This window comes from Carassius auratus, chromosome 21, assembly GCF_003368295.1.
Source record: "Carassius auratus strain Wakin chromosome 21, ASM336829v1, whole genome shotgun sequence".
NCBI lineage: Eukaryota > Metazoa > Chordata > Actinopteri > Cypriniformes > Cyprinidae > Carassius > Carassius auratus.
The window spans coordinates 6,723,817-6,795,905 of record NC_039263.1 but is presented as its reverse complement, the minus strand read 5'-3'; the positions used below and the strand labels follow the sequence as shown (position 1 = coordinate 6,795,905).

Below are 72,089 nucleotides of genomic sequence, written 5' to 3'. Positions count from 1 at the left end.
CATTATATTTTTCAATTCATTTACTTTTATTACAGCAGAAGTAACAGAAATACATATCAGCTTAGTTTTGGAGAATATTGTATTGGACAAAGGGGTGCCTTGGAGACAAAAACCAGTGGAATTGATCATGTAATAGCAGTCTTTCTGCCATCACTCCTGCAGGCCCATGTCAAGGCTCAGTTGTCCAAGAAGACGCAGCTGCTGGCCATCATGAGCAGAAAGCACCAGGAACTGGAGAGCAGGCTGGATGACATGATCACACGCATCCACAAGGAGACACAGGAGATCAAAGAATTAGAGCAACAACTTACTGATGGTGAGGAACTTTTTTACAATGTTGTTTTTTTTAACCTTTTTTAACCTGAAAAAATCATCAAATAAGCTAAAAGAAATCTCCGATCTTTCAGGTCAGATCGCTGCTAATGAAGCACTCAAGCGTGACCTGGAGGGCATCATCTCAGGTCTCCAGGAGTATCTGCAGGGCAGAGAAAGATGCTCTGCAACGCTTCCTGTGTGAGAAGGAGCTGCAGTGCACACAGCTGGAGAAAGAAGCTCTCGGTGCTAAAAGCACACAGGAGGTTGGGTCTGTTTTTGACATAAAGCAGCAGTTTTAATACGCCACTAAGTCAAATCAGCATTATCATATTGTTTGTTGTGTTATAGGAGCTTCAGTGTCAGCAGCAGGTGTTGGAGGATCTGAGGAAGGAGAATGAAGAGCTGAAGCAGGCTCAGGGGCAGGTCAGTGAATATGAAGCAGAGCTGGAGTCGCAGCTGCAGGAGAGAGATTCTGAGGCCACACAACTGAAGGAGGAGCTGGGCAGACTGCGTCGACTCAGTCAAGTAAGAAATGTGTTCATACATTTTTTTCATATTTGTGCATAAGATAGTGCCATTTTTTTCCATTTATTTTGGAAAAATGTCACATTTACAGATGGAGCACTCTGCACTGCAGGCGGAGTTGCAGAAAGAAAGACAGGCAAAAGAGAATGCTTTGGCACAGATGCAGATGGCTGCCGACAGAGAGCTTGAGAACACAGAGCTTCTGCAACAGGTCAACGCTCTTCAGGTGTGTTACTGCACAACTGACCTCATACCAGAATAATAAAAGGCCAGTCAGACCTTTTCCTCTATTAGAAGAAGAGGATTCTTGGAAAGACCAAAGGATGCACTGCTATTAGCTCATTCAAACCCTTCTCAGAGCCTGTAAAAATGTGTACTCTACATTCTGATGCTTGTTGATGTATGAGAATCATTCAACCTCACATCTTTCAATCCCTGGCTGAAAAAAAATATTTTGTAGGAGGAAAGAAACAGTCTTAAGGAGAAAGTGGATGCTCTTCAGGATGATTTGGAACAGGTTAGAGAGGAGCTTCTTTGCCCAGAAAGTGTGACTAAATATTTAGGAGAGCTGAGAAGAGGCATAGCTACAGGACAAGAGGAATTAAGGTATTATAGATTCGTATTGGATATTTTAGTAAGTAATTATAAGAAGTGGACTGTGGCTACAGATGGTGATATGTCTTTGTTATCCTGCCCTGTTGCAGCTTTGAAGACCTTGGGGAACCAGTGAACAAGAAATTCATGGAGCTACAACAGGAGGTGCATCTTGTGGTATCTGCTGCTCGGAGAGATCGAGACGAGGCCCAGCGCTGTCAGGACAGACTTGCTGGAGAGATGAGTTCGCTCAAAGAGAGACTCAGGAAGTGCCAAGAAAGATACCAGGCTCAGGTGAGCTGATGTCGTGGAATTCGAGTAATCATTATTTGAAATAAACTTTTCAGTTACATTGCCATTTCTAAAGTTCAGATGCTCACATATTGCAGTATATTGTCTTAGTATGAAGAGATGCTGATCTCCCTTTGTTTTATTCCAGCAGGCAGCAGAGAGACAGGATGAGGAGGCGGAGCTCAATAGATTGAGGAAAGAGCTGGAAGATGCTCAAGAGCAGCAGTACTTGATGCTGCAGCGTTTAGAGGAGACAGAAATGGACAGGGACCGTCTTCTTGCTGAATTAGAAGGACAAGATAAACAGGTACAAGAATGAGAGTGATTGTTATTTTTATTTATTATGTATTTTATATTTTTTTCTACCTTTTTGATTTTCTTCTGTTTTTTGGAGTGGCTGATTGGTTATTCCAGGCTGGATTTTCTTCAGCCTTCCTCCTCCCAGCTCCACCTGTCTAGATCTGCTATGAGGTTGAAATGTAATGCAAAGTTAGGGAACCTTAGCAAGGAAAAAATACTTTTGGACCCTGTGGACACTCCATCAGAGTTTATAGTTACCAATTCCATTAAAGAAATGCCATGATTAATTTATTGCACAATAGAGCTTAACTGTATTTAGGATATTGCTTTCAGAGCTTTGTATTTAATAGTTTGTTGTCTTCTAAGTGAAAGCTGAGGAGATTGGCAATGAACTCCGGAAACTCAATAAAGTCATTAGTGACCTGACGCCGGTTAGTGAGTTACCCTTAACCGCTCGGCCTCGGTCTCGTAAGGAGAAAAACAAACTTGCATCCAGGTAAAGCCATATTGCTTATTACTTGAACTACTACTGCTTTCATTTTTATTAAAGCTCCCATCCCAGCGTTTTCCCTTAAAGTCCTATAAAGTAGTACCTTTACAGTTAGCCTAGTTAAGCTACATTGTGTGCTGTTATGGATTTAAAATGCTGAAATACAGCACACCAAAATGTATTTTTTAGCAAAATACTCTTCTTGATTCTTCGTTGTGTTTTTTGTCTTCCTTAGGGCCTGCAGGCTGAAAAAAAAAGCGCAGTATGAAGCCAACAAAGTCAAGTTATGGGGCCTTGGAACTGAATATGGTACATTGTTTAGATATGGAAATTAAATATGAAAAGAAGTGCTTGATATTGTGTATTGGAGAATGTCTCTATCTTGACCAGACAGAGTGTACTTTTGAAAGATAGTGCATAACCAAGCAGATTTGCCAAATATGCAGAGAATGAGACAAAGATATGAATATCTTCTTTTTCAGATCGTTTGCTGTTTGTGATCAATGCAATCAAAGAAGAGATTGTCAGCAGAGTACAGGATATCTCACATGACAAAGGAAAAAGCATGACAGAGAAGCTGGATAAACTCATTGAGGATACCATAGGTAAGAAATTTTTCTACATTGCATTATTATTAATACTTGTAAATGTGCTTTTAGAATTAACACTGCAAATGCTAATTATGTGTAATCTTATACAAGCAAGTTTCTCCTCAAAAAGCTGAGTTGCAAGAAATCTACTTGCTTTATAAGCGTGATCAAGCTATCCTTGTGTTCTTGTGTCTTCAAGAATTTAAAGAGCCTTTTCATTGTTTTGCTCCGTGCTGTGACCTCTGTTGTATTGAAACTGTTTTCTGAATACATTTTTGTTAGCACATCACAATCAGCACATCACCACATGACATGACCTCATCCTACTGTTATATAAGCTACGAAAACAACTTTAAAAGAACATAAGATGATATTTTTTTCAACATGTTGGAAGCTCATGATCTCAGCAAGGTTTCCCCAAAAGATTGGGAAGTAAACAGCCCAGTAATCTTGTATATCCATTTAAAGGGCTAGTTCACCCCAAAATAAAAATTATTTAATTTATTTATTATTTCTATAAACAAAAACGTATTTAGGATGCGATTAATCGTGATTATATTATGTGACCGCACTTAAATATATACATGAAATATTTTCAAAATATATATATGTGCATTTACATTAAAAATATACACAGTACACAAACATATATTATGTAAACAAAAACTTTACTTTGCGATGTGATTATTCCTGATTAACCATTTTGACACCATAAATATGGCTTTCTTAAAACGCTCTGTTTTTGTTTATACAGTGCAGCCACCAGTGGCCGGCCAGACTTCAGACTTTGTGAATCAGATCCTGGAGAACACTGGGAAAGGAGATCCCACCGGAGGGCTGGTGGGGTTGCGTGTTCCCACGTCGAAGGTGTAGAGTCATGCCGACTGGCGAAGCCATCCACGCCATTCTTGTCCCACACTGTAACGGCCCGACACTCTGCATGCCCATTTCACTTGGAGACGCATCCTCACATTTAAAGTGAATACATGCATACGATACCGCTTGTCCGTGCATACGTATGTGTATATTCACCTTGTGCGCACCAATGGAAATGCAACTAGTAGTTAACCTTTGCACTCAGTAGTCCATTTCCTACCATGTGTGCATGTGGCTGGTGGTATTGTTTAACAGGCCGCCATTTTGCAAATATTAAAAGCCAATATACGAGATACCTCCAACAAATGAGAAAAAGAGAGAGAACATAGCTAAATGAGCACCAGTTCTTGCTGTAGCAATTTTTTCTCTTGCGTCCAGCTAAATCTGTCAGATGCCCATTGAGAGTTTTGGGAAGCAGAGGCACACTCTGCAGAGAAACTACGAAGGCATTAGTTCCTTTGATTTGGCAGTCAAAAAGGTGTAAATGCAGACTTTGCAAGTTTTTGAACATGGCGTGTACGATTTGACCCTTGTTTAGGCCTACTTTATACACTTATTAAGTGTCCGGGGGAATTCCTGTTTGAAGCAATTGTTGTGATGATCAATTGAGATGCAACAACTACAACAAGGCAAACGCGAAGGAATACAAATACTGATATTTAACACAAAGTTACTGATGTTTGGTGTATATATGTAGAACAGGGATGTTTCAAGAGAGTAGCATGTGAGGAAGCGGGCCTCAGACGCCCTTTCCCACAGATCTGCGATCGTCTCAGGTTGGTAAGAGAGAAAGAGAGTGTGTGAGTTTTTTTTTTCCTTCTTCTTTCTTTGACTTGAGCATATGGTCAGTTAAATCCCTTATTGTAAATATGCAGATTGATTGATTATTATCCACTGGTGAAATCTTTTCCTTTCTACGCCTTTGATGTTGTTTTGCAAATTCTCAGCGAAAGAGGCTTAAAAAGCTGAATCCCAGATTGGGTTTTGTTTATATTTGTACTTTATACAAGTAAGATTCATTGTGCCTTGTAATCGTGGAGTTGAGGAAAAATAAAACTCGATAGAGAGCGCAAATGGACCATTTTGCAGAAATACTCTGAATGTACATAGGAACGTGGAGAATATAGATATATGCCACAGAGTCTGTGCTTTGTATCATAAGATGGCTCTGGCCAATTTTTTGGGGTACTTCGGGGGGTGGGCCGTGTCGTAATATAAGAAATATTCAAATATAAAAAAAAAAATATATATATGATATTTGCACACTATATTTTGATTGTTTTGTTTTTTGTACCAAAGACACATGCAACTTAAAAATGGCAACTAGCCAGTCTAAGTAAGGTTTTGCACAGCTTAGCTAACACCGTATTGAATGTAGGAAAAATGGTAGGGTCAGGGATTTCTAATGAACTGTGAAATTTGCTTGGGTCCAAATCTTTGCAGAAAGAAGCGTTCATTTGCATCCTCGTAAAATTTTGTACTGTTCCTTTTGTTCTCATAAATATTTCTACCACCATTTGGTTTCCCCCGATGGAAGTTTTGTCGCGTATTTAAAAGAAGAGCTATAAATTTAATGGAGATGCTTCTATTTTGCCCATAGAAGATATTATCACGAAACCAAAAGGTTTACTATTCTTTCTATAGTTGTAGAGGAGAGTGCATATACAAAAATGATACATGTCATTGTCTTGTTTAGAGTTTGAATACGCATTAATCTGTGCATACATTAAAGATGCTACCTTCTGAAATACGATGTTAATCATTAATGTTAATGAAACATTTCTATGCTTGTCTTCTTACTATTGTTGAAAGAAAAAATTAATTGCGTATATATTTTTGTAGAGATTGCCTTTATATTTCCTTTCTGTGCTATCCACAGATCTCTCTTTTGAAAGCACTTATCTTGCTAAAGGAAATCAGATGATCCTTTGCAAACCGTTTAACGATAGATTGTTGGTCAATATCTTAATTTAAAATTGCATTTAACACAATCTTATGTATACCTTATCTATACTTAATTGACTGTAACAATCTTACAATAAAAGCCCAGGTAATTTTTAACCCCAGTATCAAAAGAAGAAAAAAATTATAAATTATATTTTGCATAAAGTGAAGCCTATAAAAAAAATGCACTTTACACTCAAATTCTCAATACCATAGTTCAAACAATTAAAAACCGCATTACCGTGATGTATGCTTACAATTGTACTTTACGATTACGTTAAGTAAAATGAGAATTACTTCAATGAGAATTGAAGAGGAAAGGTGCTTAACTGTGATGAAAATAATGTCATAAAAACTTAAATAGTCCGGCTCCATTTCATTATGAAAAAGAAAAGTTCTTATTTGAGTTGTGACCTGTGTTTTCGTGAGATTTCCTTGCCACCAAAATCTCAAGCTGCTGCGAGTTTGTTCGTTCTGTAAAATCTCTTCCAAGTGGAATTGTTAATAGTTTGCTAAAGGCCTTTTAAAAGTGACTTTGTTCTTGATGCTTGATCAAAGAAGGGAGAATATTTTTTCCTTTAAAATCTAAACTAAGAGTTTTGTAAAGCTATGTTTCTTTGCTTTTAGTAGCATAGTAAAGATTCTATATACCGTCCATTGTTGAATTTTTTTTTCTACTTTTTGTTTGTACATAGACACGAATTCAAATTTATTCTAAATGTGGAAAATATATACAGTATATATCTATAAATGTATATTACATGTAAGAATGCAAAAGCACTTTGTCTAGACACAAAAAAACAAACAAAAAAAGCTTTCCCCCTCCCATTTGCTGCTAAACCGACCTCGTTTGAATGCTGCGGTGTGTACTTGACTTTTGCCATCTTGACCAGGGCAGTGTGACAGAGAGGTCTTGAATGGAGACAGACGTTCGTATGTTTCTCATTGAGTAGTGAGATCTTCATTTGCCTTCGGTAGACATTTCCTATGGAAAATACAAATTCTATTTTGGATTTTTCTTCAGGTCGTTGTACAGTGTTGACATTCTCTCTGGCCAGAGACAGGTATTGTTGTCGTGGATTTTTTTAAAGTAATTTTTTACTTGCTGGGGGAAATCTGAGTTATATGAAAAAGTAGCTCAGCAGAAAAAAAAAAAAATATATATATATATATATATATATATATATATATATATATATATATATATATATATATATATATATATATATAGAAATAGAAATATCGCTGTACTGTAAGGCAGTTCCATTTGCCGTGGGGAATCAATTGGATTAAGTTTTTTTTTTTTTTGTCTTTAAGAACCCATCCATTCTTTAAAGACAGCAAAGCCATTTGTTTATGGCGACAAAGACCGGCCTTTTTTGTGCCATCTACAGCTCAAAGCTTTGCAGAGTGGCAAAGCTGTAAAATAAGCTTGATGGCAAGTGACAATGAGCATACGGAGAATGAAATGCATGTTGTCCTTCTGTCGACGACCTGCTGTTTTGCGAGCGTTTGGTAGTTATCATAGTGTGCTGTCGCAAGCTCTCGCATTCAACATGATGTTGTGAGCTGTGCAGTTTAGTGTTTTAACCTGGGGACTCTGTGGCATTCAAACAGTTAAGGAAAAGAAAAAGCCAGTATTTGATCTTTCTTCCTTTTCTTTTTGCTTATTCTGTTTTTATATAAAGAAAGATATTTAAAGCACACATACACGTATTCACACTCACTTTTGTATAAGTGTGTTTCTTTTGCTTCATAGTGTGATTCGATATTAACATTCACAATGGGCTGTCACATAAGAATTAATTATAATTATGTTATAATTATTTCTGCCTCTAAAAACAATGATATATGCATCGAAAACAAAAAAATACCAGTTCACAAAAAGTAAATATAATTCATTGTTTATGCCGCATTTAATACAGTATATTTTGCAGTTATTTAGCAACATATTACTTTTTCAAAGGGAAATATTGTAGCCTTCTGTTTTTGAATAATTTGCGTGCTTTTTTTTTTTTGTTTGCTTGGGTTTTTTTAAAAATTTTTATCACCCATATCGTGAGATGCTGAAAATATCCTGAAAAAAAAGATTAGGCTAGCTATTACATCGATTCTTTGATTGATTGATTGTTTTTATTGTCTGCATTTTGTTGATGATTCAATAATTTTGGACCGAAGCTGCTAAATCATGTTGTAAGTAGTATAGAGTATCATTCCCTGTTACATTCAAGCTATGAGCAATGACTTTTATATTGTAAACGATTATTTATCGAGAGATGGATCTTATGCCACTATATTTATATCGCGGATTCATCAAACACAGTTCGATCTCAATGGATACTTTGGATCCTTCTAAAATGGCTACAGTATATACTCAAGAGCATTCAAACTAGCATTTACACCTTTCCTTTGTAATGGTTTGTGTAGATATGTGTTTGTTATATAAAAGAAAGATTACTCTTATTGGTGCACTATGCAGGTTTCACTCTGTAGAAAGACAGGATGATGCTTAAGATTACATTACTTGTATTTTTTTAATAATTGAATCTGGAATTGTAAAAGTGGTTATCGATGGTAAACAACAAGGTGAATAAGCTGACAAAGCATTTGATAAGCATTTCACGGAAGGCGGCCTGTCTTATTGTTGCTAAATAAACATGCTCTTTCCAATGTATTTAACCTGTTGAATGTTTTTTTTTTTTTGTATGTTCAATTTCCTTTTATGCTGTTGTTTAATGGACCTTGATGATGAATAATTTTACCATTCTGTGCATTTTGTTACTCTGTATCTTGTGGTAATCGTTTCAACTTGTGTGTTCTTCAAAAGTAGAAAAGACCTTCAAGCTTTTTAGATGGGTTTAGCTGCAGAAGATGCATTCCAACATATCATGCATACCAGCTGTTTGTTAATGTTCCATTTACAAACCTGTATGCTTCACTCGATCCCTTTAGATATGATATTTGAAACCATGGATATGTTTGTATATACACATGACTATCGTGCATGCTAACCTTGCTAAATTGATATTCATGGAGCTTTTGCAACAGACGTAAGAATGGTCTCACTGTCTTAATTCAAACCAATGAGCACAAGTGGGGAAAATACATTTTGATACTTCGGTGTAAATCATCTCCATTGCACTCCAGCTCGCAGCTGAAAAGACCCACATTGCACTTGGTTTTACAGAATTTCTGATGTTATTTTTGAAATGATGCCTGCAAAATCAGGTGCCTTATTCAGACATGAAAACCCAAACTTGATCTATTGACATTTTCTACAGAAACAAGATTTTCCCCTTTATGCCAAGAATGAAATCACAAGTTTCCTCTGAAATTCTCTCTTATTCTTTTTTTTGTTTTTTTTTCTGCTGTGTCGAGCAGTAAGCTTGCTTCAGATGAGAAACTGTTGCTGCTTTGCCCTCATACAGTTTTTTCATTGAAAGATGAATGTAGTCTTCCTTCAGTGGAGTTCAATATGATTAAACGTAGACTGTGTCCCATATGTTTTGTTTGAGAGACTATCCAAAGAGTGCTGCAATCATAGACTCATTTTTTTTTTAAATGTTTATATCACATATAAACCATTTGAGATTTCTTCTGTTCATGTTATTGGTTGGAATTGTGACTCTGCCTTTGTTTTGACCTTGGTAGAAGCAGGTAAATCCATTTGTACATGATACATTGTAACTTTTATATATACGTTGGACATACGCAGTGGTGGATTCTGCCGAAGCCGTTAAGAAGGACGAAAAGCTTTGGAAAGACAATGTCAAACCTTGTCAACATTGTGTCCTTTCACCAATGCTTAAGATTATTGTGCCTCCCGATTCTTCTGGTTCTACTGTTCCTCAGATCGCCGGCTATGACCTGGAGCAGAGTCACTCACCAACGAACTGAAATTGCCTTCAGCAGTTGTTCTCCAATGAACAGAAACAAGTTTTTTCCATGACACAAAAAGAGGTGCGCATTGCTCGGCCTAGATCGTCCTGAGACGGAATTCGGTCGGCAAGTCTTGGTGGACCAGCGAACCGATAACGGACGTCCCTGTTCGCCCAGTCGGGATGCTTTCCTTGCACTCAATCACTCCCTCAGAGAAAAGTTGAGTCTTCTTTTGGTGGTTTCCGCTGTATGGCTTCCTTTTACAGCGATGGGGGTGGGGGAAGAAGCTCTTCGTTTTATTGGGTTCAAAAAAACTTGGACATTGGGTAGGAGTCCTGTCTCACCACCCATGGTGCTGAATTTCAAAATACGTACTTGAACACTCTCAGAGCTGTGACTTGGCATGCGCTGTCAGGTCCGTGTACTCTTCTCCTTCCCCGATCTTATGCTAGAAACCGTTCCGAAATAAAGTTGCTCTTACGACATCTGCTCAAGCCACTGCAACACCTGTGCCAAGACCTGACCCCACACCGGGCACTCATGTTGGACTTGGACTGAACCAGTGGTTGGGTGGGAAAAGGGCCGTGCTAATGTAGCGGTGATAGCTTATTTTGATTGTCTGTTTGCTTGTTTGTTTATTTTTATTTCTATTGAGGAAGATATGGAGAGCTAGTAGGGTCACTTGGACTGTTGGACCCAGATCTCTTGCACTGAAGTGCACCGGACTCACTCCAATCACTATTCTGAATCCAACGTTATCAAAAAGGTAGTGGAGGAACACTCGCACCTGTCCGATCACATATTTTTCTACACTGCAGTGATTTACATTCCCTTCTGACCGTTTGCCAAATTTCCATCAAGCGACTAAATTGACCTTCAACATTGGAAGCGGGTTTGCGAAAATTTAACCAGGGCCACTGAAACCTTTTTGTTTCGATTCTTTTTGGTTTCGAAAATGCATACAACATTCAATTTACAATGATTGTCAATTATTTGAAAACAAAAATACACGATACGTGAATTTGTGCTTCTAATGTTGTATGGTATTCTACTTGATAATTTAGCATGGGATTCTTAAGTAGCTAGTACTGTGTGTGTACTCCCCAAGTGTAAAGTATTTCCTTTTTTTATTTTTATTTTTATTTTGTGGTTCTAGTCACAGTAGGAAGGCTGTATTTCATTGCTAAGTGCTCTGTCATAGATCTCTTGTTGATATTCTTAAGCAAAACTCTGCAGAAGTGTATCCTACTGAAACTAACAGTTACTTGATCCTATTAGCAATGTCTATATTTGTAGTTCACATATATGCCTGTTCAAATACAATATCTTGACAGTTGTTCTATTTATGTTTCAGTGTTGTGCTGGGTTTCGACATACATAGAACATTTTCTTTCACTGTTATTTCTTTCTTTTTTTTTCCTATGGCACAACTAGTTGGAGAACAGCTTGGTTTATCAAGCCTTGTTAGTGTACAGATGTGAAGTAGGCTTAAAAGCAGTTGTGATTGATCTTCAAAATGTGTCTGTTTGTGTTATTGTGACTCTTATTATTTGATTTCATTTCTTTCTAGTATCCTTAATTATGTCACTGTATTGTATCAGCCAGGAGTTGGTACCACAGTTCTGCTTGTAACCATGATAGTCTAATTCTGTTATTGATTTTACTATCAAAATAAACATTAGAAACTGCACCTCTTCGTCTGTTGTGCATCACCTTAATAAATGTACATTTACATTTAGATATTTAGCAGACACTTTAATCCAAAGCTTCTTACAAATGAGGACAATGGAAGCAATAAAAATCATCAAAAGAGCAATGATAGGCAAGTGCTATAAAAGTCTCAGTTAGCTTAATGCAAAACATGTAGCAAGGTTTTTTTTTAAATCATACAATAAAAAGAAAACCGATAGAAAAGAAAAAATAGAGCAGGCTCAGTTCAGTTCAGTGAAAGTGACTTTGAGCCTCTTTGAGATGGCACGATAAAGTGACGTTCACTTGCAGAACGCAAGAGCAGAGCAATTGGTGGTTTTGTAGGCAAACATCAATGCTTTGAATTTTATACAAACAGCTGTTGGTAGCCAGTGCAAATTTATAAACAGAGGTGTGATGTGCATTATTTTTGGTTCATAAAAAATGTATCTTGCTGCCACGTTCAGGATTTACTGTAAAGGTTTGATAGAACTGGATGGAAGACCTGCCAAGAGAGCATTGCAATATTCCAGCCTGGATGGAACAAGGATTGTGCAGCATGTTCCGAAAGAAATGCCCTGGTCTTCTTGATGTTGAATAATGCAAAATCTGCAGGACTGGTGGTCTGAAAAAGTCAGCTGATCGTCAATTATATCTCTAAGGTTTCTGACAGTTTTTGAAGGAGTTATGGTTGATGTGCCTAAATGATGTGCCTAAAGTTAAAATTGTGATGAAACGTTGCTGTTCTGTCTTGGCAAGGTTGAGTTGCGATGGTCCTTCATCCAGCAAGAAAGGTCTATACGACGAGCTGAGATGCAAGCAGCTACCGTCGTATCATCAGGATGGAATGAGAGGTAGAGTTGAGTGTCATCAGCATAGCAGTGGTATGAAAAGCCATGTTTCTGAATGACAGAACCTAATGTAGACAAAGAAGAGAAGTGGTCCAAGAACTGAGCCCTGAGGCACCCCAGTAGTTAGATGTTAGAGTTTGGTCCTGAGATGCCCTTTGACAATAGGGTTGACAGGAGGATCTAGTGGGAAGGCAGTCTCGGTTGAATTTCCACTTCTGAAACCAGACTAGTTGCTGTCAAGGAAGTTGTTCTGTGTGAGAAAGGCAGAGACTTGGTTGAAAACAGCTCATTCAATTGTTTTTGCAATGAAAGGAAGAAGGGAAACCAGTCTGTAGTTCTCTGAAAGAGATGGGTTAAAGGTGGCTTTCTTAAGTAGTGGGGTTATATGATCCTGTCTAAATGTTGAGGGGAAAACACCAGTGTCGAGGGATGTGTTAATGATATGAGTGAGTGCAGGTACAACTGCAGGAGAAATGGCTTGAATGAGATGAGATGGAATAGGATCAAGCGGACAAGTTGTAGGATGATTAGAAAGGATGAGTCTGAAAATGTGAACAAGTGTATGCTTGCTGGTAAGATGTGGTTGAGAGATTGTGGTGCGTAAAATTTTGAACTGATGGTTTTAATTTTATTAATGAAGAATATAGCAAGGTTTTGAGCATTTATAGCTGCTGAAGAAAGGAGAGAAGGAGGAAAAAGGAGGGAGGAAAATGTTTTAAAGAGCATGTAAGAGTTAGACAAATATGCTAATACTTAGAGAAGGTAAAGGAGCACATTTCCAGTCATTAGAGATAAACAGAGCAGTACCTCCACCTCTTCCAGCCAGAAGGGGAGTTTGGGGAAATGAGAACTTATTGGAGAGTGCTGCAGGAGTAACTGGTCTGGTTTGATCCACGTCTCTGTAAGGACCATGAGGTTTAGTCTTGAATGACTAGTGATAGATGTAATTAAGCATTTACACTAGACTATTGAACCCCAATTTACTTCTTAACTCAGAGGCGGGCAGGCAGTAGGTTTGCTCGCATGCGTCACAAATGACATTGGCTCAGTGACCCAGCTACCTCATTCTGTTCTTCCTTTCTTCTCTTCCTCCAATTCTTTCTCTCTTCCTCACTCAGTTCTTGGATGCCTATAGCGTTTCTGGCAACAGTCATGCATTTCTAAGTCAAAATGAAACCACAAACTTTCCACTATTATTCTGTCAATAGTTGTGAGGTTATACTGTTAAAATGTCGAGAAGTTGTTTGATTTATGTTTAGAGCAAATCCATTCCATATACACATACATGAATAGAATTTTATTTCTTCCGTCTTCAGTGTCACATGATGTGATTTGGTGCTATAATAAGAAAATGTTCATATTATCTATCTATCTATCTATCTATCTATCTATCTATCTATCTATCTATCTATCTATCTATCTATCTATCTATCTATCTATCTATCTACTGTTTCTATCTATCTGTCTGTCATGGTAATGTTTATTTAGGCTATTTATTTTTTTCATTTGGATAATATCCTTTATAATAACGGTATAATTAACTAATAACTAGATCATTGACCTTTTGTGGGTATTTATTTGTAAATCTATAAATATTTGATGATTTTTAAAATGTAAAAAATACTTTTATGTTATTATCAAAATTTCGTGGTGAACATTTACTGGACTGAAGCAACTTGTTTTGTGGAAACCATGATACATTTTGTTTAGGATTCTTAAAAGTTATTTAAGAACACTATATGGGAACTCTTGCATAATAATAAAAAAAGTATTTCTGTCACTCTTGATTAATTTAATCAATTATATATCATTACGCATTCTTAGAAAATGTTGTAAAGCAGTATAATACACTGTTTTGCTCAGAACACTTTTGCAGGGCGCATCAAAAAGTTCTGAAAATGCACTGAAGTTTGGACCTTCTGACCTATCTTATAACAACAAATATGGCATCCTCCTCTGATGTGCTTATCCCAATATGTGGCCAAGAGATGATCAAATATGATCTGCAAATCAAAGCTCTTTTTCAGGTAGACTTCATTCTTTACATTAATGCATCTGCTTACTGTCAGGTTTGTACGTAGTTGTAGTAATTTAAAGCTGTGGCCATGACTTTCGTGTCTGTGTCAGTCAGCATGAATTGGAAACAATGCTTTCTTGTTTCTTTTGTTTTTGTGTCAGGACATAAGAGAATGCTGTGGGCCACAGGCAGTGCTTCTGGATCTGAACTGTACAGTGAAGGAAAAGATCAATCAGTTAAGACTTAGGATTCAGGTACATTCGTCATTTCATGTTCGTAGTTTCATGTTTTTAGATATAGTAAATAATATTAAAATGTATTAGATATAATCATTGTATTTCATTGCATTATATGTTTACCCTACAATTAAAATTCCAGAGCTTTGATCATAAATCTAAGCATATATCTTAATAAAACATTATTTTGAGATATAGAGTGACAACAGTTATTGATTTGTGTTTTATGGAAGTAGTCCATCATCTCATTGATTTACATTGCAAGCTGTCAGAATTTCTTCTTACTCTTTGGCCATAGAAATAAATAATCATAACGTCTGCACCAAACTGCGTATTTTGCTCTACTTGGACTTGAAAAATTGAGGTGTTTTTTTCCTCCTCAGTTGTGAGTTTCATATTCTCTTATATCACACTACGGCAGGCCATCGGACGCAGATGTTAAGGTCAGAAAAACAGTTTTTACTGTCTAATCTTCTTTCTGTTTGTGTGCTGAATTACAGTATTATCCATGCTCCTGTGTTTCAGTAACCAGACGGCGTGGAGGAAGTCAAGCAGGTCATTGACAACCTGGAGAAGGACGAACTGCTTCTGGTGATTCTGTTAGACACAGGTAAATCATGCTGCTTTACAGCTGTTGCTCTGTTCAGACAGTCACAATCAAATCCAAACGTTTCTATGATTTTTGAATCCTTTAAATCTACCCTTACCACCAAATCTGTCCCTAACCTCACTCCAATACAATACGAACACATTGATGTAAGGCCACCTAATACAAGTGAGACCCCATTTATGTGGTATTTAAATGGATTGTATTTACTTCTAAATGCATGTTGCTTGTTGGGTTTGTAGGAAGGCCACTAAAGAGGGTTTGGAGCAGACATCCAGTGAGATCACAGAGAGTCTGATGAACATCAGCCGAATGATGGCCCAGCGGGTGCAGACGAGTGAGGAGAGCGAGGAACTCTGGGTAAAGAAGCTGATGGACTCTGGGTCGTTGGGCCTGAGATCATAACCTTCATGATATAAGCATGTAAACCTATTAGTAGTTGAGAAATCTCCTTAGTAAGAAAATGTTGGTTTATTCTGCATGTTGATGTCACGTGGCCAGCCGTCTCGTGCACCGAGCTACTAATAGAAATAAAAATAACAATAATTAGTGCTCAAAACAGTGAGAAAGTTTAAATAAAAAAATGTATCTAAAAAAAAAAAAACAAGCAACCGAAACACACTTTTATATGCACTACCGTACAAACGATCGGGGTTGGTAAGATTTTATAATGTTTCTGAAAGAATTTTTTTTTTTTTAAATATTTAGATTTATTCCTAATGATATATATATATATATATATATATATATATAATTACATTTATAAATGTACACATAAACACATAACATTTTTGTTCTTATTTATAATAAAAAAATACACTCTCAACAAGGCAGCATTTATTTGGTCAAAAATACAGTCAAAACTGTAATATTGTGAAATAATGATTTCACATTTAAAATAAAATGAATGTAAAATAAGATATCTCTGACTATATTTTAAAATGTATTCCTGTGATCAAGGCTGAAATTTCAGCATCATTCCTCCAGTCTTCAGTGTCACATGATCCTTCACAAATCATTCTAATAGGCTGATATGCTGCCCAAGAAACATGTCTGATTATTAACACACAATACATCTATGAAATATATGAGAATATCTGAATAAATAAGCTTTCCATTGATGTATGGTTTTTTAGGATCAGACATTATTGGGCCAAGATACAACTATTTGAAAATCTGGAATCTGAAAATAAATAAATAAATAAATATTGAAAAAAATGCCTTCAAAGTTGTCCAAGTGAAGTCCTTAGCAATGCATATTACTAATCAAAAATGAAGTTCTGATATATTTACGATAGGAAATTTACTAAATATCTTCATGGAACATGATCTGTAGTTAATATTCCAATGATTTTTGGCATAAAAGAAAGATCTATCATTTTGACCCATACAATGTATTGTTGGCTATTGCTACAAATACGACTGGTTTCGTCCTCCAGGGTCACATCTCATTTTTTTCATGAACTAATTTGGGGAAAAACAGCTTGTGAAAGTATTCAAACCTGCAGTTGAAGGTAAAAGAATCTGTGAAGTTTTGAGATGCAAATCTGGTCTGGTTTGAATATAAATGATTATTTCGATATATTCAGGTTGAAGATCTTTACTTTTGATTTAAAAAAACAACCTTGGAAACATGAACATGGAACACGGCTTCTGAACATCGTGTCTATGACATGTCTACGATCTCGTTATGAATATTGCAAGATTATGTTCTCCACTTGCTCTGCTTCCAGCTGCGTCTTCGAGGACTGTGCAAGAGACGAATGAAGAGTTTAAGGCCATGACGGGAACCATTCACTTGGGGCGAAAACTAATCCTGAAATATAATCGGCGTGAACTGACCGACAAACTGCTGATCTTTTTAGCTCCTGCTCTGTTTCTGGCTACAGTGCTCTACATCCTGAAAAAAGACTCTTCCCCTTCATTTAGTGCAAAAGAGAACTGTGTCAACATAACACTGCTTTCCATAAATCATACCGATACAACCCGAATGAGACACCGTTCTCAGAGCCAATGGTTCTTTCCAAACGAGGGGTTTGTCATCATTTCACCACCCTAAAGATGATGACAAGAGGATCATGTGACACTGAAGACTAGAGTAGTGATGCTGAATATTCAAAGGAATGAATTACATTTTAAAATGCATTATAACTAAACTATATTTGTGATCAGATAAGTTCAACCTTAATTGGTGAGTTTAAGACTAGGAATAATTCTAAATTGTGATTTTCCCAAACTTTTGCCGCAGTCTCTAATTGATTGCTATTCTAGTCATTTCCTGAGCTGGAAACACCTGATTTGACTTGAACCACTAGGGGGTGTACTGTCTCTCTTTTACTGTAAGAACTGTCTGGTTGGGTCTTCAAAAGTAGGTGACTTTATGAAGAACAGATCATTTTTGTCCCTTATTCATTTACAAAACCATTTAAAAGTTAATGATTTAAAAAGTCTCACCAAGGCTGGATTTATTTGGAAAGTGATGCTGAAAATTAAGTTTTGCATCACAGGAAAAGACTACATTTTAAAATGTATTCAAATATAAAACATTTTAATTACCCAGCTCCAGTTCTAAAAATGATGTAAATGCAATTTCGGTTTAGAAATGCAGTCACATGTATCTCTTTAGGCCTTGTATCTTGTAGCTTTTCATCTGTTGCAGTCCAGCTCTTTACTCTTAACTTTTGCTATGATACCGCAGTATGTCGAAATGATCGTGTGTGTGTGTGTTCCACAAAACAAACATTGTGGTCTTTGCACACTTTGTTTCTGATGGTGAAAAGTTACCCGAGTGGCAGGTGTGCTATTTTGTTTTATTGCATTATAGTTTCTTTATAACCTTTCAGAAGCTGTGATGATTTCTGCATGTTTTGAATGCACAAAGGCCAAAAATTGGATACAAGGTTAATTTATTGTGGAATACATTTGATTACTTTGATACAGATCCAAAAAAAACTAAAATAAAATAAAAAATAAATAGTACAAGCATGTATATAAAATGACTAACCAGCACTCTATAGTGGCTGATATGAGCCTGACCTGAAAATCCACAAGATACAGTTCATGCATAAATTTGAAGAAATTAATTTAAAAATAATAATAATGTCAAATATTTACAAGAAACACACTAAAACATAGAAGAGTGAGTCTAGGCATTGACCAGTTTGCCTTGTGAAACTATGGGACACATTCTAACATATAGAATGTTTTATGCAATATATTATACAGTATTTCAGTACAGGTGCATGTTACAGAGATGAGGTAGGTCCAAAACTACTGATCCGCATATTCTGTCATACTTGAAAATGTTTGTGTATATAACTGCAATCTGTTAAGGAAGGCATAGTCTTATTTTTTTAATCACGTACGAAAAATGTCTATTCTAAATTCTTAGCAAGAAAATATGAAATTTGATATTACATATTAGATATGTCACGTTGCAGCACTGCAGTGGACACACCTGAGTGTACTGCATGAAGCACGTGGCATATAAGAGCTTATATCTGCTGCCGAGGCTCTACCTGTGCTCAAAACAACCCAAAGATGTGGATCTCAGCAGACCAGATCCATATTTCACCCCAAAACAACAGAAACTGATTAGAAGACACTATATTATTAAAGGTATTTAAAAAATGGTATTTCATGTACGGAATTTAATTCAAATGCAGCAAAAAGCTTTACGGAAAAAAAATGTAAATAAAAAAAGTATGAAATAATGCCACAATTCAAAACATGATGGTCTTGAATAATCAAAAATAGAGAAAAAAAAATTATAATATTATTAATAATTATTAATAATAATATTATTTCAGTTTAAAAGAGCTATTTACTATTTTAATATATTCATTTCTGTGATGGCAAAGCTGAATTACTCAAGTCTTCAGTGTCACAAGATACTTGCTAAAGAAATATTTCTTATTATTATCAATGCTGACACACTTCCATTCAGAAGTTTACAATTCAAAAGAAATCAACATATGCATTCAGGAAACTAAAGAGATCAACAGTGACAGTAAAGAAAATTCAAATTCTATTTCAACTAAATGCTGTTATTTAGAACTAACTGTTCATCAAAGAATCCTGAAAAACAATATATTAAGCAGTTTTCAACACAATGATGTTGACCATTCATATTAATAATTTTATGTATTCTTCAATGACTACAAATTTCAAAAGAGCAGCATTTATTATTTGAAATTGACTTTTTGTAACAAACACTATTTTTTACTATCAGTACCTTACAAAATAAGAGTATTAATTACTTAAAAAAAGAAAAAAAACTGACCTCATACTTTTAAACAGTAGTGTATTCCAATGTATAAATTATTTTTCTAGATTTTTATTAATAGACATTTCCTTTCTTTCTTTTGGGGTGAAATGTGACCTGGACATGTTTATGTGATGTTCACCCAAATGGACTTGCTTCAAAACAGACAAATACTGAGCAGATGGAATGATGTCATCACAAAACACAAGGCCCAGTTTTTGTAATAATGCTATTCAGAATTGCAGCCTGACAGACTCCCTCTACGCATTCTGAAGAGTCTGCAGCCTGAGGAATGCACTTATTCCACAATCTACAAATATATCTACAGAGGGTGAAATGCCACTGAAATATTGCAAAATATCGTACCAGTCCGTGTTCTCACAGAATGACAGCTCTAAATGTAACATCACATTGAAATACCCTGTCGTCGCTGGTGCTCTTATAGAAGCACTGGAGACTGCAGCTTATTTGTCCTTGAGAGAGGCAGGGAAGGAGAGCAGTGAATGAGCCTTTTTGACGTGTGGGCTAAAGGCACCAAGAACCCGCTTCCCTTCACCTCCTTTTGGTGGCATTCAGAGACCTCTTTAGCTCTTTTTCGGCATCAGAGGCGTTATCTTGAGGACCTGAGGACTGATTTTCATCTTCTGTGAGTGTCCAGACCGTTTCCCCGTCGGCCTCAGGGAGACGCGGGCTCGCAGGAGGGAGGGAGTTGCTGCTGGCTCCCGGTGGGGTGGTGATGTCTGGGACAGGGGCGAGGGTGGAACCGGCCTGGTTCTCCACCTTTCCGAGGGCACAGAGACTCAGACTCCCGCAGAGAGCTCCCCAGTTCTGCTCGCACTGAGTTCGTATTCGGCGGGCGATGGCGACGCGCACCTCCTCGCCGCATCCCAGCAGGATGTTTACTAACTCCACATGGGGCCTTTCAGTGAAGGAGAGGAGACCGTTAGAAAAGTAAAACCACAGTTGAGGCCCGTTCACATCAAGAACGATACATAATGCAACTATAATCATAATGGCACAGAGAAAGGATATCATTGGAATTCCTTTTAACATGATAAGTAACTATAAACTCTGACATCCAATTAGAATCCGTCCAATGAAAATTAGCCCATGATTTACTCACCCTCAAGGTATCGTAGGTGTATATGACTTTCTTCTTTCAGACGAATCCACAAATTATATTTATTTAGAGTTATTTAAAAAAAATCCTAACTCTTCTAAGATTTAGAATGCCACAGGCATTTTATTTCTTTCAACAGTCCAAGGCGTGTCCACACTTGGCGTCTTTTTTGATAAGAAAAAGTTGACAGGAGCTCTTTTTTAGTTTTAAAATGCGCTCAGGACTTAAAAAAAACCCCACAGTTTAATCCCTAAGATTATAATGTAAAACAGATGCTGGCAGCTTCAAAAAAGACGGCAAGTGTCAACACAACCCCCCCGTCCCCCGTCCCCTCAAAAAAAAAAAAAAAAGTGCATCTATCCATAATAAAACATGCCTCTTTCATGCTTCTGTGTTCGTCACTAATCACAGGTGTGTGTGCTGCGCCTACGTCCTACGCCATCCACCCAGAACAGCCTCCGCATACGAAAAGACATTTGCTACAGGAGAGGCATTTATTCACCCCCCAGAGCCGGGTGAGGAACGTTTTATTATGGATGGATGCGCTTTGCTTGACTTTTTTTGGATTGTAAAAAAAAAAAAAACTCCCATTAAAGCTGGGAAGAGCCAGGATATTTTTTTTTTTTAACTCCGATTGGATTTGTCTGAAAGAACAAAGTCATATACATTGGGTTAACTAACCCTTTAAAGAGTTAAAGTTGCAGTATGTGATATTGGCAGCTAGTGGTTTAAATGGGTACTGCAGTCCAAATGGAAATATCACGCATAGTTTCTCCTGCCCTTTCCTTCTCAGCCCCAATGCTCACATAGATCGCCAGATTGAGGACTTGCAGCATGAAGCATTGCAATTGACATCTGGTTGATGAGATGATTTATCCATGTTTTAATATTCCTTTGGTCATAGAGCTTTTTTGATGGATGCCGAGGCTTTTTATGTTGGGTAGAATTTTCAGTCTCTATCCCAGTTCATTTGTGGGCTTACATGGTTGCAAGACACTGAGTTTTCCACCAACTAGCAACCTGGTGTGGTGAAATGCTATTGAGTAAATTGGGCATATAGTACAAAAAACCTAACGTTAGGGTACACCCTAACATTCATCGATCTCAAATACGGCTTATCATCTGAAATATGTGTGTAGTAGCAACATTACTTGGCAGCTCAATCTAATGTTAACTTAACATAACTTAGAAACTGTGTATTCTTGCCTTGAAAAATATATCTATAGGGAGTGAAACTTTTAAATGAACTAATTCAGACAGAAAACTAAAATTCTTAGATTATGTACTCCGTATGAAACATGCATACAGGTGCATCCACTATTGCAGAGATGACGAGTGTCTCCGGCTCTTAAACCAAAAACAGAAAGCACTAGTTTATCAACAAATTATTAAAATGTTAATGCAGTGTACTTGCTATTCTTTAACGACTACTAGTCAACCAGAAAAATCTTTAGCCGAGGGCAGCCCTATACAGATTTCATCAAAAATATCTTAATTTATGTTCCTAAAATGGATTAAGGTCTTACAGATTTGGAACGACATGAGAGTAAGTACTTAATGACACAATTTTTGAGTGAACCAATCAATGTATCAGCAAAAAAATAAACTCTAAAGCAGTGGTTTTCAACCTGTGGGCCGCGGCCCCCTAGTGGGTCGCGATGGTATTGCAGTTGGGCCGCCAATTGCTATTTAAACAAATAATGGTAACAGTTTAGAATAATGGTCCATTAGTCAATGTTAGTTAATTCATTAAATAACATGAACAAACAATGAACAATACATTTATTATTGTATTTATTCATCTTTGTTAATGTTAGTTAATAAAAACACAGTTATTCATTGTTAGTTCATGCTAATTCACAGTGCATTAACTAATGTTAACAAGCACAACTTTTGATTTGAATACTGCATTAGTATATGTTGAACCTAACATCAACTAATGGACCATTATTCTAAAGTCTTACCAAAATAATTCAAATATAAAAATTTCGTAAGTTATAACACAATAAAATTTCATATATAGAATTAAATAAGAAAAAATGAATATTAAACTGTACTGTAACTATGCTTCCACTATTCGAGCTCGCTGATAGGTTTAAGAATAAACTGCTGATTTATCTTAAATATTTTTGCTGCATGTGCTACAGAACAACAGTACTTGTGCCAAGCGGTGCCAGTCTGAGTTATTTTCTGTTCATTGCCAGTTCATTTAATAAAGACAGTTAACTATCTAGCTTCTGAGTACTAAGTGATTAACCCAACAATAGTGGGGTCAGTTATTTTTTTTTTGCAGTGGGCCGCGCAAAAATATGTGTTTGGTTGTGTGGGCCGCGAGATGAAAAAGGTTGGGAACCACTGCTCTAAAGCAAAATCTAATTATCATTAATGACAAAATCCAAGGAAATATCGATATAATTTTTGTCAATATTTTTGTCTCTATATTGAAACACTCACCCTTTAGGAAACAGGTCCTTGAAGTGGATCATCTCCACCATGACATTGACGTTTTCCCTCACGGCAGAGCAGAGGTTGTGTTTGACGTAACACTCGCGCTGCAGCAGGAACACCATCTCTTTCACGGCCAGACACTTGCGGCTGACGCAGCTGAACTTGTGGCGAAGTCCATGGGCCATGCATTTCAGCGCATCTTTGATGAATGATTTTCCCTGTGGTGATACAGAAGTCGTTTATCAATCCAGAGTCGTTAACACATGCAGTTAATGACAAAATGCCATCTTAGCTAATTTCAGCTCAAGTATGTCTAATGAAAAGGACAGCGAGCAAACTGTCTGCTCTTAATGATGAGGTGCTGTAGATCTCAGTGGCGACTGCGAGCATGCACAATGCCAATCCAACCTCCAATTAAGTATTAAACAGCATTACAGTGTACATGTTTTGTACACTGTGATTTAAGTACATAAGGGAAGCGAGCAGGACCCTACCTGGGAGTCAAATTTGCCAGCGTTGTGAAGGAACGTCATGCAGATGTCGTGTAGTCCACGGATTTCGCAGGAGTTGTTGTTGAAGCACTCGAACATCCCACAGCCTACATCCCCTGCGTTCACCAGACACTGCTGAATCTCCGCTGGAGAATGATCAAGGGATAGAGAACTTTGAATCATCACATTACAGCTTTTACAGTAAATACATACTGCTCTTTGGTATATTAACACTGTTAAATACACCCTGTTAAATTTACATTAAAAAAACTACTTTTGTTTTACAACTTAAAATATCGATATTCATAATTTAACTATCAAAATCTGCTTTTTTGCTTTACTGATAAGCACTATAATAATATCGGTGGCACAACAGAAAGCCACATGATAAGCTAATTGTTAAGTGGCCTGGAGATAAAACATGGCTAATATTCAGGGTCATGCACACAAAGACGAAACACCAACTAAGTCAGTGGGTAACATGGATAAAGATTGTGAATGAGAACTTCCAAAATAATCTAAATGTAACGTTACCATGTCCGTTATTTTTGACATATAGAGCTTTGTTTGTGACACTGCTTCACTGGACTTTGGTAAGGTTTGAAATGCAGTGTTCTAAATTTATATACACTATGTGTAATTTGCAGCTTTATGGCAGTAAATATTCTAAGGCTTTTAAAAATTGCAGTTAGATCACTAAAAAATTTGGTAGGCCACATTAAAACATTTGGAACCTTATTTGTCTACTAAAAAACAAAACTCAGTAGCAAATATGGAGGCTATATTAAACTTTTAAAAGTTGATTAATAATGTTCGAAATTTATTATTTCAGCTTTATCAACAGAACAGACAGTTTGAATGAGCTTACTTGACTACATTTCTGGCGCGAAAAGCCTTAACCCCCAGAGCAGTGCGCGCACGTGTATTCGGATAAGAGGACATTTTCTGAGGTTCGTTAGGTAACGTTAGCTAACTTACATTTACAAAACAAAACAAAGCCATTATAACAATTATTTGTGTAGGTTAACTAGTTAATGGAAGAATTAATAAAAACAGTAGTATAGCGATATATGACGGTTATTCAGTAACGTTACATACGTAAGAACAGCTAATAGTATGCTATATGTCAACACTAAAGTCTCACCATTTGTCTACGCTTATTTTTTGCTTTAAAGATATAGGCTACGTGGTAAAAATATATTTAATGACATAGATGTACCAATGTGGATGTGATAATGAGGTTACGAAAACCTCAGGACGTCATCATAACGTTTTTTTTAACGGTGTAAAAATGCATTTATTTATTGCAACGAAACTCCCCTGACATTTGATTAAGTACTAGGATACGTAGGATAGAAACGCTTTTTATTGTTGTGCTTAACCTGGATGACACACTAATCTGGAGATAAGTTGTTTGGTAACGTAAGTTAAAAGTTTGATGCATCTTCAATAGAAACAGTTTAATCAGCTCCACGCATTTACGGTCTGTCGTTGATTTTCTTTCATGCACTGCGCAAAACCCCTGTTACTACCTAACGTTACCTGTGTTCTGCAGAGAGAGTCTTCTCTTCTGGATGTTCAGTGATCTCTCTTGTGAGGTGTCATGAGCGCTGCTGGAATCAGTCGCGTGTGTTTGCCGCACCGCCAAAAACAAAATTAACACTCCTATAGTCAGTTGCACACGCATGTCTCGTGCGATGATGATAGCGCTGTCTAAAACTGCGAATATTTTGAACGAAGAATGAAGCACACGAGGCGGAGGGAGCAGCGCAGACCAACACGTAGTGAGGGTCGGGGGATTGGATGCTGCCTATATTTCCTCCAACTCATGTCAGTTTGGATGAAGGAGGTGAGCAGGTGCTGACCAATCACAGTCACCGGCGAGACGACAGCTCCGTGCGTCTATTCGAAGTCCACACAGCACGTACAGCGGAGACCGGGGCTAATTGTCACATTGGTTGTGGTTGTATCTCTATAACTAGGTTCGAGTCAAAAGACCCAAATGCATTTTTTTTAATTGCAACCTCCAAAACAAAGTTTAAACATTATATTTTTGACAGTCTTTCATACATGTAATGTTTTGGCAAGTTGTCACATGAGATATAGGCTATATTTTGTAATTTTATACAATTCATTCATTGGAATTTCTATTTTGTATGCTTTGCAGCTGTAATTGTTTTGTGTTTCCTGTTTAAATTTCCCTTTTTAAATATTAGATTTTTTTATGCATGGAATAAAAAGTGAGACAACTATCCCTGATCTCCACTGTCGTTGCAGTTATAGCTTTAGATGTAAAATTATATAATGAATAGTTCCCGTCTACTTTTAATGATGCATGAAATGATATATTACTGATATGTTTCATTCAGACAGAGCTGTGCACACTTAATTAACCAATGTAGAATAAAAAAATATTTATGTACTCCTAGCCCCAACCTTTTGTCTTAACTTACCCTGGAGGGGATCATAGCCCCCCACCCCCCATCCTGTAATTCGCACCCTAGGCATATGATCGCACAGTAATGCAGCCTCCAGCTATCAGGTGGCGAGTACACATGTTAAATCTATTAGATGGACCTAATGGGATTTTCACATTCAACCTCAATTAGTCGGATATATAACCCAGGAGTGCTCCAAGGTAACCTTCTGAGACCCAATACAAGGAATCACCATTTACATTCAAGTTTTTTAAAATTTATTATAAGGTTTAAAAGAAACACATTATTAATAGTCTATTTAATTTTTTTTACTTATTATTTTTAATAGGTGTATATAAAACAACAACTTAGGACATTTATACCCTGTAGCATAATCTTATCACTATATATGAACATTATTGTGGACAAAAATACAAATCCCATGCCTTTCTGCAGAAACCATATCAACCAATAAGAAAAAGATTTGTGCATTTTTTTTCAGGTCAATATTTTTTATGAATAATTATAATAATATATATAGCTTCAAGCAGCAATTACCAGGGTTCGATCGCTTTAGGTTTTAAAGCACGCAAGGAAAAAGACATTACATATTATTAAGCAAGCCTTTAACTTAATCAATTATTACAAAGTTTTTGACTGTTATAGCGCCAACTGGGGTCCGATCTCCCTTGAACTTTGTATGCTTGATTAGAATCACCTGTTGCATGTGCCCAGCAGGTTTTATGAAGTTTAGAATTTTTGTTTAAGCTTTATAGTCTTTTGGGTATATTCCTTTTCTGAAGGAACCTGTTATAGCTTCCCAATAATCCAGGACTAGTTCGCAAAAGTTTGTATCTTCTTAATCATTTTAAAAATGGTTTGATTGACAGCGGTTCTAAAGTTAAAGTTTTTTGGAATGAGGAGGTCTATCATAAGAATATTGCATGTAAAAAAACTGCGCAATGTACAATAAAAAAAAATGCGATACCACTTCCCAGTGGCTGATTTCTTTCACATTTTTCACAGACATTTGGGGCCATGAGTCAAACGTCAAACGGACCACTGAGTTTTCATTCCAATCGGCCTCCGTTTACCATGTCTAACAGGTCTAACAAACTTCATCGGGCAATGGTGGCCATGTTTTTTTTTGAGAAACACAAATGTTCCCATAAACACTTGTGGCTTTTTGGACCAAGATCTTGCACAACGATTTTCATATTTATAGGACAAATGGTTGCCTATTTATAGCCATTTTTCTTTTTTTTCCCCCTCTTATACCAAGTGGCCAATCTTTGTGATTTTGTCCCTGTGACCTCAGTTTGAGCTCTTACATAAATGTTCCAAGTTTTGCGAAGATATCTCATTCCATTCAGGAGCCATCTTTGAATGTTTCGATGTCCCTTTGCCACAGTGAGTCAATATTATTATATTATTAATATTCATTGATATTATTTAAATTCACTCTCCAGAGAATCTTTCTGCAATGGTTTCGATCTGATCGGGCGGAAAACCTAGGACTAGTTTGCAAAAGTAGGTTTTGTTAAAAAAAAAAATGCGATCCCAGGCTCATTGTCGAATCTGAGGCATGCGTTTTGTTTTCGTTTAGGAGTTATTAGCGTACTATCAATCGCTGTAGTGCCCCCGTCAGGCCGATTGGGGTGAGCCTCAGTCACATTATAGTTGTTGTGAGTACTACCATCCCTGCAAGTTTCAAGTCTCTACAACTTACGGTTTGGTCTGGATGGTCAGTTTTGTGTGGAAATCACTCATCCATGACCATTCTTACAATTACAATTAGGAGTCAGTGCTACGTGCTTGAACCCCTAATAAAAAATTGTTCTGCAATCAATTTAATGTTTATTTGTATTTTGCTTTTAACAATACAAATATTTTTAATGCAACTTGACCATAAATGTATTTTTCAGTGTTTTTTCAGCGTTATGTAATAGGTCAGAGATGTGTGTATCAAAGTAATATGGATATACTATACAGCTATAAGCTAATATAAGTTATGTGGTGAGTAAACATGTTAAGCAGACACAATTAATATTTTAGGCCATGATTAATTGTAATTATTACAATTTACAGTAAGTATATTTACGTTTGCTGTCATAAGTATTTAATTGTCATTTCTCCCTGGAATTATCGGTCATTGCAACAACTTATAACTTACAAATATACCAAAATGTTGTTCCTTTGAAATGCTTTTACAATAAATGTCATATAAAAATAGTCATGGGGTCTTAGAAAACTTGCTACAGTGAATCAAAGTTATTTACCCCACCAAAGGCAATGCAAAGGGAGTCACTGCACTTTTTTTGCTTGAGGTGTATAACGAATGATCTGTTTACCATGATCTATTTATTCATTCTGCTGGAGCAGTGGAGGAACACGAGGTGAGAGGCAGTTGAATGCTTTCGCTGGGGCCTCTTGCCAAACCAAACATATCCCCTTGGCATCCTTACATTAGTGTCAATGGCTTACATCCATGATATGTTAGTGAAGCAGCTTTGGAAATGAGACCCCAGCTGAGGAGGAATGGCAAGCTTATTATTGGCTAAATTTGGCATAGAAATGCACTTATTGCAGGCTGAAATTATTCTAATTGTAACCACATATGATTTACTGAATGTCAGTTATTTTAGAGACATTATTTAGCACTGTGGTTGAGTAATGCATCATTACTGGAGGTCATGAACACTATGAATAGCCTATAAATATAAATTTATAAGAACTATAAAACAAGATTGCATGTTTCCAGAAAAATGACACGGGAGTGGCATAGAGAAAAAAAATTGTTGTAATTGTGCATGAGGATAGTAGAACAATAACAGAGGACTCCATTTGGGAATTGATTGTGAAAAAATGGGCATTCAATATTATAAGGCAGACATGTGGTTGAAAAATAAAAGTAATTTGTGATATCATGCTGCAAGATGCAGAACAAGGTATTACCTTTGGATGAAAGACTGATGAAATATGCACAGTAACACCTGTTGACCTAAAGGTGATATCCTTGGCTGACAAATGGTTATGAACATTGACTTGACAAACAGTAAGTCGCATCTGTTTAATAGACTTGTAAAACCAATTATATCCCTTCATGACCACCTCTATGACAAAAGTTTTGCAACATATTGTACAATTTAGGTACAGTTAGCATGAGGCTAAAGTTCTATGAAACGTATCACACTGGTGATTCCATGCTTTAAATTTTTTCTCTTTTTTGTTCTAGACAGGTGTAATGACTTAAAAGGCATACTGCACCACTAAATAAAATTTTGTCATTAATCACAAACCCCCATGTCATTCCAAACCCAAACCCCTGAAAAAAAATTTTTCATAAACTTTACATATGATGCAATGATCAATTTTTCCTTTCTCTTTGGGGTGTTACAAGCTCTTGTTGCATGAAGAAGATCTGTAAAGTTGCAAAGACTAAAGTCTCAAATCCAAAGAGATATTCTTTATTTAAGTTAAGATTCTACCTGTCTGAATTTTCACTGGTGCCCAAATTTTCACGCAAAGAAAGAAGGCGTGGTTTCAGTAACACAGTTAGTGTTGAAGCAGTCATGTCAGGGAGATGCTGTGTTTATCCAGGAGAAAGCAAAATCACTTTATTTGGCCTTGCGAAAGTAGATGCATTCAGGAATCTTTAAGATTACTTACAACAGAACAGCAACACATTTTATGGACGAACGTCTCGTGAACCTAGGAGGCAATTCTGACTTTGCTACGACAATCTGGTGCTTCTGATTCAGCTACTGTGTGCGTGCGTGTGTGTGTGTGTGAGAGAGAGAGAGACAGGGACACACAGTGGAGTCAGTTATCTTAACCGTCCATGGCTTGTGTACTGCAAACACATACAAGCTTCATCACTGTGTCTGTCACGCCACTCTGTTCCCCTTTCGGGCTTGAACTGATAGTAAAACAAACGACATTATTAGCAGTCTTTACATTTATTTTAAAGGATGAAGCTTGCAATTATGGAAAGTGAAATAACATATCCGATGAATGCTTGCGGTGTTTGGCCAATCAGAGTAGACTATGGGACTAAGGGACTTTGTAGAAAACTATGAGTTTGAGAGAGGCGGGGCATAGAGGACTTAAAATAATGTACAATATTTGAAATATTATGTTTTATTTTAACATTAAAGCATGTCAACATATCCTGTTACACCAAATAATGATCTTTAATAAGCATCATATGACCCCTTTAAGATATTTTGGTTCAAAAGCGTGAGGCTTGTGACTGTCTTATTGACTTCCCAAGTACATTGCACTTTCAAGGTCCAGAAAGTATGAAAGACATTGTCAGAATAGTCCATCTGCAATCGGTGGTTCAATCTGAATTCTATGAAGCGACAATTATACATTTTGTATGCGAAGAAAACAAAAATAAAGAGTTCATTCAACAATTAGTCTCCTCTGTGTCTCTCCGCATCACCATATGCCATTTCTGAGAACATCGCTGAATGCAAGTAGTGTATGCTCTTCTGTGTCCGCCTCGCTGCACGGATACACTGTTTTCATTCAGATCAAAGCATAAATACACATAGAAAACGTATCGTTGTATCGCGGCTGACACAGAATAGCACTTGCATTTTACGTCCAGCGTATATTCTCCAAAATGGTGCTACGGTGATGCGAAGAGATGCAGAGGAGACAAATTGTAGCAGTACTGTTGAAGATGGACTGTTCTGACGATTTCTTTCCTCCCGAGGGGCAGGGGCGAAATGGCATTACGAGAGCACAGTCGCAGACCACGGGCAGGGGTTTGGAGTCTGTATGGGTTTGTTCCCCCTCAGCTAAGGGTGGACAATATGATAATATAATTTTTTTTTTTTTTTTTAGAAATATCATGATTTTATCACAATTCTTCATCATGCTGTTTTTTCTGTTTTGAAAACTGTTTGAGCATAATGGCCAAACTAATTTCCTATTATAAAGCCTTTTAAGGTAACAAAATATGAAGTATGAAAAGTATGGCAGATATGTAAGCCAAAGTGCATGGGTGAAGATAAAAAGCTTCGTCATTATTTTATCTTTGTTATTAAAAAATTAGAACAAATATACACATTACAAATACAGATATTATACAAATAAAGTGTTTTATTTTAAGGTACAATAGGTGTATTTTGCAGGAGCATAAAAAATGTAATGAACAAATATAAAAATAAAACACTATATACATTGAATCAAGTTTGTCAGTCAAGAGTATTGATTGATTTTTCTCTGTGTTTTATTTTATTTTATTAACATTGAAGGAATAATTCACCCAAAAATTTAAATAGTGTTTTATTTTTTATACTGTACCTTCATGTCAGGGATGAATTATGACACAGCGGTGCCCTGGGCACGGAATGATTAAAGCCCCCACTTGTTAATTATATCATAAAATATCACGATTCTTATAAATAAGTCAATACATTTTGCACCTTTATAGATCATGTTAGTTTATCTATAATGGGCTATGGGAAAAGTAGCCTAATTAGTGTAATCTTTTAAAGCTGCAGTAGGTAACTTTTGAAAAAATATATTTTTTACATATTTGTTAAACCTGTCATTATGTCCTGACAGTAGAATATAAAACAGATAATCCGTGAAAAAAAATCAAGCTCCTCCCAGTGGTCCTATTGCCATTTGCAGAAATACATCGCTTCGGTAAGAAACAACCAATCAGAGGTGCGGTACGTAACTTTGTTTGTGTTCAAAATGTAGAAAAATGTATATAATAAGCGAGTACACCATGAATCCATTTTCCAAACCGTGTTTTTAGCTTGTCCTGAATCACTAGGGTTCACCTATAATAAGTGTTTATATTCGGACTATTTTAGATTGCTTCGGGGGTACCGCGGCGGAGTAACCCAGTACCTTTGTGATTCTTCATAGACGTAAACAGAGAGAAGTAGTTCTGGCTACGATGTTCTTCCACAAGACGCAAGCAGTTCTGTTTATTAACCGCTAGAGCGTCAAAAGTTCCCTACCGCAGCTTTAACTAGCCTATGCTTAAAACCATCTTTTAACTTGTACTAGATATGGGTGTCATGTCACAGAATATTTTTAATACGACTCACTTTGTATTTAATGTACATTTAATAAAAAACATTGTAAGTTACTAATTATAACACTTTATACATGAAGAGAGCAAATACTATTTGCATTTTCAAAAAAAATTAAACTTAAGTCTAGACAGAGTTCAAGCACTCTAAACAACTCCCATTATAATCACTGAAGCTGTTTATACCGTGAAATGAATATCTTACCTAAATCGTACAAACATCTGCACTTTGTTTATGATGAGATAATTCTCTAAAGAGCAGCATTCAGTCAGCGAAACACTGTTTTTTCAGCGATGACTCATCTGAATGCCTCTGATTGGCCATTGCATTCATAAACTCAACAGAATCCTATGTGATTGGTTATAATGCACTGTATATGCACTGTTAAAACGCATCTTGTTCAGCGCCAGCCAAAGCACGAATGCAGATTTGAATTTTGCAGCTGATGCCGCGCCGCACTGAACGTTCTAATCTAATCTATTATTAAGTATATATATATATATATATATATATATATATATATATATATATATATATATATATATATATATATTATTCAGCCATTTTTGGTCTTTTGGAAGCTGCTTTCAAAATTTAACTTTGCTTAAAATCCTGAGGGGGCATGGTTGAGAAGCAGTATTTCGGCTAGGCTCACCTCTGGTCTAGTGCTCTGGGCAGGTGCCCGGTAGGCCCCTGCGTTAATCCATCCCTGCTTCATGTACACACTCAAAAGTTGTGTTAAACCTGAATGAGTTTTCTTCTTCTGCTAAACATAAACACTATTTTGAAGAAGGTGGAAAACCAAACATATATTTTCATATATCAAAGTCAATGTGGACCAGCAACTGTTTGGTTACACAGATTACACACATGTGACAGGATAAACAATTAAAGAAATTACTATCACTTTAATTACAGTCGGTAGCATGTTCAGTACTGTCCCTTTAAGACCTGCACGTATCTAATATACAGACATGCATCTGTTTCTTTCAGTCGTTGACTTTCATTTTAGACATATCCATAATCCAGTATATAAATAAACCTTGACAGTTTTAACACAAAACATAACTTAGTTCAGTAATCAGGCACAGTTTGAAGGGCTTTTTATTTTCGTCCCATGCTTTGAGTGTACTCAAAAAACCCGCATGTCAGAACAGCACACAAATGAAACATTTAAATAACCAGTAAGGCTTTAAAGCAGATGCAAAAAATAATATTAATACGATTTTGTGAATAAGTGCAGTGTCCCATGAGTGTAACCCTACCACTTGTGTTAACGCTGATGTTAATGTATGTGAGTATATTAATTCAGCGGCACCAGAACTGCAGCATAATACATATTTCTTCAACAAATTCCACAAATATTCTGAAAAACAAAACAAAACAAACAACAACAAAAAAAAAAAACACCTACTATAGGGGTCAAAATAGAACTTTAATAAATATATATATATATATATATATATATATATTTTTTTTTTATTTTTTTTTTTTACAAATTACAATTGTAGCTCTCGACATTTACCTATGGCTATGACTTTATTATTGCTCTAATTTATTTTGTAGTCTCAAGCATTCAGAAATCATGTTACTGTTAACAGTGGTGTATAAAGTACCCTCTAACGTCGCTCCCTATACGCAGAGTACGCAGTTTTGCGTAGGGCACCAACTCTCAGGGGGGCACCATCCCAGGTATTTAAAAAAATTAAATAAAATCATCCCATTCCGACATAAAACATTTTTGGAATCTGCATCTGAAATACCATTTAGCCTACAGTTTAATGTATTTCAGCAGGGACATGGATGCATTTAACCTGCAGTTACAGATGCATAAATAGGCTTAATGTTTTGTTTTTAACATAAAATGTTGGATACTGATATTTGAAACAATAATTATAATAATTTATTATTAATTATTATTATAATTAGCATTTTTGCCATCTACAATTTAGAATACCTGGAATATTGAGTTTTAATAGACTAATAAATCAATGTGCATGCACTCTATGTGGGATTTGATGATATAGACTACTTGATAATGTCAGATTGCACATCATTACAACAACACTTACCATATTATCACAGAAGATATACTGTGTATCGCACACCCCAGCCTCGACTTGAGTGGGAGTTGAAATCATCCGCGGTTGTGTGTGACGCGCACTAGTTTGCACATGAGAGCAAAGGTGTTTTTATGAGTCTAACGCCAGACCACTGATTCGTCAAACCTGCTTTCCTGCAGTCTGTGTTCTTATGACTATTTTGTAGTAAGTAATGAATATACTTAAGGGAAATTTATCAGAGTAAAAGTATACATTTTAATTAGGAAATGTAGTGGAGTAAAATATTTTGGCTGAAATATAAAAACTCAAGTAAAGAACACATACTCCCTAAAAACACTTAACTAATAATGAAGTATTTTTATTTGGTTACATTACACCACTGGTGATTATTGATGACATTTTCATTTTGGGGTGGAGTAACCCTTTATGGTGTTTTAATTGTGGTGATTTCAGTTTCATGATTATAACAGAGGACCCAGGTTTGAACTGAAATATTTGCTCTTTGTTCACGCATTTACTTTTTTGTGATGCATAGTCATTATTTCACCTAGAATAAAGGTTTAGATATAATACTTAAACTTTTTACACTAAGGCTGAAATGGAATCCACATAAAGAGACAAATTAGCATAAATATTTTTATTTAATTATTATTATAATTTTTTTTTTATGTATAGTGGTATGCAACTTGGCTTGCTTGCTTTCTTTCAGAACCAGAATAAAACACCAGTCATTTATTACGGTCCAATAGCAAAGAGGCTCTGCTCAGTCTCTGTGTGTTTAGTTAAGATAATATTACTGCGTTTACAAATTTCCCTTAATATGTGACAGGTTAGTTATTGCAGAGGGTCATGGAAAACATCTTTGAAGTTGTTCCTCCAATCAATTTGTGTGATGGATGTTCTCTCTATTTTGTAAAAACAAGAACAAAGCTCACTTCATTGGTTGCACCATTATCGTAACACAAGGTGATGGCTCAGTTCTACATTTTATGAGCTAATTTAGCACAGATGTTGAATACCCTTCTTTGAGCTTGCTCACACATAATTTATTAGAAATATGTAAATGTTTACTATATTCTCTATGGGTTGTTCTCTTGTGTTTATCATTTGGGTGCATGCAATCCTTCTGACACAGAGAAAGCATTATGTGTCTTAACAAGTACACAATCAGGACCAGGGTACTTGGATTATTGGGTCTCTAATACAACATTTTCAGAGGAAGAGTACCTGGCTGAGAACTATACTTGAGTAAAAATACATTTTTAAAGTACTTAAGTATTTTACTTGTGCTGAATGTAGGCTCAAAGATCTGCTAGTCATTAACACCTAAGGGAAAGGCCAGTGAAAAACAAGAAACAGGTGATTTGTGAGGAAAGCAATCACATTTACTAAAATCAAAATAAAATGGAACACCGCAAAACTGCAAAAATCAAGGCTGACATAGCAACCTCTTAAACATCTACAAACAATGAAGTCTCAGTTAAGCTCAAGTAGTCAAAAAGGGCATAAGTAAACCAATAGCTTTTAGAAAGGTCATAGCCATGTCCTCATTTCATACGACTCCAAATCTGCTAAGGGGAACAACCTTTTCTGTTATATCTTCACAAACATGGCAAACACAGACTCTGGAAACTTCCGAAACTGTTACATCATGGTGATTACCTCAAAATCATTTCAACTTGTTCCTTCTTTTCTCTGCAAAAGCAAAAAAATTGTGTTATACTGAGGCATTACTATGGTGAATACAATGGTAAAAAGCATATGGGGTTCTTTGTTCACTTCCATTGAACTTCCAGCCACAAAATGTAAATGTGTGTATCGACATGATTTTAGCATGAAAAAAAAAAATCTAATATTATACATAACAATAGAATACAACTCTAAAAATGATTTGTGATACAAGTTTCAACAGAATATTTAGTGTGTAGAATAGTCTTATATCTAACAGTAGGTGTACTGTAGTTATGAATCGGCATGAATCTTTGAATCCTGTGCAGTCAGTCACCTCTGTAATTGGAACTCAAGGTATTATAGTGGAACCCAGGAAATAAAACTATTTAGCACAACTTTCCTCAACAATCACATGCATATTAACAAGCATGTTAAGCATATGTTGTATACCAGTGGTTCCCAACCTTTTTCATCTCGCGGCCCACACAACCAAACACATATTTTTGCGCGGCCCACTGCAAAAAAAAAAAAAAAAAAACTGACCCCACTATTGTTGGGTTAATAACTTAGTACTCAGAAGCTAGATAGTTAACTGTCTTTATTAAATGAACTGGCAATGAACAGAAAATAACTCAGGCTGGCACCGCTTGGCACAAGTACTGTTGTTCTGTAGCATATGCAGCAAAAATATTTAAGATAAATCAGCAGTTTATTCTTAAACCTATCAGCGAGCTCGAATAGTGGAAGCATAGTTACAGTACAGTTTAATATTCATTTTTTCTTATTTAATTCTATATATGAAATGTTATTGTGTTATAACTTATGACATTTTTATATTTGTATTATTTCGGTAAGATTTTAGAATAATGGTCCATTAGTTGATGTTAGGTTCAACATATACTAATGCAGTATTCAAATCAAAAGTTGTGCTTGTTAACATTAGTTAATGCACTGTGAATTAGCATGAACTAACAATGAATAACTGTGTTTTTATAAACTAACATTAACAAAGATGAATAAATACAATAATAAATGTATTGTTCATTGTTTGTTCATGTTATTTAATGAATTAACTAACATTGACTAATGGACCATTATTCTAAACTGTTACCATTATTTGTTTAAATAGCAATTGGCGGCCCAACTGCAATACCATCGCGGCCCACAGGTTGAAAACCACTGTTGTATACAATCGTGCATTAAAGAATGAATAATTCTGAGAGTTGTCGAGCAATGCCAAAGCTGGCCACTTTCTGTATAGATGTTTTGCTCATTGGTGAATAATTGCCTATGAAGTTATTGATGACATTTCTTTCCAAAGATTTTTGTTGTCTATATGGAACAACTTAAAAGTGTGTAAATGAGGACAGAATTTTCATTTTTGGTTGAACTACACCTTTAAACTTGAAGGATCCATCCTCATCCATTGCAACTACATGGAAAAGAGTGTGTGTTGATCCAGTATATGATTCCAAAAGTCTTCATGTTCCATGAAGAAAAAGGTCATATGGGTTTGGAATGACCTGAGGGTCATTCTAGGCAAGAAGGGTGTCCAACCCTGTTCCTGTAGGGCCCTAAAGGAACCAACACCAATTAAACACACCTCAACCAAAGTAATCAAGGTCTTCAGACTCACTAGTAACTTCCAGGCAAGCGTGTTGGAGCTGGCTTTAGCTAAACTCTGTAGGATATTGGCCCTCCTGGAGCAGGATTGGACGTTCCTGGTCTATGCTCCCCTGCCAGTTGACATTTCTGGGGAAAGTCGTGTTTATGCTCTTTGTTTGTGCTGCTGAGTGTCTGATCTCTTGCCTACACACCGCTTCGAGAAGATTTACACAACTTGTTGGCGTTAACCTCGGTCAACCCCACTGTTGATCGCAAGATGACCCCTGTCACACAAACACATTCTTACAAATACATGTACCCATGAACTCTTGTACTCTACTATGTTATGACCAGAGCAGCTGTGGCAAACATGCAGCACGTAGATCATGTACAGCGGGCTTGAAGACCTCAAGTAAACTACTGTATTTCAGCATGATTATGTTTGGTTTGGTAAGAACTTTAAGGGCTTTTGCTGAATGAGATATGGTTCAGCTGGATATAATTATTACCATTTTTTTAATTCTTCTGTATGGAAAAGCCTTTCTTAATTTCAGGTGTTAGGTAGGAATGCAAAATACTATGTGTATGTACAGTTAGAGATGACACTAAGTATTCTATTGGTCACGCTATTCAAACGTCACTTCGCAGCCATGACTTTAGCTTGTATATTGTACAAACATTACGGTAAGGTATGATGATTGTTATGATCAAGAACATAAACATGATGGAGTATGTTCCAGGAAGAAGCGGGTCAAGGCTGTGAGTGGGCATTTGTGTATTTAGCATATGTTGTATGTACAGCGTACATACCATACACACATATTTCAGTTTGTACAGAATGTCCATTAGCACAAGACTTTCTCAACTTTTCTTGTTTCACACATTCCAGAGGTGAAAAATGGGTTGAACATGAATTATTGATGTTGCAGTGTATTTGGGTTGTAATGGTTTTAACAGTGAAACAGATAAAAGGATCTGGGTGCATAAGTAATGGAAGGGATCATGTCATTTTTTTATTTATTTAATTAATAATAAAAATGTATTAGATATGTATTATAAAATAATTTTTTTAACAATTATAAAATAGCTATGATTGATAATCTGTGCCTGGGAAAAGCCTGTTATGTTCTTACTAACAAGAACGTTGGCCTGGATCTGGCATACATGGGGTTTTATAAAACTAAAAAAGTTTGTTACGTTTCATGCATGAGACTCTCGAGATTGTATACCAAAGGTAAAAACCCTAAAAGAGTTCGATGCGCAACTGCAGAATTCACCATTTGTCAGAATTCAACAGTCACTGTGTGTTCACATCTGTATAACTGAATCAGTCTTTGAACTAGTTCATATTACTTACTGTTTGTGTTTTCTTTTCTTTCTTCTCAGTCTGTGTATGAGTTTCCAGTGTCTTATTCTGTAGGCTACATTGTTGCATGACAGCTGAGAAAGTGAATCATTTGAATCATTCACTCAACTTTAGTTCAAAAACAGATCAATCCAGTCAAGTCACCTTTATTTTTAAAGTGCTTTATATAGATCGTTTCAAAGCAGCTTCACAGTATTAAACAGGCAAGTAACAGAAACTGATGCAAATGTAAAACAATGATGCAAATCCAAAATTTTGCTGTAAAGCAGCTGTAGCAAGACAATGGTTGGTTGTTTCAGTTTAATAACTGTAAATTACATTCATTATGAAACAAGTTAACTTCAGCTATAAGCAGCTCTTCCGAAGACAATGTTAATGATGATTTATTTCAGTTCAATTACAATCTCAGTGCTGCAAAATTCAGGAATTATGAATTAATTTAGTTAAGCTGTAAAGCAGCTCTACAAAAGAAAATAGTGTCATTATTCAATTCAAGTTTTCTTCTCACCCAATAGTTTCAGTACTGAATATTAAGTGTCTTTTACATACCAACCAAGCATGCCAAATTTCTTTATGAGTGAGTCACTGAATCATTCACTCAATCAATTTGTTTAAAACACTGATTCATTCAGGAACAGTGTGATCTGTGTGTTTGCTAGATAGGATACTCAACGATTGATTGATTGGGCTTTTGACTTTGTGTAGAACATTGGTAGCACAAATATCACACAATGCTGTGGCTAAAATGTTTGTTACTGAATATTCACGAGACCAACTTGAACTAGAGCAAAATCTGATTAGGGAACTGTTTCACCCCAACAAATAACTTAATCCAATTGCATTCTAGTTGTTAGTTAATACATATTTTAAGAATCAAACCCATGATCTTGGCATTGCTAGTGCCATGCTCTACTACAATGTCGTTCTTCAGAAATGCACACATCCTTAATCGCGTTGTTGGTCTGAATATCGAAACAGCGTTCTTGCTCGTGTTTTGTGGTTGACCCATCAGAATCAGGATTTCCAGAGAGCTGTGTAATTAGAGTACAGTAACACTTACATGTTACACAATGAAGCATCCTGGGAAACTATTTAGGCCATGGTGACAACCTTCAGCAACATTTGACTCCTGTGTTGCTCTGTTCCTACAAATAGCTGCAGTGAAAATTACCTTTCCTGTTCAGTGGGACAATTCACTTGGGCTTTCTCAACATCTGGGTAGAAAAAGTTAGAACAAGGCCGATCTAGTTTGCCACTGTAATGAATCTCCTCCACCATGGGCTGAGAAAATCTGAAGTGCAATTAAACTCAACAGATGCAACAGGACATTTGGGGGAATGGGGAAAGGCCAGCTCGAGAGCGACCAGCAGCTGTGTTTCGGGACAGGCTGGGGGTGGATGGGCGGTTGGATTTTCTCCCTCCCTTCCCCACTCGGTAATTACTCTGGTGATTTATAATGTCCAGAAGACAAATGCAATGTCAGCTAAGATGCCCCCCCCCCCAAACCAATACCCTAAACATACAATTTCACACTACATTACAGACCCTCTCCAAGGGCAAGCGGGATTTAATTGCCGCATATCTGAGGCCAAGAGTGCTGTGTCACTTGTTTCCCCACACAGTGCAAGTTTTCAACATTGGACAAGTTCTTTCGACACTTGGAGAGGTGATGAGGGATGAAATTGGAGACCATAATTCATCTGCACAGTAATCTACACATAATTCTTGGAATAACACAAGAGCTGCTAACATAGCTGGATCTTCAAAATTTGTCCTTACGACCCTTTATACTTTTGGGTGCACGACAGTTACACATTTTCAGGTGGATTATATTAATAAAATAATATCTGATATCCCTGTAAAACCCGATTAGTCTTTAAGTATGTACTCAAAGAAATACTTAACAAAAAAAAAAATAGTTTTTTCTCCCATTTACTCTCAAGTTGTTCCAAACCCATTTTACTTTTTTTCATAAAGGTGCAATTTTGGATTATTTTTTTGGAAACTCTTTCCATACATTAAAATAAACAAATAAAAAAAGATCCCTTAAAGTTCATAGCATATGATTTGTTTGCTATACCATAGTTTTTTGAGAGGATCAAATTTAGGTAGCCTATGCCACAGCTCTCAGACCAAATATGACAATGAAGCAATTACGAACAAATGGTGTTTTGCATCCGAGATGGGATGGGATGATTTTCAGTGAATAAAGTAGATTTAATTTGGTTTACCACCATCTTTATGGTGCTTTCTTTAATTTTGGAACTTGACAGCCCCAGACTCCATTCACTTTCATAGGACAGAAAGATATACTTCAAAAATTCACCTTTCATCTATAATAAAGGCGCATAAATAATGATTTTTAATTTTATTTTTTTCAATAAAATACCTGCTTAAACAACATCATCAAACACAGAAAAACCCCACCCCCTACTGGCATTAGTCTTACACTTCTCAATTGTAAAGGAGAACACTTGGCTCTGGATGTTTGGCAGGCTCCGCCAGGAGCTTGCTGACAGCTCGGCACCGTCCCTCAATTCCCATTGTGGCTTTCAAATGAGAGCAGGATCAGGTTTCATCAGATGGGGAGGAACTACAGCAAAGCATCTTAATAGGCATGAGTGGACGCTGGGTTCAGGACAGAGTCACTGCCAAGACCAGCGCTGGAAATACAGTATGAGCTTGCACCTGGGCTATTATGGAGAACATCTTGCTATCAAGCACAGTCTGTGGATGGGACATTACCAACAATGTGTTGTGCATCCCCTTACCAACCATATTTACAACAGAATATCTGCAGCTGCACAATTGTAAAACAGTGCCTCAGGAATTTGGATCCAGCGCCTGCTGCAAAGAGCAGTGAATGTCAAAAGACATGTGACCAAAGCTCTTTAGCAATCTGACCGAGCATCTGACTGTACAGCACATTCTCAGAGCGGAGGTGCTGAAAGACAGAAACAAGCTGGAGCAGTCGACCTTTGTCCCAAGCCGGGACATGACACCTCTCCAGAGGCTCTTCTATTACCAAAAAGCTCTTTTTTGGAAGTTCAGGCCATGAGGACGCTGGAGATTTCAAATGTGGCCTCGGGGTCGACAAGCTTTTAGGCCCAAATGGTTTCAATCATGTAATCACTGTGTCTGCATGGTACGGAACATGGTGAACTCTTGAGGGTCCTCGCTGGAGCAGATGGAATCATAAAAATGCTAGTGAAGACCTGTCAAAAACGCCATTGCTAAAAGGAGTCCAGGAGTAGGTCTTTATGTAGCAAGTTTCCCACAGCAAACCGTAACCTCTTACAGTAATTCAGAGGTTTTACAATACCAGAAATGATGCAACAAACTTGGCTTTTCTTAAAAAGGTTACATTTATTGTAGAAATGCTGCGTTTGAGTCCCATTAGAATATTGCAAGAAATAATTGAGAAGCATTTCACAAATCCAGCTGTATGAAAAGGACCATTTCTGTCTGGCTTCAGTCTGAATAAAAACGCTGTATTTCATATCAGTGTTATTCTGAGATGGATTTATTTTAATTGGGACAAATCAGCTTCAGTTGTTCTTTTGTGCTGAAAGAACTAAACCGGATTTCAAAAGCATGAATTGGACAACCTGCTTTCATTTAACATGCTTAAAAAAATCAATCCAACTTAAATTAGTGCAAACTTCCAGTATTCTAGTGCTCAGCATCTGTTCATCCACTTCTGGTGATCTTCATGTGACAGCAAAAAGTGATTCCTTGTACCTGGAAAATGCCGTAGTATTACATGCAGGAAAAAAAATTGTGTCATGTTTTTAGGTTTTGACCTCAATCACAAGTTCAATATTAGGGGTGCACCAAGTATTATTTTTTGTTTGATTCCAATATTATATGAGATGATATAAACAGCTTGGCACACATTTATTGTACCTCATTGTGTTTTGGCTGCAGTGTGGCTAGTCATTTCCTGTTGCTCAGCATCAGGGGCTGAATTTGATGCACCCTCTTCTTTCTTCTCTGTGGCTAGGAAATCATGAATGGCATCCTCGATGTGTGGCCTGAAGATATGGTTTAATTTAGGGTCCACCACCTGAGTAATGATACGGTCCACCCCTGATTCCAACATCCCTGACCTGTGAGAATAAACAAATGTTTTCAATAACAACAGAAACTAAACCAGAATTATATTAAATACACTCGTGCAATGCATTAGATACCTTTTCTATTTACTATGAGCTCACTAAAACATCACAAATTTCACACTGCGCCAAAATGGCAAAGTGTATATAATTCAACAAATTTAAAGGGGTCATAGGATGCGATTACAAGTTTTCCGTTGGAATGTTACAAGCTCTTGGTTCATAAAGAAGATCTGTAAAGTTGCAAAGACTAAAGTCTCAAATCCAAAGAGAGATTTTTAATAAAAGTTAAGAATCAGCCATGCGCTCCTATAACGGCTTGTTCTAACACGCCCCCACATGTCTACATCACAATGTGATGCATAACAGTGCCCAAATGTTCATGTAAAAAAAAAAAGGAAGGCGTAATTTTTATGTTGCGGAGCTGCTGTGTGTTTCACTGTGAAAGCTACACTACTTTGTTTGGACTTCCAAAAGAGGACACGACTAGAAATTAGTGGTTAAGCTGTATTTACAACACTTTTCCAGAACAGTTGAACTCAAATATTCAGATGTGTGCAGTGCATCTTACAGAGGACTGTTTCCTGAACCTCGAAGAGTAGACTACAATGTGGAATGTTCTGACTCACAGTCTGTGAGCATACTTTTTATATTTAAAGGATTTGCCACTGATTATTCAAACATGAGTTTTGAGCAGTGTAGAGTAGCGCTTATTGTTTGTCATTTCTCCAATCACAAATGCAGACATGGTTTTATGTTTATGTGTCGCGATACAACGCAATGTGTAAAAAGACAGTAATTATGTCCTCACTGGATGCAACAAATGCCTCGTTTGTAATGGGATTTAATGTTTTAGTATCTCAGGCACACATGGCATCAGTATGTTGAGGGGCGTAACATTTTCATCACACGCTTGAGGTATTCAGCCAATCACAATGCACTGGATAGCTGGCCAATCAGAGCACACCTCGCTTTTCAGAATGATGAGCTTTGTAAAAAAAGTATGTGTTTCAGCAATGTGGGGCATAGAGAAGAAACAATAATGTACATTAAGTGGAAAATAATGTTTTTTTGAAACTTAAACCGCATGAACACATTTCATTACCCTAAATAATGTTCTTTTTAACAACATCATATGACTTCTTTAAAACAAAACTTACAGTTCAGACTGACAGTATAGCACTGCACAACACAATAAAGTATACATAAAACGATGAGTGTCCACTGAGTTGATACATACTGAACTACGCTTCGTCTCAAGACATTCCTCACTTGGTTCTTGTTGATGGACGGACTCCATTCTTGAGTACTGAGATGATTGGACACAAAGTTGTCCACCTTCTGTCGCAGATTTTGATAAGCTGGCTAGAGACAGAGATGAATTCATGTCAGTGACGGACGGACGGACACAGATAGATAGATAAACAGATAGACAGGTTTACAACAGAACTGATAGAAAAACGGATGGTAAATAACAGAAGACAGACAAAAAAGAAGACAGGGCATTCAAACAGAAATAAAGAGATAAACAAGATTTGACAGACAGATGACAGAGACAAAAGAACAGATAAATGACAAAAATGACAGACAGAGATAGACAGATAGTGTTTTTGTGTGTTTTTAAAATCTATTTAGTTGCCCAAATAGACAGATGCATGAGATGCTCAGAAATGCTGTGCAGACTCGGTTGTTTATATGTACAGCTAGATCTCACCTTCGTGTCCACGTCTGCCAGACAGTCTCGTCTGAACTCATCAAACAGGCCTCTGTTCTTCAGGTGCTGCACTATGAGCTCGATGAGCTGCGGGTCTCCTGGAGGAGCACTGCTCAGATTACTGCTGCCCTCTGCCATCAATAATGATCCGCTACCCGCTGCCCTCAGAAACAGAGCTACAACAAACCTCTCTCTCAGCCCTACAACGGATTCTGTCTCGATTGAAGTCAAAAATGGAAATGTAATGTCTGAAATAAAAAAAATAAAAGAAGTGCTTTAGATGACAACAAAAGTAAATAAAGCGCTTCGTCTTCTTCTTCTGTGTTGCTGTATGTAGATGCGTTCCAGCAGACATACCGCCACCCACCGGACACGAGAGGAACAGCGCCTCCAGGAGAACTTGTCGCCACCTACTGTACTGGGTGTCGAATTAAATTAAACAGGTGATGACGGACATTTAATTAGTGCTCTGTCCATTAAACCTTTTCTTTTCCGATTTTTCGTCCTTTTCCCCACAATTACTTTAACATCCACCTCCCTCTCGTCTTGTTTTTCAGCAACTTCATTACCAGATACCCCAACAAAAATACTGCATTATTCCAGCCTCTTTCATTCTGTATAAAGATGAATACACTTCCGTTAATAAATCTTCTCTGTCAGAACTCGCATGTACTATATCTCAGTCCCTATAATATAAATCAATAATATATATAAAAAAAACTATTGTAAAACCAAAGGCATTTCTATTCACAGCATTTTAATGACATTTAAATAAAAATGAAATAAAATTAGAAACAAATATAAAAACACATAAAAGATGTACATAAAACCTGGGCTTTTAACTTTCAGCTATCAGAAAATGTGTGTGTGTGTGTGTGTGTGTGTGTGTTAAACTCTCACGGCTGGGTTAATTAAAATTAATTACAGGCCTAAACGATTAGTTTAATTTGTTCAGCAGTAGTACGTTAAAAGATTTTAGAAGCTTCCCTATCTGATCAGTGAAGATATTTTATTGTATTTATTATAGTTTTTTTAAAAGCTTGTGTTATATTATCAGCGCTGGGTAGATTACTGACACATAAGAATCTGTTAGTTTCAAATTACATGTTTGAAAATTGCATTAGTAGTAATTTTTGGTAATATATTCAAACTACTTTTGGATTACTTTTAGAGTACTTTTGACATTTCTGAGTGTTTAAAGTGTCATTGTTACAGCTCATCTCAGACTCCTCTGTATTGTAGGCAACTATGGTGACCGTGAAACGTTTTTGAGAGGGCGAGATGTCCTGGCTAGTTGAAGGATTGCCTGAGTGTGATTATTTCTGATTACGATGGCTTATTTGTGATAACGAAATGGAATAATGAAAGGCTATCACATAATATTTAATCTCAAATTATCCCATTGTGTAATTGGAGGATTTTGAATCATGGTTTCTTTGATGTTTGCTTCAATTGTAGGATGAAACGGTTGCCAAGCAACAACAGAGGAACCATGGTGACACTGATGAGGGGAAATGTAACAAATATGTCCCCTGTGGCAACTCATTAGTGAATGACCATGTGTCTATATCACTCATGATATTAACAGTGTTAATAATAATAATAGCAACAGATCTGTAACACTTGAAGCACATCAACACATTCATGTTTCATTTCAGAATATATAAAGTGTTGCATTGCATTGGGAGTCCTTGGGGGGTAGCCAAATTAGAGCTTCTTCTCTCAAATTATCTAGTTTTAATCTAGCTGCCTTTTTGCCAATATTTGTACCTTTATTAAGCTTGTCATCTGACCTGAGAGTTACCAAAATATATTATGCCACAAGATGGCGACATAATATTAATCAGTGGCATCACAAGATCAGTTTCTGCAGTGTCTTTAAAGATTATTGCATTAAGTCACTATTATTATTATTTTTTACTTTGCTATTGTGTGACAAGGTTATGTTATGTTATGTTATTTATTTGTTTGAATATGCTAAAGCAAAGTGAAACTGCTGTCTACACTTTATAAAATATTATTTTTCAGATGTTTTTGCACCCCCACATTTATGCTGGTGCAAAACAACCAAACAAAACAACCAAACCAAAACACAAAAAACAACAAAGCAAAAAAAAAAAAAAGCCAAAAAGCACAAACATAAGGAAAAAAACAAACAAACTAGACAGCAAGGGCATGTATGCAAACAAAAGAATGATCTTTGGAAAGGAAAATAATACAATAAAAAAAAAAAATAATAATGTTAATACAATACTATTTATTTTTACTTATCTTTGTCTTTGGAACACACAAAAAGATATCACAGAATGATAATATTAAAAAATATAAAAAATACAAAATGAAATAATAATATTAATTATTATTAATATCAAAATAAAAATAACTAATTTGATACAACTTTAAGGTGTTTTATGGAACTTTAGAACACCTGGTCATTATTCCCTTTAATTGTTATTAAAAAATATTTATTATTAATTAATTATTTATTACTAGTATACTCCACTGTCAAAATAAATGTATACATGTTGAGTAAAAATAACTGAATGAATGAATAAAAAAAAAATCACAATTTATAATATACAGGTATTATTTAATTCTCCTTTCCCCCATTTCTGTTGAATAAGAGTATATCTGAAAGGATATAAAATAAAAAAGCATAATTGCATGGCAAATGTGGTCTTGAGGACCTATCCAAATGAAATGTGTCAGATTGAATTTTCAGAAACATGTTTTACGACCTCAATAATATGAATATGAATATTAAAGTGTCAATCAAATTCTGAAGGTGATTAATCAGACTATGACCTTTGAAAGCATTCAGTGACTTTAAGCTTCCATAAAATCAGACTTAAGACACATGATGTCAAGTGGCTCCCTTCAGCACAAATCAACACAATTAAGCAATTTAGCATGAGTTCGAAGCATCTAGACAAACGGCATTCTTATATAACCTAAAACAGAGCAGGCTTCATTTGTAGAGCAAGGCATTAACAGGATTCCCTCTGATCATGTGAATTATTGCACGCTTCTTCGTGTGGACACCATTCGTGTCTTCTGCTCTTATTGTTCAATCCATCGGAGCCTGTGAACAGAAGTGGATACAAGATTATCAAGCTTGACAAATATAGAACATTCCCTGTCTTCCTCCATTCAGTCCACACAAAGTCACGGGGCGTCTGTATTGGATTTCCTTTTGACATCTCAAAAGATATTGAACAATCAGTAATAGAAGCTCATCAGCTGGTGAAGTCTGTACAAACGAACCCAGTTGGCCACAAAAATCTAATTTGCCGCTTTGAATGAGCATACAAGTCTTTTCGGTTGCCAAGGCAACTTGCTCCTCGTTCACTCTCTCCCCAAGCTTGCAGTAAGACGGCAACAGATCCTTATATCACGTTCGTACTTGTTCTCACAGACTGAGATAATTACTATTCAAAATGTTTGCAGCACTGTATTTGCACAGGAAAATATCCACTCTGCCACCTCGCATGAAGCTAGTGGAAAGAGCAACTGCCTGTAGACAGACAAATGAAATAAGTTGATGCAGGTGACATTGCTTATTATAAACCCACATGACAAGTGTAATGAATCCTAATTGGATGATGGGTATTTTTGTCACAACTTGATGTGTGTGTGTGTGTGGATAGATAAAGATGAGATCTGAATGAGAAAACCTCCACCTCCACCAGCTCCACCTGTCTAGAGCTACAACGAGATCTACGTATACCTGTTCATACAGCAGCATCATATCTTACATGCTTGCAGCAGTGTGTCTGTGTATCTCTCGGCAGTAGTGAGTCCATACTTGCTCTGGAGGGGAAGTGTGCATAGCAGATCTAGTGTGCCAATACTATAATTTAATAATTACAGAGCAAAAAAGGTCTGAGAATTTCTTGCCGTGGCCCTGGAATGAAAATGTATTCCCTAAACATTCTCAGGAAACAGTATAATTTTGTCCCAGAAAAATAAAGAACATTTGTATTTCTATGGCCACTTGAAAAGGCGATCTGAATAAATAACATTTTCCCACTTTAAACCAAAGGTATCAGGGTTATAATCACCACAGAGTCTACAATTCATGATCTGGTCATCCATTATGGGGTTTTCAAAGGCTGATTTTTAAATATTACCCCAAATTATTTGGTCACAGTCTAAAATATATAAATTTATAAAAGTATACATTTTAGGATTTCTTTTGCATTAAAATGTATTAAGTAATCATTTCAGCTTGAAACAACATTGACTATAACAATACTAGATGATCGATCAGGAGTCTATTCATATATCCATCCATTCATCCATTGGCTATGTTCAAAGGAAGCAGAAAAAACAAAACACTCTAGAAATAAAACGTAGATTAAATATGAAGCTTGCAGCAACACTGAAATTCTCATTATGACAGCAGATTGCAGTGTGACATGAACTGGCACGCAGTTTTCCTAGAGGTCATCATTCAGACGTTCACAAAACTATCAGACGGATGAGAGAGGTTGTCTGCAAGATCTAGGGGCCTTTTCAGGCATGACCTCCAGATGCTGTGAGGTCGTGTTTCACTGCGGAGAGTCGCCCGGTCGTCCAATCAGAGCCTCGCGGACTGGAGCTTCATCAAGCAGGATGATTATGAGCTCAGCTGATGATGGCTTTGCTGAGAGATTGATGTGGCTCTGGGGTTGTCAGCTATTAATAATTCCTTGCAAGAGTGGCGGAGGCCACTGCTCTGATTGGAATAGATTGGATTGGCCATCTGTGTGGTCGGCATGGTTACCAGAGTGGCACAGCAGCAGGAAATGCATCCTTTAGGTGTGACGGTGCTCCTGTGTTCGAAGGGTTTGTGTCTGACTAATCTAGCCGTCCTAATAGGATAGTTCACTGAAACTTGAAAATGATCAGTTACTTGACACTTTAAATGTATGGCTTTGTTTCTTCTGTGGAACATACAAGAAGCGATTTTGAGAAATGTCCATGCAGTAGAAGTCAATAGTCACCAAAACTGTTTGGTTTCCAACATTCTTTCATCATATTTCATTTGAGTATGGAATGTGTTTTAGTGACATGAAAGGGGTGAGATGGATTTATATATATACATATATATATTAGGGATGGGATAAACGATTCTTTTTTAAACGATTAATCTAGCGATTATTTTTTCGATGCATCGATTAATCTAGCGATACATTTTTGAGACCGATTCGATTTCGATTATCTCCCCATTAATTGACTACTAACAATTTATACATGTTGATTTACATATCTGAATGGAAAAAGATGAATTCCTTAACATTGCAATATATGTTTATTGCTCTTAAAATTACAAAATAAAAGACTAAGAATGCATTACTTTGCATTTGTATAGAGATAGCATTCAATAAAACCTTGAAGCCTTGAAAACACATAGCTTACTGAAACAAACTTACTGAACACATAGGGTCTAGCTTACTGAAAAAAAGTTCTTCTTTCAGATGAAAATAACAACAACTTGATGTCTAGCATTCAATAAAAAAGGTCACCCAAAATACTTTAGAGCAATTGAAAGAATACAGTAACCAATGTAAACTTGAGGGCTTTAGGCTAATACAGAGAGTGCTTTTCCAAAAAAATAAATAATTGTTGTTTGAAGACTGTGAGTTTGCGAGCTCAGTCGGGGCTCTCTCTCGTACGCACCCTGTCATTCTACATCACTCACCGATCAAATAAGGCTTTGACAGCCGCCAAAAAAAAAGATCAATGCAGAAAAACCCCTGGATTGGTTAATGTTGATCCGGCCATCGCGTATATTCAGCGCACATACGGTAAACGTTTTGCAAACGTTTTTTAGAGAAATAAAAACAAGTCGACCAATCGATGCACATATACGTCGACGTCATCGATGACCTTGACGCGTTGTCCCAGCCCTAATATATATATATATATATATATATATATATATATATATATATATATATATATATATATATATATATATATGTGTGTATTTTTTTAAGACCAAGAACAAACTGCCTTATGATAAATTATTTAAAAAGTTACAATCGTTTAAAATAATAAATAAACAAAAGATTATGAAATAATAACTAATAATAAAAACAATAAAATAATTTTTTATTAAAAATGTAAAATAATAAGAATAATAAGAATTGTGTATATATACACATACAACCGATGTAATTAGGTAACATAGATGCACAATAACATAAATTAAATACAATGCATATATTAAACATAGATACATATACACATACAAATATATATGCATGTATTAATGTTGGAACGATCTTGATAGCTAAGATGCCACAGAATGTAACTGGGCTAGCTTTGGTTGTGACTGGGCTAGATTTGAGTAGCAATTCGTCTGGTTTTGTACTGATTTACAGTAAACACATGTGGAATTATTTATATCTACAGGGATTTATGTTTGTACATCACATCTCAATCATACATACATTAAAAACGTAGATCTGGATATATACCCCCTCCATACTTACACTGTCTTCATGAATAAGTAAAGAGTGTTGCATGTCAGTAGGATAAGTAAATGTAGGTTAAGAAGACACACTCAGTCAGCAGTTAATCCAATCTACTGTAATAATATTACAACATTTCATTTTACAACTCTCAGATAGATCTCCACTTATGGTCAAAGCCAGAGCTGGTTTATGAAGACTACTCGCTTATAATAAATGGGTCAGTGAAATAGAACTGTCCATAATAAAGAAAAGGAAAATTAGTTGAAAATGTATATACCAAGTTTCAGATACACTTTTGAATTCATTTTTTTATTTCTTCAGTTTAATGACTCATAATTTAACCATCAAAAATAAAATATAATGTATTTTACTTACACTTTGAATATATGTGAACATACACTTCTTAATCACTAACTCAAAAAAATAATAATTATATTTTCAAAAGTAAAATCTTTTTTCTTTTTTTTTTTAAAGAAACATAATGAATTATTAATTCATAAATAACATTGTTTTTTGAAGAGTCCTACAACATGACATATTAAAATCCAGAGCAACCACACCATGTCAATATTTTCATTGTTGACTTAGGCACATGCATGTTGGTTGTACCACATGATAATAAGCAGTGAAATTCTTTACAATATTATTATGATATTAAATATATAATATTTAAATAATATAAAAAATTACAATTAATCATTACAATTAAACAATTTTTTTGTAAAAAAATAACAGTAAATTGTTTTAAAAATACAAAGATTATTTTTTATTTTAATGATTTTTACTTAAGGATATTTATTTAAAACAATGTTTTTAGAGATTGTGAAAAAGTTATTTTAAGTATTAATTATTTCAGTTAAATAAAGAATGAATTTTGATTTCAGGACAGTTAATATGTTTGACTTTATTCCTCTGTATGAATTTGAGTTCAGAAATAAAATTGTGGTTATCATAGAAGAGGTGTATTCCAATGATAGCATGCACACAAATTAATTTTAATTTTAATTTTTAATAAAAAATAAAAATAAGAAAATAAGGACTGACCACTGTCAGCGTCACCCAACCAAATGAGGAGCCAAAGTCACCATGCATGTGGAAAAACAATAAAGCTTCCAGCCCATTTGAATCTAATTTAGCCTGCAAATAAGGAGGGATCTTTTCAGCACAGGAAACAAGTGTGTTTTCTTTGCAAACCAACCTTTTTGCTGTTTTCTTTCACTCTATGATCTGCACTGCTTTCACTGAGTTTGAGGTTTTACAAAGCCAGCTTTACATGTTATTTATTGAGGATGTATCACGGTGTGCACAGCTGCTGCTCTGTGGCTAGTGTATATAATGGCTGCGCAGCTGCTTGTAATTCGCAGTGATCAGTATACGCAGACAGCAGTAAAGACAGCTGAATCTGCTCATCTTACCTAGAGCAGGACGAAATAAGCAAACATGGGCGATGTGACAACAGGGACTTCTAATATGCACAATGAATGGTCAGATGCTTGAAGCTCTAGAACAGTACACTGAATGGATGAAATGATCTTTGTGTGTATAAAGATGGGCATATCTACTTGATTGCATCAGACCTTCATTAGTGACTATCACCAAAAGCAGCAGTGACTCTACCCACTGTACAATTCAAAACTCCAAAAATGTATGTTTCCATCTGAAATAACCACTAGTGACAATAAACACCAACAACCTGTACTCCTTTTCTCATAAATTACGATTAGAGGTGCAGATTATCATTATGTCAATGCGCAAAGGCCTTTTTAAGGGCTAAAGGTAATATGTAAACAAATGCATTTTGACATTTGCATGACATAACCTGCTCCAAATGTGTGGCTTTACTGACATAGTAAACTTGCTTGGTAGCTCACCTGGTACAACATTGCGCATATGATACTAAACACTCAGGTATGAGTCCTATGAGACATGAGTCATGATAATAGAGCTGAAGTCTTGTAGAAGCAAGCTAAAATGGCATGTGACTATGTGTACTGAAAATACATCAGTACTTTACCAGTGGTTAGTGAAGTAATGGATTCTATAGGTAGGACGGTCTCTGTTGTTATAGACGCTGATGTGATGGACTGACTTGAGGCTTCTGGGATTCACATGATCAGTTAGGGTTAAGGTTGGCTGTAGAGTTATTTTCAAACACGATAATGCAATTCACTTTTAGAGCTATTTGGCAGACATTTCTGAACTGTGGCAATATACCTACAAAAACCAACATAATACTTCTGTTTCTGTAATATCCTATTTCTAATATTCTAGCTTTCTGGAACATATCAGATCAACCAAAATACACTTCTGAAGTTTTGGATGACTTACTTTTGGTGGCTGTTTAAACTGTTGTTAGCTCAGTATTATGAATGTACCATATAATTTTTTTATGCATGATTCCGGTAGCACTATATTTTACAGTCCTGTTTCTCATGTACATACTATGTACTTATTATAGTAATTTCAATAACTATGTAATAACTAGGTACTAACCCTGAACCTAACCCTACCCCATGTAGTAACCTTGTATTACCAGAACTTTCTTAGATAAATACACTGTAAGTACACTATACGTACATGTTAGTACACGTACTGTAAAATAAAGTGCAACCATGACTCCTTTGTATAAATTGTTAATCTACATATACGTGAATAAACTTTTAGTGCGCATTATATATGGGTGTGTGTTCACGGTGTGTTTTCACTGCTGTGTGTGCACTTTGGATGGGTTAAATGCAGAGCACGAATTCTGAGTATGGGTCAACATACTTGGCTGTATATATATATTAGGGCTGGTAAGGGATTACATTTTTTTTTTTATCTAATTAATGTGATGTAAACATGCAACAATCTCAAACGGGCATTTATGCCCCATATCTTGAATTATATTATTTATTATTTATTTATTAATTGAATTATATATATATATATATATATATATATATATATATATATATATATATATATATATATATACTGTATATATGTATGTGTGTGTGTGCGTGTATATATATATATATATTAATGAGCACTAAAGAGTGATTTTTCTGTTAATTTCTGGTTAACTAAAAATAAAAATGAAACAAACCTTGGTTTCAGTCTCTCTAATATTTTTCCTCTTTTGAAGGGTCATGCAAATGCTTTAAATGCTATAGTACATTTTTTCTTTTGCTTTCGGAGCAAATGGGAAAGCAAATATCTAATTTGCTGCAGTCTCCCATTCATCATTACAGAATTTCCCCATCTATGATGACTTTGGTGTCAGGTGGTCATTTTAGAAGGCCATTTATCAAACAACTATTTATGACCATGAATGTATGGTGGGTTATTAATAATTACTGAGTACAGTAGAAGCCAAAACCCCCAATTTTGATGGGATTTTTAATAGTATGTTGCCATCTCATCATTCACTGCTGTGGCATACAACAACCAATCTGTCCAGGAGTGCCTGTTTTTTGGAATACACTGTGGACGATGTTCAAACCAACCAGACCTGGACTCATTTTATTTGCGATTTACATTCTCTGCATGACTATGACATGCCATATTGAATTCCGACGGTGCTCTGTCCGCATCTCTTGAGGATGTTTTCCATTTGTTTTCTTACGAAGACGCCACACCGCTCCGCATGAGATGTAGACATGAGAGTGGTGATAGATAATCACGCTTCAGCATCTCAAAGCCTGGCTCAGCTCTACTTCTTTGACAAAGTCAAGATGCTTGAGTTTTATTTTAGATAGGAATCGCACAGCAGGAATAAAGTCAGATATGTAAGCGTGATATGGAAAAAGTCGATTCTGGAATTCTGATTTGGGAAACGTAAGACAAGCAAAAGATAAAATCAAGTGTGGTTGAGATCTTAACAAATCTGATAAGCAAAATATGCTCCAAAATCGGTTGTGTTTCCTTTCTGATCTTCTTTGGTATGTGGAAAATGATTAGGTTTTTGTTCACACAGCACACAATTCCAGCTTTCTTTAGGATTTATTGTCCAAACTATCATATTGTAAATGATGAAATCTGAACCCTTTGTTCAGACAGCGTCAACGATATCTGGTGTAGCTATATCAGTTGCCATAATAATAATAACATGACACAGAGGAACTTCCTTCTGAAGTCGCATGTCGGCATAATCTGCAAATCAACTTCCTTCTAAAAGCGAGGAAAGAGATTATGCTTTTGTTTACTGAGGCCATTAAGGCTAGGCTTACAGCACACTTGTGATGTTACAGTTTTAATTTAATATTAATTATACTAAATATTGGTTCTTCAACTCAATATTAACGGTAGTGTGGTTACAACACCTTTTGGTAACAGCTGTACCAAAACACCTTTGGCTGGAGTCATGAGCCCAACCACTAGAGGGCTCTCATGTCAATTATCCTTTGGGTCATCTGAGCAGAAGCATATTCAGAGGTATGATTAGGTTAGGTAAAGGGATAAAGTTGTCGTAGAGAGTGCTATTGAAGACAATGAGTGTGCTAAGCATCAGATAATTCTGTTTTGGGTGCGTAGCAGAAAAAGGTACAACATGGCTCTGTTCTTATTTTCGACTCTCAGCTGTATCTCTTAGCTGTATGATGTGTTCATTTTCAAATTAAAGTAAGAAATATGTGAAGTTCAGTCTGTATCACTGTAACAGCTAATAAAAACCATTTAATTAATTTAAAAAAAATCATTTAGACGGTGGTTAAGGCTTTATTTTGTACCTTATTCACTGTAAAAAAAAAAAGCACAGTCTTTTAGATGGATGATTTTGGAAATATTCCTCATGCTGTTAATCTCTTTCCTTTTCCTGTATCACCTCCTTCTTCCTTCACCTCTTTTCATGTGGTGTTGTGCCCATCAATCATATTCATATATTTCTCACCTTCTCTTTCTAACCTCGTTCTCAAGTTCTCACTCTGAGAGTTTCAGAAATCTTTTTTCTGCCTCTCCCACTGCAGCTACTCTCTTCCCTCAGCACGAGTGTGTGTGTGTGTGTATACGCACGCTCTTTCAGATGGGAGTCTTTTTCTGCTCTTGGGAAACACTATAAATAGCGGCATGCATTGATAAGCAAGAAGAGTGCTGCATTATGAAGCATAATGTGTCATACTGCAAATTCTAACATGAAATTAGCAAAATTGTTCTGCTGCAATGCAGGGAATAAAGTTGGATAAGTGATTGAAACATTTATTGCGCTTTTTTTGTCCTATTTTGCATGATTATTTTTTACATGTATGTATACTGCATAACACAACTCTGATTCTGATTTGTCATTCGCGGCTTCCTTTGGTTAAACATTTCTTTATGATGATACTGAGCTGTCCAGTTATATTGAATAAGATCATTGTATTTGCATTGTATTTTTGTCTTGTTTTCAAGTTTAAATATCTACTTTAATCAACATACATTTACTTAAAGGGTTAGTTCACCCAAAAATTACTCACCTTGAAGTCATCCTAGGTGTATATGACTTTCTTCTTTCAGGCGAATCCAGTCAGAGTTATTTGATCTTTCAAGCTGTTAGATGCAACACGGCAGGTGTTGCGCTCCATGAGAAGTTGACGGCTGACCTTAAACGTCATTCTCTAAGAACAGCGCAAGCTAGATTAACGTGATTATTATGTTTGGAATATGGATATTTTTCTTACAAAAACGCATCATTTCGCTACAGTAGGCCTTTGTTCACCCCTCAGAGCCATGTGAGACACTTTTTTTTAATGGATGAGCTTTTTTATTAAACTTCTCAAGGACCAATGGAGCGCAACAACAGCTTGAAAGATTTGAAGACAATTTTTTTTTAAATAACTCCAACTGATATCGTCTGAAAGAAGGAAGTCATATACACCTCATTTAAATTTTTTGGCTGTACTAACCCTTTAACAAGCAAGATAGTCTTGTTTCCTAAAAAAACAAAAAGTTTTGCTTGAAACAAAAAAATCGTCAGTGGGGTAGGAAAAAAATATCCCTTTAAATTAAGGTTTTAATTCTTAGTTTTAAATCAGTTCTTGATCAAAAATGTCTTCAGTTATTATTTGGAGCATGTTTGGAGAATTACATGGAGAATTGTCTGGAGTATGTTTTACAGGAAAACATATTTTAGTCTTTCTACTTCAACATGTTTAATGCAGCTTTTACATGTCTTTGTAATTATTTGAGTCAAAATGTATTCTACACAGTTTTTTTCAGTGAATTTCATACATTTAGTTATCTTCATGGTGTATGTGAGCATGACCAATGCTTTTCTTCTGGTATAGAAGCATATGGAGTGTGTGTGTGTGTGTGTGTGTGTGTGTGTGTGTGTGTAAGTGGAGCTCTCTGCTGAGACGCAGAACTCTGCATCATGAATCTTTAAACATGGGCTGGAGGCTCAGCTTTCTCACGCCACACACCACTGAAGGAGAAACGAAAGAGAGAGAGAGAGAGAGGTTTTACATTTGACAGCGTTTCTTCATCTTACACCCACTCACCCTCTTCATGAGGGTATTCCCTGACTCCTCACGCCTCCTGCTCTACGTCACACTCCCTCCCTCCACAAACACCATCAGAGCAATTATTCACTCTCGGGAGCGGGAGGTGTGAGCGCCTGCCTCGCTCCTTTTCCTCCTCCTACTCTTCTGCAATCTAGCTGCACCTCACTCTCCTCTCTCATGTATCAACCACAAAAAAAAAGCTGCTAAATCAAATATTATTATAGGAGGAGAGTGAGAGAGCAAGAGAACAACAGAGAGTGAGAAAGAAGGTGGCAGAGATTGGCACAATGTTCAACTCAGGACCCTTGAGGAAAATGAAGATGCGTGTGAGAGATGATGAAAATAGACTGAAAGAGACATAAATCCCTAGAAGAAGAAAAGAGAAAGAAAAAAGATTGCATAAGAATGATAGCAAGTTACCACAGAACTGGTTATGTGAAAATAGCATCTAGTCTAATATTTCTGCAGTGCACTATGTAGACAGTGTATACACTCTTAAAAATAAATGAGCTTCACGATGCCATAGAAGAATTGTTTTTTTTCTCAAATTGGTTCCACAAAAAACTTTAACAACTGAGGAACCTTTCTGTTTCACAAAAGGTTCTTTGTGGTGAAGGAAGGTTCTTCAGATCATAAAATCATAAAAAAGGTAAGAAAGAGACGGTGTCCTGACATCTTATCCTACACGTCAACTTTTCCTGCGCATGCGCACATCAATATTACATCCTTTTTCTCATTCGGAACAAAAATATTTAATGTATCTGCATTACCGTAAGGGTAGGTTTAAGGTTGGGGTAAGTGTATACTTTAATAAAACACAATCTAATAGGTAGAAAACAATATTTTTCTGTTGGTTTCCTGTAGCTATATAACACATAACATGTAATTACTGTATTTACATTACTCTAAGGGTAGGTTAAGGGTTGTGATAAGTGTAGACATTAATAAACCATTGCATAGTGTATGGAGCTTCAAACATGCCATGAATTAAGAATTTGTGGCCACCATTTGACCAAATTAAAGAAATTAGTACAACATGGCCATGATTAAACTACAACGTGGGAATTAATTAAGTTACCAAGTTACGGTGGCAAATTGCTTAAGAATTCATTTTTAGTCAGCAACAGTAGCCTTGTGGGCAGCGCCGTCATACAGTTTTGTTGCATTACGAGTGTTGAGTTCAAATCTCAGCTCAAGAACTTTTCCCGATCTCACCCCTTTTCTCTTCCACTTCACTTCTAGTCTGCTCTACACAATCCTAAAATAATAATAATAATAATAATAATAAAAAGTAATAATTTTTAATGTGAAATTGTACTGATTCATTGTCGTTTTAGTTAAATTGTGACCATGATTTAACTAAATAAAACAAATTAGTACACAATAGACACAATAAAACATTGCCAGTTCTCAAGTTGTGAGAATGAATTCTTAATTTGTGGCCACAATGTCATAACAATAAAGTATAATTTATACAAAACAGCCTATAGTTGTATACACTCTGTAAACAGCCTTTTATTTCCATTTTCATCTGAATTTGAAAGAAACAATGAATGAATTCAGAACCATTTGGAATCAAGTATGGTGTTGTATAAAACCATCATACTTGATTCCAAACGGTTCTGAATGTGTAGTACACAGTATTTATTGCCTAATAGTATGCAAAGCAGTATGCCATATGGAATGACTGTGATACATTATCACATGACTTAATTGCACTGCCCAAATATGAAATATTTTACATTGTTTCTTCGAAATGTTTTCATAAAATATAAAATAAGTCAGGAAAAAATCTGTTAATTTTTCACATGAGAAATGGAAAGTCACAAAGCACATTGCATTGTGGGATATGGACAGTATATACTTTAGCACATTTAGAAGGTCATCTGTTATGCAAACAGAAAATGTACATGCTGCACACATTATTCATCCTGCATGCTGCATATATAGCAGGATATATGATCAACCCAGATTTACTGTGAAAAAAGTATCTGGGGCGACATTTCTGCAAAATGATATTACTTGCTTCTAATAATAATAAAAATAATAAAACCTGTTGGTGTTTTACTGCCACTAGTGTTCATTTTAGCTGAAACATACATACATTGTAAGTTTTGGGAGTTTTTGTAAAAAGGTCAGAAGACATTTTCCCATGACGTTGATGATTGTAGTATGCCATTCCAAACATAGTCAAAGCAGGACACTTTCTGGTATGTGACAAAGCCTGTGTGTTTAAATGCACATTCTCCATTTGATGGAAAATTGCTGCCTGGAAAAAAAAATACATGTGCATTCTGCTCTCCATTACTCACGTCCATTGATTCATATATTCAGATTTTCCCTATTCCTGTCTATTCCTGCCTGCTGCCCTACTGTTTTTCCATTTTTCTTTCCCTCTTGACTTTTCTATATTTCTGTGTCCCTCTCAGCTAATAGCAGAGCAGAAATGTATGCTGGCAGCTCTCAGCCGGAGAAAATCAATGAGAAGGGGTTGTTTGTGAGTAATGTGTTTGTGTGTGTGCTTGTGGGCTAGTATACAATCTGTGAATAGTCTGTGTATGATGTGACGTATTATACGTGTGTGTATGGAATGAGTCACAGCTGGAGAGGGAATCGATAGTGGCTGTAAGTGACTGAAACAGACAGAGAGAGAGGTAGAAACAGAGGTAACACTTTATTTTGACAGTCTACTTTAGCCACTCTACTATCTAAAGTAATTTTAGCTTTGCAACTACATGTCAACTATAAGTAGACACCCTACTTAATGTCTGGTAACATTTTATTTTGATGGTCACTCAAGAGACATTCTACTGACTATAACATTTTTTGGTGTATGTGTTCAATAATGTTGAGAACTAAAGATGGTTAAGTGCATTTAAATGTATTATTAATTTCAAAGAGGAGAGTTAAATTATTATGTAGTGAGCACCAACATTTGAGAATAGTGTCAAATGGATTTGAAATGCAGATTAAATTGTGTGTGGATATCAAAATAAGAAATCAACTTTATCTCTTAAAAATCTTTCAGAGAAATAAATATAGAAGAAAAAACACACTTAGCACAGTAAAAAACAGCTGGCATTCATTCATCTTTAAGTGTGCCTAGATTAAGTTGACAAGATGTCAGAAATTGACAGCGGGATATTTTTTATTTAAGCAGTCAATAGCATTACAGTTTCCATTGTTTCCAATTCAAATTGTTTTTATTTTGACGCATATACTACTGAGATGAACTACAGTATGTCATATATTCTGTTGTTCTACTCTAAATTCCATTCAGTTTGAGAGTTAAATTGCACTAAATTAATGAATAATAGCATGCATCCTCTAAAAACAGTTTGCATGGATTTTCTTCTATTGAATTTGAACTGGAGTAGTTTCATTCTATACATAATACTATGCTCTGTCTTACTATGAACCATTTGTTTGACAGACAGCTGACATCCACTTAGCAACCACACACAACACCAGTACCCTAGTAACCACCCACAATAGTGCAATACCTTAGCAACTGCATAGCATGGCCTGGCAACCACCTAAACCAACAGACCAACACTGAAATATCAAAAATATACTTGACTTTTATTATTCTCAAAATTAGCTAATTATAAGATACTTTAAACCTTTCCCATCATTTTTAAATATGATTTTGTAAAATCCTCCTTTGGCCTGTTTTATAAACTGCCCTATTTAAAAGGTTTTATTTGTGAGAACATTTTTATAAATGTGTCCCTCGCAGGTACAGAGAAACAAGCACCCATCCCAGCAGAGCAGAATGAGTTCACTCTTTCAGTTCACTGGGTCTTTACACTCTCCCACACTTAATAAATGAATCGAGGACTAATTAAGATCTAAACTGATGCTCACAGTGGTAGCCCTTGCTGTGTCTCTGAAGGGAGGTCTGGATATATTAGGCTTGTGTGAATCTTGGCATGGCCATGTTTTTGGGGTGTTTCTGTTATATTTAATATGGTGCAAGGCTGCTAGTATTTGTACTTTTATAGACAGCCTGTTAGCAGTGTTCTGTTTGTGAACTGCATGCTGTGCTCGCAGACACAGATGACGTACAGAAGATGTAATGTGCCGGTGGCAATATGGTAACAGTTATGGTATCAAATGGTAATGTATTCCAATGATGCATACCCTAGAAGTAAATTATTATCATTTTATTGTACCATAACCTTGTTATCAGACGTATTCTATTCTATTCTATTGTAAAATAGAAATATTTTTTGTTGATGCACAAATTTCTGTGCTATTCTTTTATGTATTTATCTGTATTTCAGTTATAAATTTATTAAAATTATTCTTTTTTTGTCTCAAATATTTCACCAGCTAAATATCTTTTAATTTTTTTTATAGAATTTAAATAAAATTTTAGTTATTTTTATATTTTTTCATAAAGTTTCCCAGTCATATGTAAATATTTAAATCTTAAAGTTTGATAGTATTCTATTCTATTCTATTCTATTCTATTCTATTTTAATACATTTTTATATTTTCAGTAAAATATTTGAGTTAAAGAAATAGACATTTTATGATTTTTTTTTTCTATTCTAAAGATTTTGCAATAAATATTCAAAGACAACTGTTTTTTAAAGGGGTCATTGCATGCCAAAGTTCATATGATTCTTAAGGTTCTTAATGAAAAGCTTATAACATACTTTGTTCGAATTTTGGTTTAAAAAAGGTAGTGTAAAAAACACCCTTTTTAACTTGTTAAAATCAACCTTATTTTGCAGCAACCCATTTTGTTGCATTTCCCTTTAAATGCTAATGAGCTCTGCTGACCCCACCCCACTCTTCAGTGGGTGAGGAGCTGTCCTGTTTACACAAGCCACATTTAGTTGCATTTAGCCATGAAACTAGCTAACTAGCAAATTATTAGGAAAGCAGATTTGCAAAGTTTTATAATAAAATCTGTAGGTGAAGCTGGATCACAAATGATTTGCACGAACATAGACGCATTTTGGTAGATTGGAGGGTACATTTCTTTAAAAAATGAAAGTACGCCATCAACAACCCGGGGGGATGTGACCTCACACAGAAAAGAAACTGAGAATGGCTTGATTTGAAAAAGGGGATATCGTCAATAGAGCTGAAAAAAAAAATTGCACTGGGTGGATTTTTATCATTATAGGGTAGTTGTGTACACACACTGCCAAAACACATTTATGTTCAAATAACATGTAAAAGTGACTTTTGCATTCACTGACCCCTATAAACATTCAGACTTTGGTAAGCTCTTATCACACCTTTTCTCCCACTGGCTAATTTCTGAACCTCCTATTATTGTCATAAGCTGTATGTGAGAGTTGGCACTTTTTATCTTCGCAGAAACATGCTTCTCTTTTTCATTCTCTATCTCTCTCTCACACACCCTCACTCTGTCTTACACAGGGATGGTGATTAGAGCAATATCTGTAACTTTCCTCTTGCTACACATCACAATCTCATTCACACACACACACTCACACTTTTCCTATCACACCTCTCATTCAGTTGCTTCACAGTGAACATTGCTTTTTCTGTTGAAAGCAAACGGTCTAGTATAATGGCATTCATATGTGCAAACTCCACGCTGGCGTTATAGGTTATGAATTAATAGTTCTATATGGTTCTTATTTTCAGGTGGTTAAGGTTTGCATTTGTTTGTATTTATGTGCATGTGTGGAGATTAAAAGCATTATTTCTACTTTAAATTCTCATAAACTACCAGACTTCAGTGCCTAACCTTGAGTGTTGCAGCACACAATCACCCACACACGCCGTTTACAAAGCTTTCTATAGACCAGCCGGTCTTTACAAATGATCACATGCACATTAAAAGATTCTTGCAGGTGTCGTCTCTGCTGTGGTTATAGGCATGCTGCTATTTATGGCAGCCACATGTACTCATCAGGCCATAAACTTGGGTAACATTCGCCACAGTAACAGCCCAACTGTATACTCACAACTGCTTCAGGAAACTTCACTGCAGTCTGGAGCATGATTAAAGAATATTTTAAAGACTTCATATAAACAAAATCAGAGTTTTATGGCTTTTAGTTCATATATGTTATGCTGCCTTCAAGTCATGTTGGAAGGATTGTATTTACAAGATGTCTGCACATGAAAGCCACCACAGTGTCGCATTACTAGCTGTGAAATTTTCTTTAAGCTATAATTTTTTGAGTAGAGTACATCTATTAAAATATCATGGTAGAATTAAGTTGATAATTATTTTACAAAATACAGAAATTCTATTAATTTAGTCAATTTATTAGGTAGCGTAGTACTAAAACGTGACAAAGAAATATATATATATATAAATAATAATAATAATTATAATTGCATGTCCTAGCTTATAGCAAAAAAAAAAAAAAAAAAGTATAAGCCTTTTGATATGAACCTTCACAACTTCCCATTTTAATAGGAAATACCTGAATAAAACAGGGGCCTTTGGCTCTGTGCTGAGAGCTTCGAAAGACCTTTGTATAATAGATCTAAGTGTGTTTTGTTCTAAGAGCTTTACATTAGAAGCTGTGGCTGGAGGGAAGCACTTAAAAGGCTAATTCGACTTCAGTGAAAGAATCAAATGTATGAAAAAACGTATCAGTAACATTTAGAGTGTTTATACTGTTACACGTCAGTATGGATTTTAAACAGGAAGGTGGGGGAGGATTCCAGAAGCATGCTTTTACTGAACCAGTCAGGCAGAGAGATTTGTGTTGGAATGTGTGGTGAAAGAAGAATCAGCATTTTTAGGATAGAAAGAGAGAGATGGGTGGGAGCAAGGGGTGAAAATGGCCAAACAGTCTAGAATTAACCAATCAGAACTCTACATTGGTCTACTGGAAGCCAACTGGAGCACTGTTACTGTCCATGAATAACCAATCAGAGCATTGTTAACATCTATAATGCATCAATCAGAGAACTCTATGTCTTTAACCGATCGGTCAGAACATAGATATTTAGTAAATGTAAAGCTATGAAACGAATTAAATATACAATATACATGAGTAAATGTAAGTTGGTTGGCTCGATTGACTCTTTTATTTATAAGGCAGGGCTTGTTCTGCCTATAGTGCACATTTAACTTTCTCTTATTTACAATAAAATGTGTGCATTTTCTTGTTATACCTAAAGTCTTTGTTTGACACCATGACATAAAATGGAATAAACTCAACAAGTCAAGCTACATGTAACTCAAATATTTGAGTATGCCAATATTAAATGTAAATAAATAAACAATTTATGAGTAATGTAAACTTGTTTTATTTAAATATTCTCAAAACGGCAGCTAACTATTAAACAGTCACACTTTATGGTCCAGTTCTCGCTATTAACAACTGATAACTGAGCTATCAGAGCACTGTTGCTATCTATGATGAACCAATCAGAAAACTGTTACCATCTAATACTGACCAATCAGAGCACAGCCTCGCCCCAGCACATTATTTACTTGTTGCCAGCTCTGGGAAAGGTGGTTTCAATTATTTGAATGATTGCAAGTGATCTGTCTCAATCAATTTGAGCTTACAGGGAGGCTTCTGTTAACCACCAGCCCTTCCACTTCTTCCAAACACACAAGATCACACACACACACACACACATACCCTCCCCCTGGAGCACACACAGAGGATTCAGCCAACCATAGTTGCCAAACAGGAAGCCTGGATATTCACAGTCCTCTGAACTATTGGGCTTTGTTAGTATAAACAGTTTTTGTATTCACTGTTTTTGCTGTGCGTATGTGTGTGTTTGAGGGAAAATTTGTCCTCACACAACTAAAAACCCATCACATACCAGCTCAGTGCTGATAACACCTACTTTTGTGGAAGTATTGCACACTTGGTTAGACTTTGCCTCACTGATATTCAAAGAATGCTGTTTGCTCATGTGTATTCAAAATAATAAAATTATTATATAATGTAATAGAGTTTGTGCCGCCAAAGGTAGAATAAAGTACTGAAAATAATAACACAAATAAAAAAAACACTTTCTCATAAAAAAGCATGCAAAATTTATGACTGTCTGAAAAACATCCTCTCCACATTCATGCATATTCATTAATTCTTGTGCTTCAAGACACGCTGCACCAGGTTCGAAAACAATGGCATCAAATGGCATTGGGTTAAATGTGCATTGTGACTGATTTACATGTTGAATTTGCTCTCAGATGTGATTTGTATTCATAGTTCAGCATTAATATCATACTTTACTCATCCTCAAGTCATATTTTAAGAAGCGTCACTTCCCATACAATAGAAGTCAATGGGCTTTAATATTTTTATTTCCAGTGTTCATCAATATATCTTATTTCACATGATGCTGTTTATAATTTTTGGCCATTGTATAGAAATGAGCAGACTGGACATTTCTAAAACGACTCCTTTGTGTTCCACAAAACACAGGAATACAAGATTGACAAGATTGGTTTGCAATTCAAACTGAAAGGTCAAAACTGTGATGATTCTCATTTCAATTAATCTCTACATTATTGGTCAAGAAATGGCAGAAGAATTACTACAGGACTGAGGTAAGCCATTTTTTTCTAGAGCTATGATTGGCTGGATAACACAAACACGCTCTTTTTATTTTTTTTTTACCATTTTCCCAGATGTTTGGTTTCATATTGTACTGGCGGAGGACAGCTAAGTGGGATAGGGCTTTACATTCATTCAAACATATAGCTGTGGGGTGTGATCCTTATTCATAATTCCACGGCCATGTGAGAGAGTGAAAACACAGCCCTGAGTATCACATGCACATTGATCATGTGACGAAAGCCGGTATAATTACACTCAGTGTGAGTACACACACACAGAGAAACACATCTGACCCACTTCTCTCATATAAACAGACGTTACACACAATTTTATTTAAATCATTAAACCTGATAACCTAACAAGCCTAACAAGAATTTGAAACAAGAAAATTATTTTCTAATTCCATTACAAATCATGCTGCAAAACATACACAGGCATATATTAATCTTTTGGTTTTCTTTACTCATTCATCTAAAATACTAAAACAAACATTAACTTAACTGACAAATGGTCCCATGAATGTGTTATAAGGTATCAGCTTCCTGTACATGTGATGGCTATATATAAGCAAGCTCTTAAGTTTACCTTTGCACTCCAAATTAACTTCCTCTGCTGTGCTCTTATCCAATCACTGTCCAGAATCCTCTGAAACCTGACCCTGATGACATGTGCAGTCCACTAGCCACCCCCATATGTTTGTATAAAGGGAAATACATCTCTACATCTCTAAGCAGGTCCTGGTTAGTGACTTCATGGGTGTGGGATTCCATGATGGTGTGTGAACAGGTCTGACAGACGTGCTGAAGTCCATCATCACATTTTAACACCCAGGTGTGACTGATTGTGAGACATTCCAACTGCAAACTGAATTAAATAAGAAAGGATTTTAAGTTGTATTGTAGAAAAGCAGGCTGCGTGTGAAGCCAAGAGCTGGTAACATTATGAAGTGATGCAATAGAGAGCAATCATGAGTGTTGGATGAACTTCATTATTAAATTCAGCTCATTTTAGCTTGAAATTGTTTTGGTAGTTGATGAAATTGTTTGTATGTGTTTACTCTTTCCAATATTGGAGCTAGTTGAGTTTTATTGCTCATTAGCAAGATGTATGTTGTTTCTAAACCTAATGAGCTGCCTATGTAGCAACATCACAAGGTAAGCAGCATAATTATGATGGTCTTCAGGCCATAATCTAAGTCAGAGTTGCATGCATTTTTAACACAAAAGAAAGCACAATATTTTGTGACATCTGTTCAAGGTGGTGGTTGAATTTCATTTAATAACAAAAAACTATTCGGTCAATTAAATATTTACTTTTTGAATAAGAAATATATGAATACTGTGTGCGTACTCTGTGCATGCATATCATATATAACACTGTAATTATATAAATACAAGGATAGCGGCAGATACAGTAAACAGCCTTATAATTTATTAGTGGCAAGATATTAGTGAAGCCACATATGTGAAAACTAGCTAGAATATATAACTTTTACAAACTGAGTCGAGATTCTGTGCACTGGAACAGTGAACACTACGTAGGGACCCTGTCAACTGGAATGCAGTCTTTGACTTGAAAGATCAGATTATTATTCTTAATCTTCAGTTTAACCATCAGTTTTCAATACCAACCAACTGGTTAGAAACTCGTCAAAGACAAACCTTTATCAAAATCGCCAAATTTTTATTCGCACTGGTGCTTTCTGAGCATTTACAAAATGCCACATCACTTTCCCAAATGCTCACAGTAACTTAATATTTTTGAATATTTTAAGGTGTCTTATATAACTCCACCACTACCGTTTCCACACCACCCAAATTTTCCTATTTATTAAAACAGGGAGCCGGGAACACTGTGCTCCCTTGTAGAGGTCAGCTGCTGTGATAGAACAGGCTAGTGCTGCCCTCATGTAATCCTTTCCTGTGTCTGGCATGGATGAACAAGCATATTAGCAACTAACTGTGGTTTGTGTTGTGCAACTCTGGCACAGGAAGGGAAGACACAGTGATGTGAAGTGTGTTTACTGAGTAGACTGAGAAATGCAGATGAAAATAAAAAATTTATCAAGAAAAGAAGGAATATGTCAACCTAATCTTATGAAAAAAATTTAAGTAGGGTAGGCAATTTTTCCCCAAAACATTTCTGTTATAATGGTTGAAAGTCTCAGTGAATGCAAAAGTGAACACAAAAGTTGTGTGAGAGAACAAAAATCACCCCGATTTTTTCCCATCAACATGTCCTTTCAGGGGCTCCGTAGTGGTCTTACTATATAATGTAAAAAAAATATCTTTTTTGGAAGCCTCAGGACTGTAAATTTTTTGTCCAATCATGGCACTGAATGTATTAGCATATCTCTATGCAGCCAATAGCGAGAGTTTGGAGCGTATCAGGCTGAGCCAGAGGGTGTTTTGTCTGTGTGGGAAAAGAAATTAAGATTCCTTTACAGAATTGTGAGCCAAAATTTTAACATTTGTCAAAATATACAGAGAAAGACAACAGGAACAAGGTAAAACGGGCTAAACATTGGTAGTCTTTAGCAAGATGGAGTAATTTGAAGGGATTTCTAGGTTTTAGTCTATACAGTGAAATTGGAAAGTTTCTTTTTGATGTGAGATTAACTTCAATTTAAAGTCTACATTAAAAAGGACCTTTAATTGAAAACAATCTACTTGTAACTTTGTTTTTGTTTTTTTACCTTAAAATGCCCTCACTTTTACAGACCTGTAAGAGCTGTGTTTGTGATGTTTGAGTTGTGAAGTGTGAAAACTGCATTTGCAAAGGTTGTTTGAAACATGCTTTATTTTTGTACTTCAGCTAAATGATACTAGTTGTGCAGAAACTGCTTAAGTTGCTGTATGTAATTTTTTTGACTGTACTAAACCATAATGATGCCATAATATGTTTGCAGATGAAACATGCAAGTTCACATACCTGTTTCTTTGAAAAACAATGCTACAGCCAGATTTACTTTGAAATGTGTGTTCTGTGTCAGAATGTCTGTTTTTGTTTTGGTCTGTGTGACACACCAGCTTGCCAGTAGTAAACACAATGTATTGCAGCCATGGAGCCAGCAAACAAACTGGATCAGAGATTGCACATTCCAGCCAACATCTAACACATTTAAAGCATCTAAAATGTCCCATGAACAGAGGCATATTAAAATGTGGATAAATCAACTCATCCATTAACTCATCTCATTCCTTTTAACTGTCCACATTCTGGAAACCCACGTGAGTATAAAGTCTGATGAATGAGGGGGTAGGAGAAACAACACTCCAATATTTTGAATTCACACCGCAGTACCCATTTCAAACACTAGCTGTCAATATTACATTCTGCACCTTTAACTATTTTAACCCCATCCCTAAATTTAACCATCAGTGGGGCGTAAACTGATTGTACAAAAATGTGCAAATGAGATTGTATAAATACACATTAATTAACCACCAGTTTGCTAAAATGTAAAATAGTTACGAATTGCCATGAAAGTGTTGAAAATGTAATTTCTGTGTGAGTGCACGTGTGTTACTGATCTCTTATGCATGTCATGATGCAGACAAAGGTTGACAAAGACTCACATGGCCTGAGAATATGGTCACATGGGTTTACCATGTGCAGCTGAGTATGTGTGTTAAGCTGAGCCTCTTTACCTTACACATCAAAAACCATCTGTATATGGCAGTCAGAAGGTAAATAACTACTGTAGGTGAAAAATTGATGACAGAAAGATGTCGTTTATGCATATTCAAACAAACTGATTACTAATATTAATGGTACTCTGCATCGTATGATTTTTACATTTTCCAATGTTGCTGGGCAAACAAGTGTGTCCTGAGTGGTTGCTAGGCCACCGCTACTGTGTTTTGGTATCTGTTTACTCTTCAAGATTCTATGATATTCCAATTATGGCTCAAATTCCTTTTGACAAGCCATGTGACTTTGAGGCATCGTTCATGTCTGCTCCATAATTAAATAATTAAATGTTAGAATAATAATAGTTTAATGTTATTATAACATAATACAAATACTGAAGTAAAGCACTGAGTAAAAAGGGGAAACAAATAGGTTCAGTGCCAGGGCTTAAGGAATGACATGCTCTTAGAGGAAATCAGAAGGTGCTGGCCTTCTATGTTACCTCTGTCACCTCTGTGTGTGTGTGTGTTTGTACAAATAAATGCAAGGCGGATACTGTGGAAGGGAAAATAAACAACATAGGCGACTGTAAACAGCATCTGTCAAAGGGCATTTCTCTAAGCACTGAGAGCTGGATGCTGTGATGCCGTCTTTCTTAAGGAGGTGTGTCCTCTAACTTACAAAACCTGTATTGATCAGTCATACGGATATAGTTTCATTCACTCTAAAATCCAGATCCTGTTGTGAAGTGTTTATGAATTTTACGTTTATTCCTGTACGTGTATTTATTACACTGTTACAGCTAAAAGTCATTTAGAAATTTGGATAGTTGAAATCTCTCTCTAATAAATTGCATAATTGTATGTATTGTTCATGATAAATTACCTGCTTAGCAAGCTCTAATAATAAAGTGCTTAAAATTGTTTTGCTGAACACGTCTCCATGAACCATACATGTACACTCTTAAAAATAAAAGTCCTTTATCGACATCTGTAATACCAGGAACAACTAACAATGAACCTTTTTATTGTACAAATGGTTCTATATAGTGCAAAAAGGTTCTTAAGATGATTAAAATGTTCTTTAAATTAATAAAAAAAGTTTTTGAGCTGTTCTTTGGGAAAACCAAAATGATACTTCTATGGCATCTGATGTAAAAACTCACTTTTGGAACCTTTATTACTATGAATATCAACTTACGTGTGTGTGTGTGTGTGGGAGTGCTTGTAGTCGAAACCTAAAGTGAAGGAATCCACTCAGAAGTAATCCCAAGTCAAGTATCCTTCAGCTCAATGAGGTCAAATAAGTTCCAGAGGATCCACAAAATGTGCATCATATTAAATGGTTTGTCCTCCTATTACACTCATCCACACTGAAAGCGAGCCAAGGGGCTCAGATTATAATCAACAAACCTTGGTTTAATTTGAATCTAAAAAGCTGGGTCGGCGTAAAATTCTAATAAACACAAAAAAGAAAGAAAAAAAAGGTGAAAACCTTAAATGAAATGGTGATTATAGTTACAGTACCTGAGATATATACTTTCAAGGACAAAATAATGAAAGTGTGAAAAGCAAGACGGGCCCGAAACAGAACCCTGAGGAACGCCCTGTGTGGCCTTGATGCTGAAACATGTACCTCAGGGTCAAGCAATTGCGGCCTCTGTATGGAGCTCATTGTCTGTAATCCGGTCATGAGAGCCGGCGGATCACATGTAGCAGCAGGATTCTCTCACAGGCACCATCACGCACATACACCACTAAACAGTGTTTCAAGACTCTCTGGTACACCATCAGTTCAGAAAAATACTTTTTAGTCTTTTCAGGGTACAATCCCTAGACATTATCCTATCACATCTATACTTGTTTTAGAATCTGATTAAAAATTATGTATTAGTATTAACAATATACCACCAACACTGGGCAAAGCTATTCAAAAATGTAGCTTGTTAAATTATGAATTACTCAGAAGAATAAATAGCTACATGGCTAGTTAAGCTACAAGCTAAACAACAAGCATATAGATTGCCTCATTGAAGATTCATTGTAATGTTTTGAAACATTCTGTGTTATCCTCGACTCTTTATGGTCTCTGAGGTCTATAGTATAATGTTACTGTTGTACAGAGAAACAGCTCCAAATGATTTAGGTCAATAGCAATGTACTGTATTTAAATAATTCACACTGTGTGAAAATAATTCAACTTGTACAGAACCCGTTTAAATAGAGATTAACTGGCAAATCACTAATGGTTCTTATTCAAGGCATCTGAAAGAGAGACTGATCACACGACTTGATTGTATAAATATCATCAGGAATATTCTACCTGTTTGTTAGTACAACCCTGCTACTCAATTTTAAAAATGCACCTACAATTCCCAAGCTTCGTGTCAATGGCTTTTGCATGTATAGGCATGCCTAACATTCTTTGTAGATTTCTTTTTTTTCATGTTCATCAGAGGAACATTAT

The 72,089-nt window shown here is 36.0% G+C and overlaps 4 protein-coding genes and 1 pseudogene across 4 annotated transcripts in view; 3 read left to right on the top strand and 2 right to left on the bottom strand.

Moving 5' to 3' along the window:
- The window catches only part of LOC113038083 (centriolin-like), a 2,956-nt gene extending 912 nt beyond the window's left edge, over positions 1-2,044 (top strand). The window contains exons 2-8 of the mRNA XM_026195288.1: positions 163-316; positions 408-578; positions 664-840; positions 932-1,066; positions 1,301-1,446; positions 1,545-1,728; positions 1,874-2,044. Coding sequence (XP_026051073.1) covers positions 314-316; positions 408-578; positions 664-840; positions 932-1,066; positions 1,301-1,446; positions 1,545-1,728; positions 1,874-2,044 — 987 coding nt within the window. The 5' untranslated portion in view covers positions 163-313. The remainder of the gene's footprint in view (positions 1-162; positions 317-407; positions 579-663; positions 841-931; positions 1,067-1,300; positions 1,447-1,544; positions 1,729-1,873) is intronic.
- A 147-nt stretch (positions 2,045-2,191) lies between these two features.
- On the top strand, positions 2,192-4,398 carry LOC113038082 (CREB3 regulatory factor-like). Its single transcript, XM_026195287.1, has 5 exons — positions 2,192-2,204; positions 2,392-2,521; positions 2,751-2,824; positions 2,998-3,120; positions 3,860-4,398. Exons 1-5 carry the CDS (start codon positions 2,192-2,194, stop codon positions 3,976-3,978), a joined length of 459 nt encoding a protein of 152 aa, XP_026051072.1. The 3' UTR covers positions 3,979-4,398.
- A 9,889-nt stretch (positions 4,399-14,287) lies between these two features.
- Positions 14,288-18,731, top strand: LOC113038081 (vesicle transport protein SEC20-like; annotated as a pseudogene).
- An 804-nt stretch (positions 18,732-19,535) lies between these two features.
- On the bottom strand, positions 19,536-27,208 carry LOC113038341 (stanniocalcin-2). The gene is made up of 4 exons (XM_026195666.1): positions 25,070-27,208; positions 23,531-23,673; positions 23,043-23,254; positions 19,536-20,387 (listed from the first exon to the last, which is right to left on the bottom strand). Exons 1-4 carry the CDS (start codon positions 25,212-25,214, stop codon positions 20,021-20,023), a joined length of 867 nt encoding a protein of 288 aa, XP_026051451.1. The 5' UTR covers positions 25,215-27,208; the 3' UTR covers positions 19,536-20,020.
- A 14,849-nt stretch (positions 27,209-42,057) lies between these two features.
- LOC113038342 (biorientation of chromosomes in cell division protein 1-like) lies at positions 42,058-44,850 on the bottom strand. Its single transcript, XM_026195667.1, has 4 exons — positions 44,541-44,850; positions 44,067-44,191; positions 42,618-42,820; positions 42,058-42,452 (listed from the first exon to the last, which is right to left on the bottom strand). Exons 1-3 carry the CDS (start codon positions 44,676-44,678, stop codon positions 42,619-42,621), a joined length of 465 nt encoding a protein of 154 aa, XP_026051452.1. The 5' UTR covers positions 44,679-44,850; the 3' UTR covers positions 42,058-42,452; position 42,618.
- Between the last annotated feature and the right edge of the window lie 27,239 nt (positions 44,851-72,089).

Coding starts and splice junctions, on each gene's coding strand:
- LOC113038341 (XM_026195666.1), bottom strand. CDS start 25,214: ATGCGTGTGCAACTGACTATAGGAGTGTTAATTTTGTTTTTGGCGGTG. Junction 23,255..23,530: donor CTGGCAAATTTGACTCCCAG/GTAGGGTCCTGC, acceptor GTATCACCACAG/GGAAAATCATTCATCAAAGA. Junction 20,388..23,042: donor AAGGACCTGTTTCCTAAAGG/GTGAGTGTTTCA, acceptor CTTCACTGAAAG/GCCCCATGTGGAGTTAGTAA.
- LOC113038082 (XM_026195287.1), top strand. Junction 2,522..2,750: donor AAAAACAAACTTGCATCCAG/GTAAAGCCATAT, acceptor TGTCTTCCTTAG/GGCCTGCAGGCTGAAAAAAA. Junction 2,825..2,997: donor GGGCCTTGGAACTGAATATG/GTACATTGTTTA, acceptor CTTCTTTTTCAG/ATCGTTTGCTGTTTGTGATC.
- LOC113038342 (XM_026195667.1), bottom strand. CDS start 44,678: ATGGCAGAGGGCAGCAGTAATCTGAGCAGTGCTCCTCCAGGAGACCCG. Junction 44,192..44,540: donor TGGCAGACGTGGACACGAAG/GTGAGATCTAGC, acceptor CTCTGTCTCTAG/CCAGCTTATCAAAATCTGCG. Junction 42,821..44,066: donor TTGAGACGAAGCGTAGTTCA/GTATGTATCAAC, acceptor TTATTCTCACAG/GTCAGGGATGTTGGAATCAG.